This window comes from Perognathus longimembris, chromosome 27, assembly GCF_023159225.1.
Source record: "Perognathus longimembris pacificus isolate PPM17 chromosome 27, ASM2315922v1, whole genome shotgun sequence".
NCBI classification, from domain to species: Eukaryota; Metazoa; Chordata; class Mammalia; order Rodentia; family Heteromyidae; genus Perognathus; species Perognathus longimembris.
The window spans coordinates 2592422-2650782 of NC_063187.1; the positions used below are offsets into that span (position 1 = coordinate 2592422).

Here is a 58361-nt window from a genome sequence, read left to right on the forward strand (position 1 = left end):
ATTCTTTCTCACTAACTCTTTCACTGCTTGGGATGATTTGCTCTTCTCCTTGTTTGGAAACTGTATGAAGAGTGTGTGTGTGTGTGTGTGTGTGTGTGTGTGTGTGTGTGTGTGTGTTCCAGGAACTCAGGGCCCAAGCACAGTCATTGAGCATTTTTTTTATTTTTTATTTTTTGCTCAAGGTTAGTATTCTACTACTTGAGGAGAGAAGAGTCTCATAGACTTCCCTGCTGGGCCTGGCCTCGAACCTCCAGCCTCAGAGCTCAGTCTCCCCAGTATAGATGACAGGCTGAAGCCCCCGGGACTGGGATCTGAAGAGCATATTTGTTACAAATCAGAGAGATATTGTTTCTTAGCTGCCATAGGCTGGAGACTGAGTAGCCAGAAGAAATAATTGCCCTCAATATTTTACTAGCCCTAATTCATCCCCCTCCCCCCCGCCCCTCTGTCCCCATCCAAGCCCTTAGGAAAGACAGAATTCCCGGATTCATTTTGAATTTTTGCATCTTTTCCTCTGTCCCCTGCTTAACACTAAACAAAGCAAAAAAAACCCTTTCTCTGGGACCATCTTTTTATTCCTTTTCTATCCCCACCCAAATGGACCAGAGCTTAACTATTGTCTCCTGGAAATCTTTATTAGTTCTCTCATTATGTTATGGTGTGTTTTTTTTTAATTTTTACCTTGCATAGCTATCCAAATATCTTTGGGGTACCTATTTCTCCTGTTCCCAAATTAAGCCCAAATGCAAACTCTCTTGCTTTAAAATATATATAATAGAAGAGAAGAGAAGAAAGTGCACTTTTGGGGTAATAGCTACCGAGGAGACATTGCTATAATGTCTCAGGACTCCCCAGTACCCCCAGCTTTCTGGGTAGATTAAGCTCCTCTAAATAGCTCTGTGGTTACTACGTACAATTATCTTCTCTCTAACAGCAGCCCTTAAAAACAGGCAGAAGGGATGTTTAGAGCCGAGTACTGCCTGCCTCAATTATGGGACCAATTTGAGACACTATTTGCTCCAACATTTTTTAAAGGCCCATCCCTTGATTATAAGAACCCACATGATTCATTCAAGATTATTATATATTTCTTTAGTTCTTCTTTTTTTTTGAGCTTGAAAACCCCAGACTATAGCCAGGTTGTTGGGACACAAACCTCACCCTCCTAGAGTGCTGGTATTTACCTTGACTCTCTACTGGGAGCTTTCTAGATGGAGTTTATACACTGACCTGAAACCAAGAAATTGTGTGTGTGTGTGTGTGTGTGTGTGTGTGTGTGTGTGTGTGATTGTTGAAGCTTGAACTCAGAACTCTCACAGCCTAGGCCCTGTCCCTGAGCATTTTCACTCTACCACTCTACCACTTGAGCCACAGCTCCACTTCCAGTTCTCTGATGGTTCATTGGAGATCAGAGTCTCACAGACTTTCCTTCCCAGGCTGGCTTTGAACTGTGATCCTCAGATCTCAGCCTCCTGAGTAGCAAGGATGACAGGTGTAGGCTACCAGCAAAATTATCTTTTTTTCCCCCTCCTGTCAGTCGTGGGGCTAGAACTCAGGGCCTGGGTGCTGTCCCTGAGCTTCTTTTGCTCAAGGCATAGATTTCTCCCACCTCTTGCTCCCATCTGCACCAAGTCTTTCATGATATGATGGGATTTCAGTGCATCCTGGGTCACAATTTCATTATGGTGTTGCACAAAGCAAGGGGGAAGGAGGCGGACTGAAGCCCGGTCTTTGGGCATGAAGCTCCCGATTTGGTTGGCATATTAAAAGTTCCAGGAGAGGCAGGTCCTGTTTGTATAAACCCTCCATCCTCTTCTTCATCAGTGTAGATGTCGTTTGGGCAGAAGTGACATGTAAACCAAAACCAGACAGGAAGTCACAGTTTACAATCCATGTCCTTTGAAACGTTTTCCCTGCTGTTCTTTTCCTCCTCAGCAGGCTAATATCATAGCCCACCCCACCCCCACCCCCACCCTTCCACCCTCCTTGGCCCCCTGAAAGTGGTTGGGGTGAGACCCTTGGTGAAATCAGATCCATCAACCCTCCATGGCTCAGATCAGACAATGCGCTAATGAGCCCGTTCATGAACATTCCATGTGTGTTCTGTGGATCTGTTGTACATTAGTGCTAAATCAGTTTTTGGTCTCCATATAGGTATTCTAGGACCAAAAAACAAACAAACAGAAAACAACAAAGAATGGGCATTCTATTGACTTTTTTTCTTTTTGTCGGCCATGGGACTTGAACTCAGGGCCTGGGCACTGTCCCTGAGCTCTTTCACTCAAGGCTGGTGCTCTACCACCTCGAGCCACAGCGCTACTTGGGGCTTTCTGGTGGTTCACTGGAGATGAGAGTCTCACGGACTTTCCTGCCTGGGCTGGATTTGAACCGTGATCCTCAGATCTCAGCCTTCTGTGTAGCCAAGATGACAGGTGTGAGCCACTGGTGCCCAGCTTACTGGCATTTATTAGTTTCTTACCTGATTGGTTTCCTCAAGTGTGTAAGGGGTGACTGTTTTGGAATTCAGGGGAATTAAAGAGAGAAGTCACATAATGAATTTCATTGTTTCCTGCCTGACGTGTAGCCCATTAAGTTTTCCAATTTTTTTGTTTAACTGATACATAAAAATGCTAAGAATTGTATATGGTGTGTATGTGTGTGTGTGCATGGGTGTGTAAGAGTGGGCTTCAACTCTAAGCCTGGGCACAGTCGCTGAGCTCTTTAGTTCAAGGCTGGTGCTCTACCATTTGAGCCACACCACCACTTCCGGTTTTCTGGTGGTTCATTGGAGATAAGGGCCTCACGGGGACTTTTCTGCCAGGGCTGGCTTTGAACCGTGACCCTCAGCCTCCTGAGTAGCTGGGATGGCAGGCGTGAGTCACTGCTGCCTAGCACATCTCTGTCTTTGACTTGAAAAAAAAATGACTGTACAAGCTTCATAATAGTATCTTTTATCTCTACCTTTGATGGCACACATACACACTAATATTCTTAGACATAGGTCACAATAAAATTGCTTCACTACCACTCGTATTTCTAGATACCAAAGAAAAGCAAATAAGCATATGCTCAGAATGTATTCTATTCATCCATAGCTCTTTTATAGAACCCTCTGAACTCTGAAATCTGCTCATTATCTGTGGTATTATGCGGTCTCCCTTAAATCAGACAGGTGACCCCCCCCCAAATAAACCCTAAACCCCATCTTGCTCTCTTTCCTGCGTTTACTTGATTCCCAATCAAAACCACAAGGACCAACTGGACCCTTGATTTCCCACAAAGCTCTACCAAGATTGTTATGACTGATGACCGAAGGGACCCCAGAACTGACGAAGGAACCCCAAAGTCACAAGTGACCTAGACTTGGGTAAGACCATCTTAATCCGTTTCATTCAAGCTCTGGTCTATCGATAGGTATTCGACGCCCAAGTGCCAGGTGTCTTGAGAAACAGAAAACAAATACAACCTGGCCCCAGGTTCAAGGAAACACAACTGCTGACACGGGAAGGAAGGGAAGGTGGGAGGAAGGGAGGAAGGGAGGGGTGGCAATTGAACAAATCTCTCCTGTGAACATGTTGTGTAGTTTTCATAAGAAAACAAGACTAGAGTTTGAAGTGGGGGCTTTGAGCTCTCATGCAGCTTTCTTGGTCATGGCTGGTGCTCTACCACTTGAACCACACCTACAGTTGAGCATTTAGGGGAGGGGGGAGTCTTGTGGATTTTTACCTTCCCAGGCTGATTTCAAAACTATATCCTTCAAATCTCCATTTCCTGAGTAGATAGGATGATAGGTGCGCGCCGCTAGTGCTTAGATTAATAATAGGGGTAGTGTGTGTGTCTGTGTGTCTGTCTGTCTGTCTGTCTGTCCTAGAGCTTGAATGCAAAGCTCCATGCTCTCGTTTTGCTTTTGCTCTTCAAGGCTGGTGCCCTAACCATTTGAACCACCCTTCCATTTTTAGCTTTCTGCAGATTGGAGGTAAGAGTCTTTCCAATTTGTCTGCCCAGGCTGGCTTTGAACCGTGATCCTCAGATTTTATATATTTATATCTGTATATGTATATATGCATATAATATATGTATATATTGTGTAATATCTAGTTGATTATATTCATAGATTATATGTTGTAGATCATATAATAAATATATTTGTGTATGTGTACATATATGTATGTATATATGAATATATGCGTGCATGTGTATATTCATATATTATGTATATATGAATATATGTGTATATATGTCCCATATATATGTTTATAAGTTTGCAGACATATATAATACATATTATATGTATACAATATATGTGCTTGTGTATGTTATCTATAAATGATGTATATAATATGTATTATATATGTATACATACATATTTGTGTCACGTTTTCCTGCTCTGCTCATCTGTTGTTGGGCATCTGGGCTATTTTCATAACCTGATGTGAGAATAACTATAATAGGAATGATTTCCGGACATGGCTAATATTGGCTTGTGGGAATATTCTGCACCTAATGTCGGAGTCATCATAAAAGGTTTTCACCTTTGTTGGCGATAAAATGTCAGTCTCAAATATAAAAGCCGAGCAAGAGGGTGAAGCCTTGAGTTCAAACCCCAACACCAGCACACACAAATAAAAATAAATCAATTAATTAAAATAGAAGAGAATAAAACAACAAGCACTTCCTGACTCCTCGGTGGGAAACCACAACTCTGGCTTCTTTCCTCTGTTTACAAATGGTTTGTTTTCCTTCAGCTTAGAGATTATTTTGAATGTGTACAGAATATCTCTGGCACAAACCACTATGCTTAGAATAGCTGCTTTCTTGCTTCCGTTCACCTGGGACTAGAACCCGTGCTGCGATTAGAGGAGATTCAGTTCTTTGCCTATCCTGGGGGAGGAAGTTCACAGGACCTCATCTCCAGCAACAAAATGCTGGGTGTGGTAGCATATGCCTGTCACCTCAGATTTGTAGGAAATGTAAATATGATAGCAAACATACCACCAGAGGCCTGGCACTCAGGCCTGTAATCCAAGCCAGCCATGGTAGGCAAACTTCTGAGGCCCTATTCTCCAATTAACCGGCAAAAATATACCGAAGTGGAAGTGTGACTCAAGTGGTAGAGAGCCAGCCTTGAGTGAAAAAGCTAGGGGAACAGCACCCAGGCCCTGAGTTCAAGTCCCAGTCCTGGTATAAAATTAATACTACTAATAATAATTTGGAAGAAAAGACACAAATGCTCTCATTTGCTGCCTTTTCTTCGTCTTCTTTTCTTTGTGTGTGTGTGTGTGTGTGTGTGTGTGTGTGCATGCACACGTGTGCACCAGTCCTAGAGCTTGACCTCAGGGCCTGGGCACTGTTTTCTGTGATTTTTGCTCAAGGCTGGCGCTCTACCCCTTGAGCCACAGCTCCCCTTGCAGCTTTTCTGGTGGTTTCACTGGAGATGAGAGTCTCACAGACTTTCCTGCCCAAGCTGGCTTTGAACCCCGATCCTCAGATCTCAGCCTCCTCCTGAGTACCTCAGATGAACAGGTGTGAGCCCCCACCCAGGCAAGGCCTGGTCTGCCTTTCCTGAAGCGGGGTCACCCATGCCACATGAGACGATTTTCCTTCCCTCTGAGCCTCCTGCTTGGCCTCCTGTGTATTAGCTTCAGGCTTCTGTTCACAGACTCCACCTGGGAGTGTGTTTCAAGACAGAGAAAGCAGTGCAACACACCAAGCCCCAAGGCCTTCCTCCAGATCTCCAGGGGGTTCCACGAAGAAGCAGTTCCCGTGGGGTCTGCACCCCTGTCTTCCACCACAAGTCCATGGTCACCTGAAGCTTCAGCAGCTCTACGACCTGCAAGGGAGAAACTGGCCACAGGCTCCCAAACTCGGGTGCCGGGCGCCATCTACTGTCCAAGAGTGGAACAGCCACCCTGTGCACGGCCAGCTAAGTCGTGGGAGGCAAAAGGCCTTTCAGGAGGAGATTCTGCATTTGTGTTCTATTGCTACTATATAATAATAATGATGCTGATGACGGTGATAAGAATACTCGTAATGATAATAGTAATAGTAATGATGATGGTGGTGGTGATGGTGATGATAAAAAAGAACAATAATAGTAATATTAATAATAACAATGATAATAATGATGGTGGTGGTGATGATGATAAGAACAGTAATCCAATAATAACAATAGTAATGATGATGATGATGGTTGTGGTGGTGGTGGTGATAAGAAGAACAATAATAGTAATAATAATAATAATAATGTACTAGTCATGGGATTTCCCCCAATCTTTGGGCTAGAACTCAGGGCCTGGGCGTTGTCCCTGAGGTTTTGGGTTTGTTGTTTTGTTTTCACTGAAGGCTTGGTGCTCTATCCCTTGAGCCACAGCTGCACTTCCAGCTTTATTTTTTCGCTGGCTCATTGCAACTAAGAGTCTCCTGGATTTTCCTGCCCCCGGCTGGCTTTGAACCACCCTTGAAGGACATGTGTGACCAAGATACTCATGAGAACTATTTAAAGGAGAAAGAAGAAATGCTTGCCTGAGCATTTAGGTGAGCTCAGTCTGGCTTCTTAGGGACCATGGTGAAATAATCATGGTGGCAGGAAAGAAGAGAGTTGGGGTGCTCAGTGGATGGGGGACAGGAAGTCCAGGAGAAGGAAGGGCCTGGGAATCAGATAGAACCTTCCAGAAACTTCTCAGACATCTATTACTTCGTCCCTCCTAGGACTCCTCAACTCCTGTAGGTGTTCAGGACCTCTCAAAATCATGCCGTCTAGGGGAGAGGAAGTGTTCAACACGGGAACCAGCAGTGGGGGACATTTCCTGTGCAAACCATGACAGAGTTCTACATGCCTAACCACTCCAGGGGCTAAAGTCGAAGGATGGTGGTTCAAGGCCAGCCCCAGGCAGGAAAGTCTATGAGACTCTTACCTACAATTAACCAGCTAAATGGCAAAGGAGGAGCTGTGACTCAAGTGGTAGAGCACCAGCCTTGAGTGAAAAAAGCTCAGGGACAGCACCCAGGTCCTGAGTTCAAATCCCAGTCTTGGTGTGTGCGTGCACACACACACACACACACACTTTTAAAAATGGTGTCACAATGTAGTTTTGGAATCATATCTGTTTTATACCATGTGTCTGTCATTTTCATCGGTCCAAAAGTCTCGCATCTTTCAGGTTTTAGGTATGAATGGGTATTTTCAATATGATCTTAGAATGATACCTTCACACGTTGCTGGGAATTTGTGTTACACATTGGTTCGATTGTATTCCCTTGAGTGTCTCTAGTGTGTTTCTTAGACAAACACCACAATATCTCAAGGGTCCAATCTGTAATCCTTGAACACAGAAAACTAACACCTGAGAGTTTCATGAAATGGCAAAAAAAAATTTTTTTAACCTATTATTTTAACATCATGTTTGTAACTTCCAAATGTTCTCAACTCAGGTTGTCAACAGCATAGTAAATAATTTAGAGATTCCTTTCCTCTCGAAACAAACTAGTGTAGAAAACAGATATATCCAGGTTCATATGTGTGCAAAAGTCTGACTATAGACACACAAATGCTTTTTGTTATTGTTGTTGTTCTGGTTTTTTGCTTTTTTTTGTCATGTTTCCACTTTATAATCCCATGCATGCATTCATTTCAGTGTGGAGAGAAAAAGTAATAATAATAATAATAATAATAATTCCATTATTTGGGGAGGGAGTTCCTGCCTTAGTTCAGTTTGTCTCTGAAAAGATAGGAGATGCAAAAAAAAAATTTTTTTTCACAATGGAACAAATTATCCTGGTGAGAAAATATGCAAGGTTGAGATTACATAAAGAGAATGGTTTGAAACTCTTTCAGGTCAAACTCAAGAGATAGATAGATGGATGGATGGATGGATGGTTAGGTGATTCATAGATAGGTAATATATGTCCTATATATACACATATATACACACACATTCTTATATGGTGTATTCCTAGCTGGAGAATCACTGAAGGCTGGTGGTTCGCAAATCAGGTGCGGGTCCCCCCCCGCCCAGGGGTCCTGACACGGTCCTCTCATGTGGTGTGGGGTGCTCAGAAATGGGGTCCCCTGTGCCCTGGAATCTGAGAGGTTCCCACTACAGCCACCACCTCCGACCCACTCCAGCAAGGCATCCCTGTAAGCCGAGCTGCCTGATTGTGAAGTAGGCACAATCCGGTTACTGGCTTGGTGTGAGTGGCAACAAGTTCACCATCAGCGGGGCGCGGGGCTCAAGCAGTAGAGAGGCAGTTGTGAGCACAGAAAAGGAAAAGGATAGCATGAGGCCCTGAGTTCAAGCCCCAGAACCTGCACCACAAAAAGCAAGAAAGAAGGCAAGATGGGCTTCTAAAATGCACTGGAGCAAAGCAGCTTGACTCCATGAGGACATGATGGTCCACATCGAGCTCAGTCCAGACGCCGCTGAGGTTGAGGGTTCAAATCCATCCTTTACTACATTAGCTATGTCTCCCTGGCGAAGGTTCATTGTCCAGCCCGGCTGTCTTCTCTTATCAAAGCAGGCAGATATACCAAAGCTGCTTTGTGAGAAGAGTGTGAGAATTCCAGGGCTCGCTTGTTACCAGGCACAAACCAACCCATCCATGTCGACATGGGCTTGAAGTAGAATGGCTGACATCCTGCAGTGCTACCCACAGCTCATATAACCCATAGATCCGCATTATTTTTCACCTGTAAAATGGGGAACAATAATGTCACGCAATAAATAATAAGCCACATAACAAATAATAATTAGTCATAAGTAAATGTTATTCTCTCTCTTAATTTTTTTCGTCAGTTGTGGGGCTTGAACTCAGGGCCCGGGTGCTGTCCTTGAGCTTCTTTGTGCTCAAACCTGGTGCTCTACCACTTGAACCACAGCACCACTACTGGTTTTCTGGTGGTTCATGGGAGATAAGAGTCTCATGGGCTTTCTTGCTTAGGCTGGCTTTGAACCGTGATCCTCAGATCTCAACCTCCTGAGTAGCTGGGATGACAGGCTTGAGCCACCAGCACCTGGCAAGTGTTATTCTCAGAGACGGTCCTGCAGGTGCTTGTTTGAGAAGATTCTCGAATTGGAGTCGCTGCTTCAGTGGCCGGTGAGATGACATGAGGGGCAATGGGACGGCAGGAGTGGGGTGGGGGGCCCCGTGGGGCAGTGTCATCATGTAGGGCCTGATTACTCACATGCTAAGAACATATGTGTTCGGATCTGTTTTTCTTTTGCTATCACATCATGCCTGAAGCTGGGTACTTTATAAAGGAAAGAGACTGGGCTGGGGATATGACCTAGTGGTAGAGTGCTTGCCTCGTATACATGAAGCCCTGGGTTCAATTCCCCAGCACCACATATATAGAAAATGGCCAGAAGTGGCGCTGTGGCTCAAGTGGCAGAGTGCTAGCCTTGAGCAAAAAGAAGCCAGGGACAGTGCTCAGGCCCTGAGTCCAAGACCTAGGACTGGCAAATAAATAAATAAACAAATAAACAAACAAATAAATAAATAAATAAATGAAAGAGACTGACAACCACTGGGGTGGACAGACACTTGCCCTACGCGGGCACTTAGTACTTGATCATTTAACACCAGTGGTCAAGTGGAAGCAGAGCTGCAGAGCCCCTCAGTGGGCTGGCTGGGAGTCTTGGGAGGACAATGTGGGCCCTGCAACTCTGCCTTGTCCCATCACAACCCGTCCTGTGTCACCTCCTGTCGTCAAAGACTGGCTCTGTCCCATCACCTGCTTTGTGGGACAGCAGTCAGACAGACAGACAGACAGAAATGAGGCCAGGCGCTATTGTGTTCAATGAAGTGCTTGTAGAAAATGTAAGAGAGAAAGAGAGAGAGAGAGAGAGAGAGAGAGAGAGAGGATGCAATTCAATGTGACCATGTTGCCTGCCTCCAAAACTAAGTGTAAGCCACAGCCTGCCCATACTCCAAATCTCTTGTAAAATGTCAACATGAAAAGACACCCCATCTTGGGTCCGTGGCTATAAAGTGAGATTGATAGCAATGGGGGCCCCCAGCACTTCGGTTCCCCAAATGCTGATTTATGTAAATAATCTGGGAATGGATTCGGCCATAAAGATCAATGGGTTCTTTAAAACTTCAGCAGAATGAATAGCCAGGCTGGTGGGAGAAGGAACACAAATCACACACACACACACACACACACACACACACACACACACACAATTGTCTATCCGTTGAGACAGGTCAGGATTTCATTAAAGAAACAGACAAAAATAATATCTTTCAGAGCCCATGACAAGCTGAAAATACCAGAGGAGCCGGCTGAGAGAGGAGATGTAAAGATCTCATAGCTTTTGCCAAGCACTGTGGCTCTTGCCTGTAATCCTGGTACAGATTGGGCTGATCTTAGTTCCAAGAAGAAGAAAAAACACCCTTTGTGCCCACCCTCATCTCAACCAGTAGCTGGGCGTCTTGGCACACTCCTGGAGTCCCAGCTATGTGGGAGCTTTAACAGGAGATTCTGTGTCTGGGCTAGTTTAGGCAAAAACTATATATATAGGGCTGGGGATATAGCCTAGTGGCAAGAGTGCCTGCCTCATATACACGAGGCCCTAGGTTCGATTCCCCAGCACCACATATACAGAAAACGGCCAGAAGCGGCGCTATGGCTCAAGTGGCAGAGTGCTAGCCTTGAGCGGGAAGAAGCCAGGGACAGTGCTCAGGCCCTGAGTCCAAGGCCCAGGACTGGCCAAAAAAAAAAAAAAACTATATATATATATATATAGTTTTTTTTTTTTTTTTTTTTGGGAGAAAGAACTGAATGCAACAAGCATCAGGGTTGAGAGCCATAAGACATTGCATTCAAACTTCAGGAGGGCCCAAAAAATAAAGAAAGGAGGAAGGAAGAAAGATCTGCCATTGGCCTATGGTGAGATGTCTGTATTTTGCCTACTAAAAATGTAAGTGTCACAAAAGACTGGTGAGAATTAAAACAGGCAGGTGCCAATGGCTCACGCCTATCATCCCAGCTCATACTCAGCAGGCTGACATCTGAGGATCAAGGTTCAAAGCCAGCCCAAGTAGACAAATCCTACAGATCCTTCCCTTCCATTAACCAGCAAAAAAAAAAAAAGAAAGAAAAGAAAAGGAAAGAAAATCAGAAGTGGAGGTATGGCTCAAGTGATAGAGCACCAGCCCTGAGTGGAAAAAAGAGATAATGCCCCTTATTCTGATTGGTCAGAACTCAGGTTCATGGTTTTCTCTGATTGGCTAGTTTAAAGGTGGGTAAAACTACCCAGCTGGTGCTCTACCACTTGAACCACGCCTCCAGCCCCTGGAAAAGCAATTCTTACACCCAGATGTGGCGTTCTGTAGGTCGGTGCCGACCCTTAAAATGGTGGTGAGCGATTACTTCCTCTCTACAACCCTGACAAATACAACTTCACATGACATTCTTTTCTTTATTTTATTTTTGGACTGATATTGGAGCTTGATCTCATGACCTCATGCTCTCTCTTAGTTTTTCGGCTCAAGGCTGGTGCTCTACCACTTGAGCCACAGACCATTTCTGGCTTTTTGCTGCTTCATTGGAATATAAGAGTCTCATGGGTATTCTTGCCTAGTTTGGCCTTGATCCTTAATCCTCAGATCTCAGCCTCCTGAGTAGCTAGGATTCATGTCTCAATCAAGGCATGCCTGGCAGTTGAGAAGCTGCAACATCCCGGCTGAGAAAATGAAGTCAGACAGGCGATTTCTCCCCTCCCTTCCCTTCCCTTCTCTTCTTCCTTTCCTCTCTTTTCTTTTCTCTTCATTTTCCCTATGGATTATCTGTTTATTCTGATCATTGCTTTCTTTTCTTTGTAAAGTTTAAGTAGATGGACAAAGGGTTTTCAGTTCAACAAGTTTACGGGTGTCATTTCAAGCAATGGTAGAAAAAAAAATAGTGTTGAGCAGTGTAGGGCCTATTCGATGTCCCTTGAGTTCTTGAATTTATTTGTCAATCTATCATTTGTCTATCTCTATCTATCTATCATCTACCTATATCATCCATTTATCTATCATCTGCTAATACTGGGGCTTGAACTCCTGGACCTTGTGTTTTTGCTTAACTTCTTCTCCCCAAAGCTAGGGCTCTACGTTGAGCCACAGCTCCATTTCCGGTTTTCTGGTGGTTCACTGGAGATGAGAGTTTCATGGACTTTCCTGCCCGGGCTGGCTTTGAACCAAGATCCTCAGATCTCAGCCTCCTGAGTAGCTGGGATGACAGGCGTGAGCCTCAAGTCCATTCTCTATCGGAATCACCTGTGGGTGCGTTGGAGAGGAGGCCTGCCTGGCAACCGATCAGCTGTGACTCAGTGGCACACAATGAGCTTTGTTGCTCTAATCCCAGCAGTTGTTTGTTTTTACCTGGATTTCACTAAACCAGAACTTCCTCGCTCAGTTTCCCTCCCTCCTTCCATTCCACACCAACTGGGTCTGTGCCTGGCTAGGTCTGTGTAACAAGCCTCATGTGCTGATCCTCAGTCCACCAATCACCTTCTCCTGCCTGGACTTTGTCCTGCCCACTCAAGATATTGACAGGCCCGGTGTCCAATGGGATGGGCACCTCTAGAGTCTACGCCTTGCCTCTTGCTGACTGAGACAGAGGAAGGGCCTGGGTTCAGCTGCTTTGGCCACCGGTTGTTGAGCTTGGCTGATTTCCGGGTTCACCCCTTCACCCCAGCCTGGCTCTGCTTTCCACAAACTCTCTTCTTTGCCAGCTCCTTCTTGAAATCTCCGCTTTGAAGAGCTGCCTCTTGGCCCCAAAGAGATATAACCATTTAGCACTGAAGAAAAAAAAAAAAAAGAATCATTCTCGCTTCCTGTACTGAGTCCACTTAATTGAATTAAAGAGACATCTTTCAAAATCGAAAATTACCCCTGCTGGGTTTGTTCCCGTGCTAGCTAATAAACAACGTGCTACTCAAAGTGCCGTTCACTAACCCAACAGGGCTAGAGAAACTTGGGTGTTTGGGGGAAATTACATGCAGGCCTGGGGCCCCTTCTCAGAACCGAGTTTTTAAAAATAAAAAAAAAAATCTGCATTTTCTTAATAAGCTGCTCACGCCTGTCATCCCAGCTACTCAGGAGGCTGAGATCTGAGAACCCTGGTTTGAGGCCAGCCCAGGCAGAAAAATACCTGAGACTCTTTAACCTCCAGTTAACCAGCAAAAAGCTGGAAGTGGAGTTGTGACTCAAGTGGTAGAGGGCCAGCCTTGAGTGAAAAAGCAAAAGGAACCAACCCAGGCCCTGAGTTCAAGGCCTAGTATCAGTGAACACACACACACACACACACACACACACACGTAAAAGCTCAGTGGCACAGCGCCATTTGCAAGGTCAGAAGGTCCCTCTGCTCACGCAGAAACCATTTTCTCAACCAAGAGGTTGATCCTGGCATGCAAAGTTGATTCTTGGGGTTCCTTTCCTCTGGGAACTAAGCGGGCGGGCCTCAAATCAGAGTCAGGAAGGATGAATTCTGAAACACCCCCCCACTCCATGTCCGTGTTGTCCCAGCATTCCCTGGGCTTTCCTGAGCGTGTCACACACATGTGAGAAGATTGGAGGTTGGCAGCTCTGAAATCTCCCGGAATACTTACCTTGGTAAGTCCTTCCTGTTATCTGACTCGAGTTCTCCTCCATTGATGGAGAAGAGGGATTGACAACTGGCCTCAGGTACCGGAATCATCTTTTCAAGGTACAATTCTGGGACCCTGGGGTGGTGGCCCCTGAGTGTTTTCTCCTGATGGGATGGGCAGCTTGTGTAGAATCTGAAGCCGGGGTGCCGAGTTAGGTGAGTCAGGTTGATAATGGCACAGGCAGTGTTGCTCCCCTTTTAATGTTCACCCGAGAGGCAGTCGCCATTCTGATATCTAGAGGCTAACAAACTTGGTGAGTCTCTCAATGCTAAATCCTTCTGGCTATCCAACAAAAATACTTATTCATTTGGTGTGTGCCGGTCCTGGGGCTTGAACTCAGGGCCTGGGCACTGTCCCTTAGCTTTTTCACTCAAGGCTGGTGTTCTACCACTTGAGCCATGGCCCCAGCTCCAACTTTTCAGTGCTTCTATGGAGAGAAGAGTCTCACAGTTGAACCGTGATCCTCAGATCTCAGCCTCCTGAGTAGCTGGGATGACAGGCGTGAGCCACCAGTGCCCAACTGACAATGGTTTTCAACCCCCGTTATATTTTTCCTGTGATTGTTTGAAGATAAGACCCTAAAACTCTTTGGCAATCATAAAAATGGCAAGAAAGCCTGATCATGACTCCCACTCCATAACCACAAGAACACACAAATGCCATCTTCCTTGAAGTTGGTTTTTATTGATGACACCAAGTGCAGGTCAGGAAATATTTAATGAGAAACCTTGCGAACAATCCTATCTGTTGGCAACACAATGCAATCAATCCCTCCACATCTCTTCAACATACAAATATAGAGTTGCTCACAGCCGAGGGTGGAAGCCATCTTAACATGTTTAATTGTGCAGTTACTAAGCCTTCAAACAATGAGGCAGTTTCCCTTCCCACCTTTGTCTGGGAGGCACCTAAATCCTTCCATAAGGAAGGCCAACCCTTCTATGCAGGTGAGAGATTGCCTTCTACCATGCACATGTTCTTAAAGGTAATGGCAAGTCACTAGACTTGCAGTATCTTCCCCTAAATCGTGTCTACATTTGGAGTGAGGAGAGTACAATGTGGATATTCATGTAGCATGGTGAATTTGCCAGAAAAACAATCAGAAGTTAGATGCACCCAGCCCCGTGTATTTCCACTTTGTGCTATTTCAGGGGAGGTGGAACAAGTCTCAGATTCACGATCCTCCCGTTTCAGCCTCCCCTGTCTTCTTTAGACTTTTGATCTGAGGTTGTGTCTAGTACATCCTACGGTCTCTCAAATCTAAGAAAACCGACCAGTGACGTGGAAACTGAGGAAGCCATTCCGTTTTGGTTTTCTCATCCCTGAGAACTCATTTCAAGTCCAAGTCAAACGGATCTGAGGCAAGTGTGTCTTGTCACACATTTTTAATCACGGACTGAATAAGAATCACTGGAGCAACACATTCATTTTCAGTCACCAAGGAAGGAGAGATGGTGCTAAATAAAATCCCGTGTGTGTGTGTGTGTGTGTGTGTGTGTGTGTGTGTGTGCTTGCTAGTATTGGGGCTTGAACTCAGGGCCTTCTGCTTTCACTTGATTCTTCTTTCCACTCAAGACTGGCACTCTACCACTTGAGCCACACCCCACTTCCTGCTTTTTGCTGTCTAATTGTCTCCAAGATTTTCCTTCCAGGGCTGGCTTTGAACTGCAATCCTCACATCTCAGTCTCCTGAGTAGCTAGGATTACAGGCGTGAGCCACTGGCACCTGCTTCTTCTTTGCATTGTTACAAGGATGGCCCAGCAGTATAAAAATGAGTCTCTACCAGACTTCAGCATTTCTCATTCAAAAAAAAAACATTTTTTTTTAAAGTCACACTGAAAAATCATGGCTGGGTGAAAATTCTTTTCTGAGTAAGTTAGATCTATCACCATTACACTAAAGAGTTTAAAACAGCTTGCTGAATAAAGACACTTGCTAGAAAATTCCACTCTAGGATTCTTTTCTTTATCTCGGCAATAATTTGTATTTATAAAAATGACCAAGGATGCTGAGATCTCTTGAGTTCTGATAGATCAACTCAACAGCATTGTAAAAAAAAAAAAAATTGCACATGGGTCGGAGGCATGGCTCAGCTGGTAGAGCACTAGCCAATAAGTGAGTTCGAATCTGGGTCTCCCACAAAGAAATAAAGAATGCACACAACCAGTGTGACAGACTATAAACTTCCACCTACAAATCGGTCTTCCTCAATAGTTCGGCATAGAGGAATAGAAGGGAAACAGGAAGTTTTTCCTTAGGAAATGGAAAGATTTTTCCTTGCTTCCTTCCTTGCTGTACTCAAGAGCTAGAACTCTCTTCCTTAGAAAAACGAGATAAATGGTCCTTGTCATTCCTTCTTTCCTCAAAGCTGGCACTCTCCTACTTGAGTCATGCTTCCCCATTCTTTGGTGGTTAATTGGACGGAAGAGCCTCTCCTACCTGTCTACCTGAGCTGGCCTCAAACTACAATCCTCCCCTCTCGGCCTCCTGAGCAGCTCGGATAACAGGCATGAGGCCTTGTGATGTTCCTGTACCATCTTGAGGAGAGATATGCTATGGTTTTCCTCTGTATTAGCTAACTACAAAATACTGCTTTTCTAGACCATAAAAGTCATGAGGTAATGTTTCTAAGTTTCTAAGACTTGATGTCTAACTGCTAGGTGTGGCGGGGGAAGACACTTCACCCATAGACAACAACCATCTGTAATGACTTATGAATGCATCCTGAATATCAAAAAGCTGGTACTCCTTTTTTTAAAAATCTTTTGGGGGGACAGGAGCTACAAAAGTAGCTTAAGCCCATTTCAACATGGCGACCAGAAGTAAGGACTCCTGGAAACTGCCCACTAAAATTCCTTCTTGGCATTCCTATTGGTCACTCCAGTTATAAGAACAGGAGAAGGAAAAGAATATGAGAAGAGGGGCTGGGGATATGGCCTAGTGGCAAGAGAGCTTGCCTCGTATACATGAGGCCCTGGGTTCAATTCCCCAGCACCACATACACAGAAAACGGCCAGAAGTGGCACTGTGGCTCAAGTGGTAGAGTGCTAGCCTTGAGCAAAAAGAAGCCAGGGACAGTGCTCAGGCCCTGAGTCCAAGGACCAGGACTGGCCAAAAAAAAAAAAAGAATATGAGAAGAAAAACATGGTGTATTGATCAGATTTCATATCTGGACAGGATCAAAGGTTTTTCATTGGTCCTAAGTCCTTTGCTTTGGTGCGTAGGGTAAGTTCCCATTTTGATATTGTTCTGGTCCTGGGGCTTGAACTCAAGCTGGTGCTCTACCCCTTGAGCCACAGCTCCACCTCTCATTTCAAGGGAGAGAAGAGTCTCACGGATTTTTCTGCCCAGGCTGGCTTTGAACTGAGATCCTCAGAGCTCAGCCTCCCAAGAAGCAAGGGTAATAGGCCTAAATCCACAGCGTTCGGCTTGTTGAGTTTTTTTTATTGCTCTAAATACATCAGGAAACAAATATCACTGGCTGAGAGGTAGCCCATTCATTCTGGAGAAAAGACACTTTTCCCTGAGTTTCACGGCAAAAACAATCTCACACCATTTTCTAAAGAGGAAGCACAATGTCAGGGAAGACTGAGGGGCAAGGGAGGGAAGGGATATGATTATTTTGGCAATTGATTTTGCAGCAGCATTTCTGTAAAGCAGAAATGTTGGAACTGTACATGTACCAGTTGCCTAAGATTTCGGCTCATTTCCTGGCCTTCACCAAAAATAAAAAAATAATTTAAAAAAGGCTAAGTGTGCTCAGATTGAAGGCAGGTAAGATCTCTTATTTAGGTACAATATGAACCAACAAAAAATACAAACAGGAATTTTAGCCAGGGGCTGGTGGCACACGCCTGTCATCCCAGCTATACAGGAGGCTGAGATCTGAAGACCACAGTTCAAAGCCAGCCCAGACAGGTAAGTCCTGAGACTCTTATCTCATATATATATATATATATATATATATATATATATATATATATATCCCATATCTTATCTCATATATATATGTGTGTATATATATATATATATATCCCCTTATCTTGAGAAGACATTTAATTACATAGTTCACTACACCGAGGAAAAAAAATACACAATTTTCTAATAAGATTTCTCAGTACTTTTTTATCCCCCCCCCACCATTTTTAATTTTTCTTTGGTCCTTTTGAAAGCATAGGGTAACAACGCAGATATTAGCCATTCATTCATTCCATTATCTGCCCTGGACCAGAGAAAATATTATACAGGCTAGAAGTTTGACCCTTCTTCTGATGAGATAGGAATACAATCTCAGACAAATGACACAATCACCACATCACCACTAGGAGGGGGGAAAAAAAGATATCCTCTCAGTAAATCTCTTTAGGAAGTACTCAGAGTTTTCACCAATTATTATTTTTTTTTAATCTTGATTTTTGGGGGGGTGGGGAGAAGCTGACAAACTCAGTCTTTATATAAAAAATTAACAACAAAAGGAAGATTAGAACCTGCAAATGAAGTGATTCGTGACCCCGGGGTGGCTACCGTCTGCTGACAGTCATTTGCCTGCGAATTGCTGAATTTCATTTTGCCACCCAATGAGACATTAAATAATTGCAGCCAATTAGGCAGATATCAGCAACAATATTAATTTGGTGATTTTTTTTTGAAACAGATGAGCTTCCCATGTTCCCAGATTTACCTTCAGCCACAAATGATCGATTAGTGTTACAATAAATTAAGTCTTGCAGAACGAATAACTGCCTAGTGACACTGTAACATTCTTGTGAAACTGTGTGTGACATTCTTGCTGAAATTATATAAGCCAGCAATGAAAGGAAGGAAAGGCAAACATACCATTTCCTCTTTTCACAGAAATCAGCCCAGTTACTGCATGTCACTTGATAGGTAAAATGTCCTGAATATGTCCTGAATGTCTTTCCTAGGTAGCCACATTAAGAAAGATGACAGGCTAGCTAGTCAGCCTCTGGTAGCGCACGCCTGTAATCCCAGCGACTCAGTGGCTGAGATCTGAGAATCGCAGCTCCAAGCCAACCTGGGCAGGAAAGTCCGTGAGACTCTTTTATCTCTAATTAACCAGCAAAAAGCTAGCAGTGGCACTGTGGCTCAAGTGGTAGAGCACTAGCCTTGAGCCCAAAAGCTCAGGGACAGTGTCCAGACCCTGAGTTCAAGTCCCAGGACGAATGAGGAATAGATACACATTATAATGCACGAGGAAAAGATCTTTTGTAATTAATCTTTCTGTGCCTTAACCAAGCGCTCAGTTCCATTCAGCAGAGAGGAGCACCTACACATTCCCCCTCCCACCCCCCCCCAATAAATAGAGTATAAAAGTCAGGGTGCACCCCTCCGCTTACTTTGCAATGAACACTTAGCTTCGTTTACATTTCACAGTGAACACAGAACACTCAACTTCACATGCATTTAACAGTTCATATCACACTCACCTGATTGGCACAGTGGCATAAAATTCCTTACAGTTACCACTTGCATCCCAAGACTGTCTCCCCCTACACAATGGTTTTTTCCAACACCGGGCGCCATTTTGTAACTGTGATGATTTAAGAGTCCATGGCGCCATTTTGTAACTGTGATCCGTGGAAGGCCGAGACAGCAGGTGACTGCTACACACAGCCAGAATCATTCATTCACATACTCTACCATGAGGTTTTACCGTACAGGAACTGTGAAGCTCAACATGGGCAGGCATGGGAAGATACCAAAGGTTCTAGAAAGGAAAATCCCAGCTCCTCTAGTCCTGCTTACAATGGATCCAACAATGGTGCCAATATGTGAGCCTCCACAGAGGTGAGCTTACATTAGATTTAATAGACTCAAGTTACTTGACAGAGGAAATCCACGTTTTCCAAGTCACGATTTTAACACACACGCACACAATCATGAGGATAAATACACCAAACACATGACCTATGAAATTTACTCAATCACCTTTCTGATGTACACAAAAAAGATAGCGCTCAGATGGTGGAGGAGAAATACCTTAGTATAAGGGGGGCATCGTTTCCAGTCTGAGTGGGTTGGAGATGGTCACATAATAAATCAGAAACCATCTATGTCATGTGACCACCACCACCACACCACGTGTCTAGACACCATTCACCCATTCAACCCCAAGGCAGTGTCTTGTGGCACAAGGAAAGCAATCAGTTGTATGGCACACTAATGATTCCAACTACGCTTTGCACAACCACTAACAGGTTGTAAATCTAGTGAAATTCTAACACACACCAAAAGGAAAAGTAAAGAATGGTCCATCTGGGTAGAATGATTCCTTCAGGGTAACTCAACCGTCCAGTCGCTTTCTTCTCGTCCATACTACAAGAAAAGCAAGAAAATGGGTTTCAGTAGAAAAGCGCACATAGGAGGGAGAGATTGGGCTGGGAAGGTGGCTTAGTGGTAGAGTGCTTGCCTAGCATGCAGGAAGCCCTGGGTTCGATTCCTCAGTGCCACATTCTCAGCAAAAGCCAGAAGTGGTGCTGTGGCTCAAGTGGTAGAGTGCTAGCCTTGAGCTAACGAAGCTCAGGGACAGCACCCAGAATCTGAGTTCAAGGTGTACAACTGGCAAAAGAAAAGAAAGATCAAGAGGCCCACTGATCTTGGACTATGAGACTACAAAGCTGTGAGCTAAATAAACCTTCCTACTTTATAAAGTTAGTTGGCTTGAGTATTTCATCTGAATAACATGAAACTGACTGATAGAACTTAGTCCAAGATACTCCCCTCTTATCTCCTCGTAAGTGGTGTTAGTATATTAAAGCAATATATTCTCCATCTTCAGTATTTTCTTCAGTGTCTCACTTAGCTATGGATTCCTGTGCTGAAAAAAAATCACTGTCTGTCTACTTGGATCTTGACCCTATGGTGAATGTGGTATAAAAAGAAACGAAAGAGCAGGGCTCGTATCTATCATCTTACCTACTCAGGAGGCTGAGTTCTAAGGATCGCAGTTCAAAACCAGCCTGGACAGGAAAGTCCAGGAGACTCTTACCTCCAAGTAACAACCAAAAAGGTAAAGTGGAGGTATGGCTCAGGTGAATGAAAAAGCTCAGAGACAGCACCTGAGTTCAAGCCCGAGGACTAGCACCAAAATAGATAGATAGATAGATACATAGATAGATAGATAGATAGATAGATAGATAGATAGATAGATAGATAGATAGATAGATAGATAGATAGATGGGATGGATAGAGAGAGAGAGAGGGAGATAGGATGGATGGATGGATGGATGGATGGATGGATGGACAGATGATAGTTTTGAAAACCTTCATTGTACATGCTCTTTCCTAAGAGATAATATAATAGAGAAATCTCCCACTCAGAAATCTAACTGCCTCATTAAATAAATGGCCTGAATAATTAACTTAGAGGTAATTATTCTTACATAGTAATACAGTTAAAACAAAAATCTACCCTGTGGTTTGGGGGCCATCACCCCCACCTACCATCTTGACAAGGGATCTAGATTTTACCCATTTCCTTCTTCTGCAAGGAAGGAGACATAGACACTTCTACACCATGCCGCCCCCCCCCCCAAAAAAAAGAAGAAAAGATGAAATGTAAAGTGTGGAGCTATTTGCAGCTCCTTTGTCATAATTACTGACATGATTTTTTTAGAAACAGACAACCCTGTAGATGGCTGACAGCACTAATTTGCCATCTTGTTAGAAAATTACTTAGAAACTTGAAGTTCAGAGCTCAAGGAGAAAATAATTGAGGAAGAAAGATGTGGTTTCTGATTATGAATGGCCTTGTCTTTGTGAATTAATAAGGAGGAGGGGAGGCGCTGCTTCTGAGCTGAGCTCCATTCAGAATTTGTTGGTCTCTGCTCAGTAAAAGAATGGACAGATTCCTGGATCCCAGGATTGCATGATCTGTTACTTTTTTCTGTCTTTTCTCTTCTCTCTCTCTCTCTCTCTCTCTCTCTCTCTCTCTCTCTCTCTCTCTCTCTCTCTCTCTCTCTCTCTCTCTCTCTCTGTGTGCCCGTATTGGAGTTTGAACTCAGGGCCTGGGCACTGTCCCTGAGCTTGTGTTCAAGGCTGGTGCTCTACCACTTGAGCCACAGCTTCTTGGTGGTTTACTACAGAGGAGTCTCATGGACTTTCCTGCCCAGGCTGGTTTCGAACCAGCATCCACAGATCTCAACCGCCTGAGTAGCCGGGATTACAGGTGTGAGCACCAATGCTCAGCTTCTTGGTACTATTTTAAAACAAGCTTTTACCTGGATGTCGTTCAGTTTGGTGAAGATACGGCTTGTGATCTTGGGACCATTCTCCATAGTTGGAATGTGTAACGTCTAGGAAATACAAAGAAATACAAGTCAAGTCAAAGCCTTATAAAATGATGCTCTTTGCCGCAATCACACAGGTAAGACACCAAGAAATTAAGGACTATAACCTAACATACGTATTGTACCTATAATGCAGGTGACTATAACTTAAAGACTATATAACATATGCTTTATGAACAGTAATTCCTTACACCTAAGACTGTTTTCTATTTAAAAAAAAATTTTTTTTAAGCTATTAAGATACCAGCTGGGCTACTGTGACTCACGCCTGTAATCCCAGCCATACAAGAGACAGGTCTGAGGGCTGGGAATATGGTTTAGTAGCAAGAGTGCTTGCCTCACATACATGAAGCCCTGGGTTCGATTCCCCACACCACATATATAGAAGATGGCCAGAAGTGGCACTGTGGCTCAAGTGGCAGAGCGCCAGCCTTGAGCAAAAAGAAGCCAGAGACAGTGCTCAGGCCCTGAGTCCAAGGCCCAGGACTCGCAAAAGAGAGAGAGAGAGAGAGAGAGAGAGAGAGAGAGAGAGAGAGAGAGAGAGAGAGAGATCTGAGACTCAGAGTTCAAAGCTAGCCAAAGCAACAAAGTCCAATGAACCAGCAAAAAGCCAGAAGTAGAGCTGTGACTCAAGTGGTAGAGCCCTGGGGAAAAGAAAAAAGCTAAGAAACAGTGGAATAGTGCCAGATCCTGAATTCACGCCCCAGTAATCACACACACACATTCACACTCACACACACACACACGCACTCAGACAAAAACAAGTTGTCCCTTTCTTTTCCTTACCAACGGAATTTAGGACACGAATGGTTTGTCAGTTTGCATAGCAGTCTTTTGAGTTAATAAGGGGAATTGGGGAGACATATTTCTATCCTCAAATAACCCACAACCCCTCAAGGTTCTGGGAATCTAGAAGGAGGAGTCATTCTGCCTCCCATCTCACCATCTGGCTAAGAATGAGACCCGAAGAATCTATGTTGCCACACGTTAGAACCAGTCATTTCAGGGGCATGAGTTAAAGCAAGTCTAGACCTACACCGAAGAAGCTTCTAGAAACTTCTATGAGGAAAAAAGATCGCAAGCTCCCCAGTCTTGGAAAGCGTTGATTTAATAAATTCACAGGTGAAAGAGATTGCCTGCTCTTCATGTCTAGCTGAGGCTTGCTGGTTCAGGCCTCAAGGATTTGATTTTAGTAGAAAAGTCGTGTTCTTAAACATCTACCTTATTATGCTCAGGGCTGTAATAGGATAATTAGATGAACCATTTGGTTCCAAATGCTTCTTAAAACAGGGCCATTAAAAACATGTTAAACTCCATAAACTTATTTCCAGAGGTGAAATATAATAGAGCTTAAATATATATACATTTATATATATATATATATTTTTTTTTTAGCAGATGCCAACGTTGCTTAGTGAATTGAACCAATTTATATTACCTAGAAACATATTACTCTCCTTCTTTAAAAAAGACTATTGAGTATCAATATTCATATAAAATAGAATATTTTTCCTTGAAACAGTCTGGATCTGGAATTCGGTGATAAGCTTAAAGTTTAAATACCATAGGCAATGAAACAGCGAGACTTAAAAGTCTGAAGACAAAAAAAAAAAAACCTTAAAAGATAATAAAATTATAATAACACAAAGTGAAGAAAACATAAATCCAATGATTAAAGGAAAGAAAATTATAAGGTCAAATTTAGAAACTAATGGGATGTAGATTTCATGAGTCATTTAAGCCAATTAATCTTTCGAGAATACTGTAATACAGACAGGCATTGGGGTTCACAACTGTCCTCCCAGCTACTCAGGAGGCTGAGATCTAAGGATCACGGTTCGAAGCCAGCCCAGGCAGCAAAACCCATGAGACTCTTATCTCCAATAAACTACTCAGAAAAAGCCAGAAATAATGCTATGGCTCAAGTGGTAGAGCGCCAGCCTTGAGCAAAAGAGTCTCAGGAACAGTGCCCAGGCCCTGAGTTCAAGCCCCAGGACCGACACCAAAAAAGAACTAATTGTTACAAGCACTTTTCCCCCAGTTGTTGTGGCTGAGTGTATTTTACTTCTAATGTACTTATTAACACAGGGATTTCTTGCTAATGCAGAACACGTCTTCCTGTTCTTGGTTTTGGCACGCTGTGACTTCCAGAAATTAACCTTGTTTAAAAACAAAATGCTAGTAGAAATAACTTTATAGTATTCAGTGTTTTGTTTCTCAGATAGCATGATCAAATAAAATACCTTAGCATTGGCTGAAAAAATACTGGGAGCTGGTGGCTCACTCCTGTCACCCCAGCGACTCAGGCTGCTGAGATCTGAGGATCACGGTTCAAAGCCAACCCAGGCAAGAAAGTCCACAAGAGTCTTATCTCCAATGAGCCACCAGAAAACCGGAAGTGGAGCTGTGGCTCAAGTGGTAGAGCACCAGCCTTGAGCAGAAGCAGCTCAGGGACAACACCCAGGCTCTGAGTTCAAAGCCCCAGGGCTGGCACCAAAAATACATAAATAAATCCATAAAATTCATTCCAGGCGGATGGTGAGTAATGAACAGCAGGCACTGAAGAATGACTTTTGCTCACCTGGCCCTGGTACAGGATGTTAGAAACTGGGCACACAACACAGGCCGTGCCAGACCCAAACATCTCCTTTACCCTCTTCTCTTCCAATGCACCTGCCAGCTCACCCATGGTTAGATACCGCTCCGACACCTTGAATTCACCCTGTGTGAAAGATGGAGAAAGAAAAGGCAATTACCTTTTTTTTTTTTAATCTTTTTGTCAGTCCTGGGACTTGAACTCAGGGCCTGAGCACTGTCCCTCAGCTCTTTTCACTCAAGGCTAGCGCTCTACCACTTGAGCCACAGTGCCATTTCCGGTTTCCTGGTGGTTCATGGGAGATAAAGAGTCTCACAGACTTTCCTGTCCCAGGCTGGCTTTGAACCGCGATCCTCAGATCTCAGCCTCCTGAGTTGCTGGGATGACAGGCGGGAGCCACTCAGTAGATACGTGGGGATAGTTTTCATGTATGCCAGCTTTGTAACTTTTCTGGATGTCACAGATCAACTCTCATAAATTCATTAATTCCAAACACCCTTACACACATAGTCTGCATACATTTTCCGATCAAATCTCCATGTATAGCGTGACAATTCTATTTCTAGTCCTAATCTTGAACTCGAAAGCTAGACATCCAATAGGTCAGGGAACTGAGAATTAAAATAAACAGATGCGGGCTGGGAATATGGCCTAGTGGTAGAGTGCTTGCATCGAATACATGAAGCCCTGGGTTCGATTCCCCAGCACCACATATATAGAAAATGGCCAGAAGTGGCGCTGTGGCTCAAGTGGTAGAGTGCTAGCCTTGAGCAAAAAGAAGCCAGGGACAGTGCTCAGGCCCTGAGTTCAAGGCCCAGGACTGGCAAAATAAAATAAAATAAATAGATGCCACTCATTCTCCTTCCTCTTTCAGCGAGACTTTGTCTGGCAAGACTGATAATCTCTTACATGCCTTTGGCACCTTTATGGCTCACTCTGTGTAAAAATAACCTTTTAAAATAAAGTATAGCTAAGGAGTCCAAAAAATAAAAATTAAAAAAAGAGGCCCTTCCTAAAAACAATTTAATTTTCCTGCTAGCAAATCAGCAAGGTGGGAAGCCCAAACTGTCACCGAATCTCCTGTTCTTGATTGATTTTTTCCCCCCTTTAATAAAACAAATTCCCTAGCTTTCAAAGCTTATCTGGCAAGCACACACACGGTTAGGACAGGGCGAGCTGCTGGAAAGTTCTACCAATGGTTGGCAACTGTTAAATGGTTGGCATGCCAGCCAGACTGTAGCAGTTGGGCCATGCTGAACTGGGGTTTTATTTATAACTTATTTCCTCTATTTTCAGTCTTTTTCAGAGCATTGGTACTATCTGGGCTTCTAAGCATTTCTCCTATGAACATACCACAGCTCTCCTGATTTTTTTTTGGGGGGGGGTACATTTTAATATGGGGTTCACAAACTCTAACCAACAAGGCATGCCAAATAACCATCTCAATGTCAGTCGGACACTGGTAACCTACGCCTATAATACCAGCTTCTCGGGATGCTGAGATCTAAGGATCCCAGCTCGAAGCCAGCCCAGGCAGGAAAATCTGTGAGACTCTTAGGTCTGATTAACCAACAAACAGCAGGAAGAGCTTCTTATTAAACATCTATTAGATAGTTGGGCCAAGATGGTCCTTCCAGAATGTTCTTTTTATTCAACCAAAGGAAGATGGTGCATTTGATAGGAATCATAAGAGCATAGAGAACCTTGGTGAGCTCCGTTATTGATGACTTTTTACTCTAGGCTTATTATGCAAGTTATTCACATTGTAAGGGTCCACTTAAAAAATGCTTTTAAGCTGGGTACTGGTGACTCATGCCTGTCATCGTAGCAACTGGGGGAGCTGAGATCTGAGGATCACAGTTCAAAGCCAGCCCAGGTAGGAAAGTCCCTGAGACTCTTATCTCCAATAACCCAGCAGAAAACCAGAAGTGGAGCTGTGGCTCAAGTGGTAGAGCACCAGCCTTGAGCAAAAGCAGCTCAGGGACAGCGCCCAGGCCCTGAGTTCAAGACCCAGGACCACCACCACCAACAACCACAAGGTTACCGTGTCAAAGGCCCCTTACCCAGTCCCGAGTCAGCTCCAGAATGCTCTGTCGGGTCACTCCTGGGAGAATGATTCCATCAAGGGGAGGCGTGGCCAGCTCCTCCTCTGAAAATCAAGGAGTTAGAATACTTTCAAATGTTAGATCATGATTGTGTGTGTGTGTGTCTGTGTTTGTGTGTGTGTTCCCACAGGCTTGTGCACACCAGTCCCGGGACTTGAACTCAGGGCCTGGGCGCTGTCCCTGAGCTTTTTTCACTCAGGGCTGGTGCTCTACCACTTGAGCCACAGCTCCACTTCTGGCTTTTGCCAGGGGTGGGGGGTGGGGGGCAATGAGAGTGTCCCAGACTTCCAATTCTCAAATCTCTACCTCCTGGGAAGCCAGGATGACAGGCGTGTGCACCAGCATCTGTTCCCAGCTAACACACTTCGCAAGAGTCAGGAGACAAGCCGGCCATTTGTATCCCGACCTTTAAAAGCCACAGAGAAATGGTGTTTGGACAGAACTTTTCTAGAACGGGTGGCACCAGGACATTTTTCTGGTGAAACCACATAGGGTGTGATTCGTACCGGGCGTCTAGCCATGGACAGCTCTTCCATCCACAAATAGAGACGGGAGGAGCCCTTGTGAATGGCCCCACTGTGGGTTTTGGGTTGTTTTGGAAGTGTGGGGTGGTCCGGGTGGGTGGATGGGAGGAACCGCAGAGCTCATTTCATGCCCATACACACACTGGATATATGTGGATGAGTGCACACATAGATTAATTATGAATGCATAATTCCATATCATATAATACATAATACATGAGGCATGACATATATTATATACACTAGATTAGTATATTATTAACATACAGTATATTATATATGTAACATACATAATATAGGATATATGTGTATACAGACCATAAGTATATAATACACATATACTTATTCTCTATATGTATGTATAGTATATACATATGCTATATATATGCATGCGGTGTATATATTTATGCTATACATATATACATAATATAGTATATGTAATAGTGTTTAATACACACTATACATATATTATATATAATATAGCATAATATATAATATACTATTCATAATGTAGTATATTATATATACATTTATAGAATATATTATGTGTAATATGTTTATATTATAATGTGTATTTCTATGTTATATATTACATATTGTGTATTATATTAATGTAGTTAGTATGAGTGTTATTAATATATATTTGATATATACTATAAATATATGTAATATATAGTACTGCATTAATAATATTAATAAATTGTTTCTATATTATATGTTCATGTATTATTAGTATATTAGCATGCTGAATATTACATGTAACATATATTCACATATATTACATATTATATATAAAATCATGTGTGTTGTATATTTTTACATTTATATATATATATACATATATGTATAAAAATCATATCTAACTTTGGAATCTCCAGTAAAATTTTGGTTTTCAGTGTTAAAGATACCCAGCAGGGGATGGGAAAATCTCAGGCCATGTCTGGCTTTTCCCAGGCCAAGAGCCACAGGAAGAAGTTTCTAGCCAGGGCAAGCCAGGCCAAGCTCACCTACAATGCCGTGTCTACACACTGAATGGAAAGGTCAATTTGTTGTGTCTCTCCAGCTCCACGTCCTCCCGCATCTGAACCATTGCTCTCCTCTTTGTCAGAGCCAAATAACACAGGCACACAAGGCTAAAGTAGAGGAAAGATTTCCTTGGGAGCCAAAGCTGAGGATTCATGAGTGAAATGAGCTACAAACACCCTAGGAGAAGAAACACGCCTAAAAATGGGGCTCTAAATTCTCTACCAGGATCAAAAACAAATGGGAAAAATGTGCACCTGTTTTGTCCCCCATTGTGAGCCATTGAGCTCAATGCTATATAAATGTCAGCAATCTGAAGAGCCCCTAACATCTCCGGCTGAGAGAACAAGAAAAGCAAAAAGAGATATAAAGACAGAGAGAGAAACAAATGGAAGGAGGGAGGGAGGGAGAAAGGAAGGAAGGAAGGAAGGGTGCTTGTAGCTCACTCCTATAATCCCAGCTATTTAGGAGGCTAAGCTCTGCCAGCCAAGGTAGACAAATCCAGTTCTGGCACATGGTACACACACAAGCAAAGAAAGGTAATGCTCATTCAAGGTATTAAATGCAGTAAAGAAGCACCCATACCTAAAACAGACATGAGCCAAGCTCTGGTGGCTCACACCTGTCATCCCAGCGAATCAGGAGGCTGAGATCTGAGGATCACAGTTCAAAGCCAGCCCAGGCAGGAAAGTCTGTGAGACTCATCTCCAATGAACCACCAGAAAATCAGTGGCTCTGTGGCTCAAGTGGGAGAGCACCAGCCTGGAGCAAAAGAATCTCAGGGACAGCGCCCAGGCCCTGAGTTCAAGTCCTACCACCCACAGTAGAACTCAGCAGAGCTGAAATCAAAATGGATTACCTCCATCTTCATTTATCCAGTAGAGGAAGAGATTCATGGTCCCAACTTCAGTTATTTGGTGATCCTTTCCATAAAGCCATAACACCTGCTGGCATCCATGGTCAGCAGCTTCACACTGGGCCCAAAGCGAGGAGCCATAATTCCTTGGGAAGAAGAGGAAGTCTGCTAGTTATCCTTCCATCATGCTGCAGTCATTCGCTCAAGTCTTCCATTCACATGCAGACAGGGGCAATATATTATATTTCTAGTACTGATATACAGTCAGCACTCGGTAGCTGAGTGCCCAACATCAGAGGAAACACATTCGAGAAGCTAATGGCTTCCCTGTGTGGGTCTTCCTCGACAGCACATCAGAATCTTCACATCCTCATCGGACAAGAAGTAAGAGGTACACACAGGTGGCTCACGCCTGTAATCCCAGCTCCTCGGAGCTCTGAGGATGGCAGTTTGAAGCCAGCCTGGGCAGGAAAGTACATGAGACTCTTATATCCAATTAACTACCAGAACTACCGGAATGGGGCTGTCACTCAAGTGATAGAGTGCTGGCCTTGAATGAAAAAGCTCAGGGACAGCACCTAGGTCCTGAGTTCGAGTCCTAGGACCTGCACACACACACACACACACACACACACACACACACACACACATTAAAATAAGTGTAGCTTCTACTGAATAAATGTTAGTTTTCCTTGCCACATTGAACCTACAGAAATCCAGAATCATCTGGAATAAAATCTAAGAGGTCTCCTCAGGCTTAAAATATAAGCATAAATATATAGCATATATTTATAAATATAAGTATGTATTATTATATTTACATAACAAGTTATGCAATATATATTACAATACAACATAAATATATATTTATATAAATATAAAAAATATAAGAGGTCTACTTAGGCTTAAAATAGAAGCATAAGTATATACCTATAAATATAAATATGTATTATTATAATGTATACTGTAGTTATATAACATGTTGTATGTAGTATACATTACAATACAATATGTATTTATATATAAATATAAAAAATATAAGAGATCTACTCAGGACTAAACCCACAGTCTTTTTCCTGAACTTCTCTGTCCTCTGGTTTTATGGCGGTTGTTAGAAAGGCATTTATGTTTTACTCTGTTAACTGACTGTTGACCATCCGTTCTGAACGCGGGTGATCTGGGGTTTTTGATGTTCATTACATAAAAGCTACTTAGAAGCCAGACTTGCTTTTTTTATCTCCAGATGATTCATCGGGATTTTACGATTTGTTCTCCGTGTTTTGAGGTTCAGGTTATCCCAAGTCCTAGCCACAATCACTGCGGAATAAACAAAATAGGAGACAAGCCCCAAGCCAGTGGCTCACACCTGTCATCCCAGCTACTCAGGAGGCTGAGATCTGAGTGTTATGGTTCAAAGCCAACCTGGGCAGGAAAGCCCATGAGACTCTGATCTCCAATGAACCACCAGAAAACCGCAAGTGGAGCTGTGGCTCAAGTGGAGCTGTGGCTCAAGTGGTAGAGCACCAGCCTTGAGCAGAAAAGCTCAGGGACAGCGCCCAGGCTCTGAGTTCAAGCCCCATGACGGACCAAAAACAAATTTGTCTGTGCCAAATTTACACCATTCCTTAGAAAACACTGTACCAGGCTCACCTGCACACGGGCCTACGTTTCTGTGCTTAGTTTCTGTGTGTTTATGGGGGTGTCCTAGGCCTGGGGTGACCCAGCATTACCCCGCAAGTGAGTAACATCTCAAACTAGTCGTTGACGGGGTGTGTGTGTGTGTGTGTGTGTGTGTGTGTGTGTGTGTGTGTGTGTGGTTGGTAATGGGACTTGAACTCAGGGCCTGAGCACTGTCCCTGAGCTCTTCAAGCTCAAGGCTAGCACTCTACCACTTGAGCCACAGCTCCACTTCCGGTTTTCCGGTGGTTCATTGGAAATAAGAGTCTCAGGGATTTTCCTGTCTAGGCTGGCTTTGAACCACGATCCTCAGATCTCAGCCTCCTGAGTAGCTGGGATGACAGGCGTGAGCTACCAGCACAGGGCCTCGATGCTCCTCTTATCCATGTATCTTCTTTATCTACCTGGTGAAGAGAAGTCAGCCTAGGAAAGTACAGTGGCCATGACAGGCTGTCAGTTAGACACGTGGAGGGACTTACCCTCCTATCTTGTAGTCTCCAGTTCCTCCTTCCCAGGCTCGGACATACTTGGGGTTGGCCCACAGAGACACGGGGTTGAAGGTTCCACTGGAGAAATAAGGCCCCACGGGGCTCAGGATGACGAAGAGGAGGGCTTTCCTGGGCTTCTTCACCCCAAGGGAAGGCTGCAAGAGAGTCCCGGCAGACACACCTGTGAGTCACAAGGCCGAAGCCAGGCCAGGGTCGAGGCTAGACCAGCAACTGTCTAACAGAGGGGGTTAGCCTGGAAAAGCACAGCCACAACAAGCCTATCAAGGTCTTCAAAGCCAGCCCTGACAGGAAAGTCTGTAAGATGCTCATCTCCAATGAGCCACCAGAAAAAAGCACCACGTGGAGCTGTGGCTCAAGTGGTAGAGCGCCAGCCTTGTAGAAAAAATAAACTAAGGGACAGGGCCCAGGCCCTGAGTTCAAGACCCAGGATTGGCACAAAACAACAACAACGAAAACCAAAAGTACAATGTCACCTTCATAGCTTCAGCACAAAGCATCTTTCGGGGTTGCTTTGTAGTTAAGTTATTTCAGTTTTTGTTTTGTTTTGTTCTGTTGTTTGGGTTGTTTTCTTTTTTTTTAATGCCGATTCTAGGGCTTGAACTCAGTGCCCAGCCATTGTCCCTGAGCTTTTGCTAAAGTTAATACTCTATGACTTGAGCCACAGCTCCACTTTGGGATTTTTGGTGATTCATTGGAGATAAGAGTCCCATGGATTTTCCGATCCTGGCAGGCCTCGAACCTCGATCCTCAGATCTCAGCCTGCTGAGTAGCTGGGATTATAGGTGTGAGCCACTATGTTGGTGATATGAGATTGAGAAGTTTCTCAACATAGTGGTAAGACACAATACGGTGAGCCTCACATAAATGGCTTCACCGGATTCTCCACTTCTGGATAAAATAATATATCCATAAATAAAAGTAATAGCATTTTCATTAACTATCACCCCAACACTTGTAACTTGTTTTGCACCGGGAACTCATGTATTTTACACAACCCGCATTATATTCCAAGGAACCATAATGGAGGGGCTTGGAAACTTTTCCTTTATGACAAATTCGCTTTGTTCTTGGCTGGCAGCTGGGTCCAGGGGGTAGAGAGAGCAGTAACCAGGTCCACAGCAAGAAAATAGAATCAAATAGAAATACACATTGCACCTGGCTCTCTTCCCGTCCTGATTTTAACGGAGGCGCAGCCTTGCACCAGGCCACTAGGTGGCAGTGCCGAGCACGCAAGTGGAAAAATGAAGGAATGATTCCATTAAGTGGATTTCTATTTTTAACAGCTCTTGATGATCTCTTTATTCTTAGCCAGTGGGCAAACTGTAGGCTAGAATAACTTCTCCATGGTGAGTCCTGGCTTAAGCCTATTTGTCCTCCACGGTCACTGCAGTTAATTGTCTTTCTCTGAAATAAACTAGATGTCTCACAGCTGGTCACACCATTGCTTCCGAGAGTAAATAAACAAAGCCAGGTACTGGTGCTCACGCCTGCCCTCCCAGCAACAAAATCTGAGAGACTCTGGCCTCCAGTGAACCACCAAAAAGCTGGAAGTGGAGCTGTGGCTCAAGGGGTAGAGCACCAGCCTTATGCAAAAAAAAAAAAAAAAAAAAAACAACCAGAAAACCCAGAGACAGTGCTCAAGCCTTCAGTACAACAAACGAGAAAAGTGCTAATACAAGAATGACTGAGGGGCTGGGGATATGGCCTAGTGGCAAGAGCGCTTGCCTTGTATACTTGAAGCCCTGGGTTCGATTCCCCAGCACCACATATATAGAAAATGGCCAGAAGTGGCGCTGTGACTCAAGTGGCAGAGTGCTAGCCTTAAGCAAAAAGAAGCCAGGGACCGTGCTCAGGCCCTGAGTCCAAGGCCCAGGACTGGCAAAAAAAAAAAAAAAGAATGACTGAGGTCTGGGAAGGTGTCTTAGTGGTAGAGTGCTTGCCTAGCATGCAGGAAGCCCTGGGTTCGATTCCTCAGCACCACATACACAGAGAAAGCCGGAAGTGGCGCTGTGGCTCAAGTGGTAGAGTGCTAGCCTTGAGCAAAAAGAAGCTCAGGGACAGTTCCCAGGCCCTGAGTTCAAGCCCCAGGACTGGCAAAAACAAAAATGTGTACATAATATATAAATGACATATAAATAAAAATATATACATATAATCATTATAATAAGCAACAATTAATCATTATTGCTGTTATTAAAGCTAATGATTAATAGAAAAGTAAATATATAATCTCAATATACAATATAAATATATAAGTAAATATCACATGTAAACATATGTTAAGTACATAGAAAATATAAAAAATGAAGTGCAAAACACACATGCATACATAAAATGAAATACATAAATGTGAAAAGGCTATGTTTACTTTGTGGGCACCAGAAAACCGTGGGGGAGACCAGTGATTCCCAGGGATAAGGCCCCCAAAGCCTCTGTCTTTCCGGGTCAGCGAGGCATTCAGAGAAAGAAAGGATTTCCAAGCTGAAGAGAGGCAGAAAGCACTCAGTGCGCAGAGAAAAAAAAAGGCTATTCTGGTCTCAAGAACACCCCAGGGCCTAGAGGATGGAGATGGATTCTACCCGAGCCAAGCCAACCGAAGGAAGGAAAAAGAGAGAGTCATTTTAATGGAGAGCAAAAGATGTGTGTGTAGGGGCTGGGAATATGGCCTAGTGGTAAAGTGCTCGCCTCGTATACATGAAGCCCTGGGTTCGATTCCCCAGCACCACATATACAGAAAATGGCCAGAAGTGGCGCTGCGGCTCAAGTGGTAGAGTGCTAGCCCTGAGCAAAAAGAAGCCAGGGACAGTGCTCAGGCCCTGAGTTCAAACCCCAGGACTGGCAACAAAAACAAAACAAATAAAACAAAAAAAGATGTGTGTGTATGCACGCGCGTGTGCACAACGCCCCTACTGAGACCTGAACTCAGGGCCTTCAGCGCCTGCTTAGCTTTTTCTTTCCACTCATGGCGAACACACTGCCACCTGAGCCACAGCTCAATTTCCAGCTTTGTGCTGGTTCAATGGAGATGAGAGTCTCACAGACTTTCCTGGCCCAGGCTGGCTTTGAACCCTGATCCTCAGATCTCAGCCTCCTGAGTCGCTGGGATGACAGGCGTGAACCACCAGCGCCTTGCCTATTTTTAAATTTCAAATTGCAAAGTTAGGTTCAGTTATTCCTCCATCCCTTTCTTGAATCACTCATTCACACGGCCATTCATGTATTCGCGCTTTCATTCGATTCTTCCTTCATTCACTGCCAGTGTCAGGATTCGAACTCGGCAAACTCAGGGCCTAAGCCCTTGTTGCATAGCTGCTTCTGCTTCAGCCTGGCGCTGTACGGCTTGAACCGAGCTTCCACTTCCAGCTTTTGGGTGGTTCAAAGGGGCCTTGCTGCCTAAACTGGTTGGGCACTACGATCAGGCACCTGAGTAGCTGGGATTACAGGCGTGAGTCACCAGCACTGGTGGTGTGCTCAACATTTCAGCAGGAACAAAAGGTCACCTGTCCCCCCAGAATGCCCCCAGCGAGCAAGGTCGGCGTGTACCTCAGTTCCAATCATGGTAGGCCGGATGTAAAGACTGGCGGCGGTAGAATAGGGCACCCACTCTTGATCTAACTTGACGAGCTGCTGAATGCACTCCAGTAGTTCCTGCTGATCAAACACCTGACAGAGAAAAGACCACTGCTGAATGAGGCCAGCCGCGACAGTCAAGGTGACTCTCAGTGTGCAATGACATCAATAAGCAAATCAATCATAAACCAAAATAGCTGGCTCACACCTGTCATTCCAGCGACTCAGGAGGCTGAGATCGGAGGATCGCAGTTCAAGGCCAGCCTGGGTAGGAAAGTCCAGGAGACTCTCATCTCCAATGAACCACCAGGAAACCGGAAGTGGAGCTGTGGCTCAAGGGTAGAGGAACAAAATGACCATCAAAGCTCAGGGACAGCACCCAGGTCCTGGGTTCAAGCCCCAAGACCAGCACAGAACAAACCAAAGCAGACAAGAGTCTCATGGATTTTTCTGCCCAGGCTGGATTCGAACCCTGATCCTCAGATCTCAGCCTCCTGAGTCGCTGGGATGACAGGCGGGAGCCACGGTGCTCTGCTCTTTCTATTTTTCACTTTACTCATGGAAATAGACCAGAAAATAGACCTCGGTGGTGACTTTCCTGACTTAATCATTCAGAAATATATATATTTTTTTTTTATTTTAAATTTCCATACCGGCAAAGTTGAGCGGACGGCAGAACGGAGCATCCTGTCCATGTTCAAGTGAGGCCGAAAAAGTCGGATTTTATTATCAACTCCCCGGAACGCCTTCAACCCTTCAAATAACTGGGGAGAAAAGAGCAATCAAGCACAGAGCATTGCCTAAGTGAACGCAGCCCTGTGCTCAGGGATTGACTTTATTTTTGTGCTCAGATGGAGGCTCGAACCTCTGAACCCCAACAGCTCGAATGAGGAGCAGAACAACCTAGTCAAGAACGGCGCTCCTGGCTGGGCACTGCAGCTCCCGCCTGTAATCCTTGCTGCTCAGGAGGCTGAGATCTGAAGATCATGGTTCAAAGCCAGCCCTGGTAGGAAGGGCCATGAGACTCGATCGCCAATGAACCAGCAAAACGTTGAGCTGGGGGCATGGCCCAAGGGGGTAGAGCACCAGCTAGGAGCTAGCCAGCTGAATGAGAGCAAGGACCTGAGGCCAAATCCCAGAACCACACACACACACACACTCACAAGTGCACAAGGAAATGTCTCCTTCCAGAACGCTCCAGACACTGAGTTTCCTGGAAGAATCAGCCAGTCCTGGGGCGTGGGCCTCCTCCCCCCTACATGGGGTGGGTAAACTGAGGTAAACTGAGGTTTGTACCAATGGCAAGCTGTTTGCAGCTCAGCTCTCCCTCCTAGAATAAGGAAGTGGCTGTGCACTTGTACACAGAACAGAGTCACGCCTGGGCTTGTCACTTACTGCCTTGCACACCACCAAAGGAACCCTAGTGAACAACCGGCCTGCCTCAAGGCAAATTAGAGAGCAGTGGCAGACTGCAACAAGAAGGGGAGGGAGGGAGGGAGGGAGGGAGGGAGGGAGGGAGGGAGGGAGGGAGGGAGGGAGGGAGGAAGGAAGGAAGGAAGGAAGGAAGGAAGGAAATAAGGAAGGAAGGAAGGAAACAAGGAAGGAAGGAAGGAAATAAGGAAGGAAGGAGAAAGGAAGAAAGAGAGAGAAAGAAAGAAAGAAAGAAAGAAAGAAAGAAAGAGAAGAAAGAAAGAAAGAAAGAAAGAAGAAAGAAAGAAAGAAAGAAAGAAAGAGAAAATAAAAGAAAGAAAGGAGAATGGAGAGAAGGAAAAGAGGAGGGGAGGGAAGAAGAGAGAGAGGGAATGGGGGAGGAAGGATGGGAAGAAAGAAGAGAGAAGAATGGAGAGAAGGAAGAGGGAGGGAGGGAGGAAATGAGAAAGGAAGAGAGGGAGGGAAGAAAAGAAGGGAGAGAAGAATGGAGAGAAGGAAGAGAGGTTGGAAGAAAAGAGGAAGGGAGGGAGGGAGGGAGGGAGGGAGGGAGGGAGGGAGGAAGGAAGGAAGGAAGAAAGGAAGGAAGGAAGGAAAGGAGGGAGGGAAGGAGGGAGGGAGGGAAGGAAGGGAAGAAAGGAGGGAGGGAAAAGGAAAGGGAAAAAAAGGGAAAAGGAAACCAAAGGGGAAAAGAAAGAGGAAGGGAAGCGAAAGAAAGAAGAGAAAGTGGGCAGGAAGGTGGGGGGAGCCCGCCTGGGTGGGACCAGTCCCCCTGCCCCCACCCCCATCCTGAACCCCTGAGACCTTGGGCCCCCATCCGCCCTGTGGGACCCCCCAAACCTCCAAGCGTCCTCCTCCACACCTGCACCCTCTCCCAGCCGTGTGTGTGTGTGTGTGTGTGTGTGTGTGTGTGTGTGTTTCTCACAACAGACCCCAGGGCTGGCCTCAATCCGGCCACCCTCCTGCCTCAGCCTCCGAAGTGCTGGTATTAAAGGTGTGTGCTACCCAGCCCGGCCTGCAACCCAGGTCTGATGGAAGACAGGAGTTGTCTTTTTCTTTTAAGTGCTAAAACTACAAGGAGGCTCAGAGTGTTTTCCTAAGAAAACATTGAAAAGTCGTTTTGCTTTGGGTTTTGTTTCCTCAGGCTGAGAATTGAAAACCCAGGTCTTTCTGAAGCTTTGACAAGTGCCAGACCACTGAGCTACATCCACGCTTGGAATCAGGACCTGAGCACTGTCCCTTCGATTTTCCACTCAAGGCTGGCGCTCTACCACGTGAGCCACAGCTCCACTTCCAGCTTTGGGCTACCTAATTGGCGATAAGAGTTTCATGGCCTTTCCTGCTGGGGCTGGCTTTGAACCTCAATCCTCAGATCACAGCCTCCTGAGGAGTTGGGATGACAGGCGTGAGCCCCTGGGGCCCTGTTCATGAGTGTGAAGTTTGCAACATTTAAGACACACACACACACACACACACACACACACACACACACACCAAGACTCCACTGAGTCACGGGGCGTCAGTCTGCAACCTTTACCACTGTCATTGGGAAATAAAGGAAGGCAGGCCCAACCACACTTATCCTAGCACGGAGCAACTGGGTACCTACCCTGTGGGGGTGAGCGATTGTGAACACACACACACACGCACACACGCACACACTTACTTGAATGGCGTAGTGCAAGGCAGAAGAAGCCGGGTGCAAGGACAGGTTCTGGAAAGGCCTGATGTGAGGTTTTCCCCACCCAGAGTCTGCGCACCACTCCACAGTGAGCATGTGATCCGTGAACTCACACCCAAACACCAGCGACTCCGGGGCCGGCTTGGCTTTCAAGCTCGTGGCTGGGGTGATGATGAGATCTTTAGCCTGGAGGAGGAGGAGGAGGAGGAGGAGGAGGAGGAGGAGGAAGGAGGAAGAAGGAGGAGGAGGAGGAGGAGGAGGAGGAGGAGGAGGAAGGGGAAAGAAGAGGAGGAGGAGGAGGAAGAGGAGGAGGAGGAAGAGGAGGAGGAAGAGGAGGAAGAGGAGGAGGAAAGGAGGAGGAAGAGGAGGAAGAAGAGGAGGAGGAAGAGGAGGAGGAGGAGGAAGAGGAGAGGAGGAGGAGGAGGAAGGGGAGAAAAGAAGAAGAAGAAGAATATACTATAAATATATATTTATTATATATTATGTATTAGATATTGCATATGATATATCTCATATATACCATATTATATATTATGTGTGATATATATTATAGACATTACATATTATATATTATGTATGTGATATTACATAGAAAGGAATGAAGATTTATATAGAAGGAATATGAGATATATCACATATAATATATTATAGATAGTATTGTTATATAGTATACATATTATGATATATATTATATTACCTATAATATGATAGATTATAGATTACATTATATAATATACACAATACCATATATTGTGTATTATACACTTTATATATCACATATTATATAAGTTATATATCACATATAAAATACAATACATTTACATTATATATACAATATATAATATATATGCATATATGGACCATAAATAATAATGTATATTTATAGAATAGATATTCCAGAATATATTTATAGAATAGACTGGGTATTACATATTACCTACTATATATAGCATATATTGAATAGCATTATATAATATATTGCACATTGTATATTCTACATTATAGCATTCACATTACTTTCTATACCATATAACATATATTTATAAATATATAATACATAAGTATATAGTTATAGAGTTTTGTGACTGCCTCACGTCAAACTAATGGAACATTTCTCCCCACTTGTTCCTTTCTCTTTACCTTCTTTCTTATTACTCATTTATCATCTCTTTATTTCTATTTTATTTTACTTATTTCTTTCCTTTTTATGCTGGTCCTGGGGCTTGAACTCAGGGCCTAGGTGCTGCCACTGAACCTGTTTGTTCAAGGCTAGGGCTCTTTTTTGTTGTTGTTCATTCTTTGGAGATGAGAGTCTCGCGGATTTTCTCTGCCCAGGCTGGCTTCGAACCGTGATCCTCAGATCTCAGCCTGCTGAGTTACTGGGATGACAGGCGTGAGCCACCGGCGCCCAATCATCATTTATCCTCTGACTTATCAGTAAAGAACAGCACAGAATGTTCCAGATGGGTCATGACTGCGGCTCAGTGCTTCCTGCCTGGCACTGGTTGATCTGTCCGTGTATGATTCATCATGCAGCCTCTATCTCTAGTACAGGAGACCCCATATCACATCCAGCCTGGTGTGGTGGCTCACTCCTATAATCCCGGCTGCTGGAGAGGCCGAAATCGGAGGATCGTGAGCTTGAAGCCAGCCCAAGTGGAGTTCGTGAGATTCTAGTCTCCCAAATAAAACATCTTACAAAATGACTTGGGACATGGATAATCCCAGCCACTCAGGAGGCTGAGATGTGAGGACTGCAGTTCAAAACCAGCCCAGGCAAGAAAGTCCATGAGACTTTTTTTTAAAATCTCCAATGACCTATCCAAAAGGCAGAAGTGGAGGGGGCTGGGAAGGTGGCTTAGTGGCAGAAAGCTCGCCTAGCATGCGTGAAGCCCCGAGTTTGATTCCCCAGTGCCACATACACAGAAAAAGCGGGGAATGGTGCCGTGGCTCAAGTGGTAGAGCGCCAGCCTTGAACACAGAAAAGCTAAGGGACCATGTCCAGGTCCTGAGTTCAAGTCCCACAAAAAACAAAACAGAAAAGAATAAATAAAATCCTTCAGGGCAGGGGGGAAAAAAGTATTTAACTCCTTTTGAGAAACTTACTGGCTGAATCAATAGAAAATGAACTTTAGAGATTACCAAATAGAAATCCGTTTTAATCTCCCCCCCCCCACCCCCCCCCACCCCTGCCTTTCCAGGGCTTCATCTTGCTTAAGAAGGACCTGTATGTAGCACAAGAGCTTAGTCTTGGTAGATTAGCAGAGCAAATCTGCTACTGGGGGGTTTAGGGAAGGCATTCGCCTTAAAGGCCCAGCAATAGCACAGACAATTAGAATTCACCGACTTAGACAGCAAGCCAGGGTCTGGATGCTTGTGTATTTCTGCTGTGGTTGTTGCTGTGGTTTGTTTTTCAATAGCTTTGGAAGAGAAACCTCATCTTTCATCTCTTTCCTTCTATGGACTCCGTATATCCCTACCATAGTCCCTACCCAGCCCAAGTAAGAGCTGAGAAGGCAGGAAATGGGTGACTCAAGATGGAGTCTAGCTCTGAGCTCCAGCCAGCAGGTGAAATCAAAAGATAGTCCGTTCTAAGAGTGACAAGTGACACTCATTCAAATGGACAGTGAAAGAGGCCCAGGGGCATAAGAAAAGAACAGGCAAAACTCTCCCGGGCTGAGGGGAAGGGACACATGATTTGGGGGGGGGGGGATGTCTTACAATTGCATTTGTATTATTGTCAAAGGGAAGATTCTGGTATCTTCTCCTGAGCACCAACCTTCCCTCCTTGTGAATTATGAGATTATTTCTTATAGAAACCGCCCCTAAGGGCTGGGGATATGGCCTAGTGGCAAGAGTGCTTGCCTCGTATACATGAGGCCCTGGGTTCAATTCCCCAGCACCACATATACAGAAAATGGCCAGAGGTGGCGCTGTGGCTCAAGTGGCAGAGTGCTAGCCTTGAGCAAAAGGAAGCCAGGGACAGTGCTCAGGCCCTGAGTTCAAGCCCCAGGACTGGCCAAAAAAAGAAACCGCCCCTAGTCAGAGCCAGCTCTTCCCCCACAAGTATTATTATGGGGACAGAAAAACATCCCGAATAATGAATGAATGAATGAATGAACATGAAGGGACATAAGACATGGCTTCCAGAAATCCACCAGAGTTAAGGTGCGAGGTAATGTTGAACATGAGAAATGTGTGTGTGTGTGTGTGTCTGTCTGTCTGTCTGTCTGTCTCTCTCTCTCTGTACAAGGTTTAAATTTGGGGCATCTCTCTATGTCTCTGTCTGTCTCCCTCTCTCTGTTTCTCTCTCTCTCTTGGCAGTACAAGACTTGAACTCAGAGCATCTCTGTCTCTCTCTGTTCCTGTCTCTGTTTCTCTCTGTGTCTGTCTGTCTGTCTCTGTCTCTGTCTCTCTCTCTCTTCTGGTAGTACAAGGCTTGAACTTAGGGCATCTATCTCTGTCTCCCCCGCCCCCCGCCCCCCCAGATGACCCACAATAAAAAAATCTCCCCCAGATCTCAACAAGAAAATGAATTAATGTGCTCGGTGGAAAACAACTCACCTTAAAAGTCTCCACGCCCTCGCTGAGTTCTCGCTGGGCACAGCCATTGCTGCAGTCCTGAAAAACAGCCCCATGGTGGGCATGGAGAGTTACAAAATCTCCATCTCATCAAACCAGGGGGCCCTGGGGGTGGGGAGCTGCCAGGAGACAAACAGCCCAGCAGGCAGCCACCCCGAGAAATTTACAGGAGAAATTTACAGAAGAAAGGGAGACACTGGCCGAGGGCCCGGTGCTCAGGCCTGGTGCTTGCCACTGGACTTCCCTAATTAAAATCCTTGGAATAACTACTTAATAACATCAAAGCAGAGAACACAAATTTAAGATGCACTGTATTAAAAAAAAAACAATATGGTGAATTGAAAGTCCCTTTGTACAACTAAAGAGAGGTGATAGATTGATAGATGGTAGGTGGGTGGATGGAGGGATGGACAGATAGGTGGATAGATGGATGGGTGGATGGATGAATGGATGGGTAGGTGGGTGGACGGATGGATAGATGGGTGGATGGATGGGTGGATGGATGGGTGGGTGGATGGATGGATGGATAGATGGGTGGAAGAATGGATGGATAGGTGGATGGGTGGGTGGGTGGATGGATAGGTGGGTGGATGGATGGATGGGTGGATGGATGGGTGGATGGTGGATGGGTGGATGGTGGATGGATGGGTGGATGGATGGTGGATGGTGGATGGATGGATGGATAGGTGGATGGGTGGATGGAGGGATGGATAGATGGGTGGAAGGATGGATGGATAGGTGGATGGGTGGATGGATGGATGGATGGGTGGGTGGATGGATGGGTGGATGGATGGATGGTGGATGGTGGATGGATGGGTGGGTGGATGGATAGGTGGGTGGATGGATGGATGGGTGGATGGATGGGTGGATGGATGGGTGGATGGGTGGATGGGTGGGTGGATGGATGGTGGATGGTGGATGGATGGGTGGGTGGATGGATGGGTGGGTGGGTGGATGGATGGGTGGATGGATGGATGGTGGATGGTGGATGGATGGGTGGGGGGATGGATAGGTGGATGGATGGTGGATGGATGGATGGATGGATGGACAGACAGCATAGATTTCTGAAGGGGCAGCACTTAGGCCCTGAATTCAAGCCCCGCTACTGGCCCTCAATAATGATGATGATGATGATGATGATGATGATGATGATGATGATGATGATGATGATGATGATGATGACGACGATGTCTTTAAGGAGCCATTTCTTAAATTCTATTTAAAAACAAAGAAAAAGAAAACCCCTCCGGTGTCTCAGCCCCCTCCGTGGGGTGATCGGTGGGGGGACTCACCATCTCCGAGCCCAGCTTCCAGAGCGGTGGCCTGTCCGCCCCCCTGTCTGTGCGTCTGTCCTGGGCCCCGCCTGGGGTCACGAGCCCCCCCCCCCCCCCCACCGCGGGGCCGCTGCCGCTGCCACTGCGGCCGGCCGGGGAACCGACGAGAATTCCAGGTCACCCCGGATCACAGGAGAAACAAGGGCGCGATTGTCCCGCGGTTCTCTTAGGGGCCCCGGGGTCTGAGTCATGGGCAGGACGGCCCGGGGAAGGGAGGGGAGGGGAGCCGGGGAGCTGGGGAGCTGGGGAGCGGCGCGCGGGGACCGGGGCGCAGGGGCGCGGGGACCGGGAGCGGAGTGCGGGGCGCAGGGACCCAGCGCGCGGGGATCGGGGCGCAGACCCCCGGCTCCAGCCGCGGGGCGGGGAGGCCTTGGGCCGGCGCTGCCCGGGTATTTTTGGGGGGCGGGGGGAAGGGAGCCGGCACTGCCGCGGGGTGCGGACGTGATCGCCCGCCAGGAGCCTGCGGGGCCCGGGAGCCCAGCGGGGCGCGGACCCGAGCGGGAGGGAGGGAGAGGCGGGGATGAGGCCCTGGAGCTGGGGATGAAGTGGGGCGAGGACTGGACCCCGACTTGGGGGACTCGGTTGCACAAAAAGGGATGCCTGGATCTGGGTCCCCAAGCCCCCGGGGGGGTCGGGGGGGCACTGCAAGGCGACCCTGGGGTCCCCCCCCCAAATATCAGTGTCCGGCCCTCGGTCCGCATTGCAAGAGTCAGAGCCCGGATCCCAACCTTGGGTCTCCGAGAATCACCCCCGGGGTCTCCGGAAGACCCCCAAGAATGCACCTCACCCGGATGCCAGCCCCAGCTCTCCAGGATCCCGGCCTCGGGGGTCTCTGTCACCTTCCAGTCAAGGTCACCTCTGTGCCTCCATCACCTCAGAGTCCCCATCACCTGTGCCTCCATCACCTCAGTCTCCATCACCTCTGTGCCTCCATCAATCACCTCTGGGCCTGTATCACCTCAGAGTCTCTATCATCTCTATGCCTCCATCACCTCTGGGCCCCCATTACCTCAGAGTCTCCATCACCTCTGTGCCTCCATCACCTCAGAGCCTCCATCACCTCTGGGCCCCCCATCACCTCAGAGTCTCCATCACCTCTGTGCCTCCCATCACCTCAGAGTCTCCATCACCTCTGGGCCTCCATCAAGCACCTCTGGGGCTGTATCACCTCAGAGTCTCTATCACCTCAGAGTCTCCATCAGCTCTGGGCCTCCATCAATCACCTCTGAGCCCCCATCACCTCAGAGTCTCCATCATCTCTATGCCTCCATCACCTCTGGGTGTCTATCACCTCTGAGCCTCCATCGCCTCTGGGTGTCTGTGACCTCTGGACCTCCATCATCTCTGAGTCTCCATCAGACCCCAAGAATGCACCTTACCCAGACGCCCAGCCCCCTCCAAGTGCCAGCTCTCCCAGATCACCCCCATTTTTTTTAAAAACCACAATGAACCAAGGAGTCAAAAGCCACCGCAAGGCCCTGACGACCACAGCCCCAGGCTGGCCCGGCCTCCCTCTGGGCCCCAGCATTGGAGCCTGGGGTGGAGTAACAGGAGCACCGGGCTGGTTTTGAGGTGCTTTAATACCGCCCACCCGCAGCATCTGTACCCCCTGGAGATTGTGGGGTGCTAGGCCTGCACCCCTTCAACTGTGCATTGTCTGCCATGCGTTGTCTTTAGGTAAAACAGGTCACCAAAGAGCTCCTAACTGCCAACCACCGCGGGCGACTCACACCTGCAATCCCAGCCGCTCAGGAGGCCAGATGGGAGGACAGGGGTTCAAAGCCAGCCTGAGCTGACTTGTCACTTCTTCCCCAAACATCACAACTGCAGATACAAGGGTTAGGGTTTCGATATTACGTTGGGGGGATGGGGGGGCGGTTACACATTTCAGAATCTCATCCAGATTACCTAATTTATCTAATAATGACGCCTATGGTTTCTGTGTTGAGTAATAAATAAAATGAACCCAGACTGGGCCCCTTATGAGGAACTCTGCAGAGCAAAACTTGATTGTACCGCCGGATGGCAGTGGTCACGCCTGTCATCCCAGCTACTGAAAGGGCTGAGATCTGAGGATCAGGGTTCGAAGCCAACCACAGGCAGGAAAGTGTATGCGGTATTGAGGACTCGAACCCAGGGCTTCGCGCCTGCTAGACCAGCACTTTACCACTAAGCCACATGCCCAGTCAACAAGATTCTTGAGTTAAGTCAATTCATGACTAGTGTGTTTTGAGCAGCTATGTTATGGAAAACATTAAACTCAATGCTTTTTGCCATGAAGGACTAGGGACACATTCCTTCCTTATTATTCAAGTGACCTTAGTCACAGTTGACAAGAAATTGTAAAATATCCACGGGGAAGTAACCGCAGGTAGCTGATAAACAACTCCTTGAGCCTGTCCCAGGCCTGACCCATTGTGTTTCCTTGTGTTTATAAGACACCCGTGCTTTGTGAGAGTTTGAACTAGGCCCTTACAAATTCTATGTCATGCCCTCCTCTCTTGTTTTTGCTCTTGTTGCTTGGGGGAAAGAATCTCATGGTTGTTGTTGTTTTTTTTTTGGGGGGGGTGGGGGGTTGTGTGTTTTTCTGGTGCTAGTCCTGGCTGGGATTTGAACTCAGGGCCCAGATGCTGTCCCTGAGCTTTTTCTTTCTTTGCTCAAGTCTAGCACTCTACCACTTGAGCCACAGCTCCATTTCTGGCTTTTTGGTGGTACAGTGGAGATAAAGAGTCTCATCAATTCTCCTGCCCAGACTGGCTTTGAACTGTGATCTTCAGATCTCAACTTCCTAAGTAGCTAGAATTACAGGTGTGAGCCACTACCGTGCAGATATCTCTAGATCTCTCTCCATATATAGATATATCTACATATATAATTATATTAAAATTTAATATATAATACAATATATAAATTATTATAACATATATTATATCATAGACATAAGTATGTATCATATAAGCATGCGTTATAAGTATATAAATATGTATAAGGATACATTATAAAAATTATACATTAATATAAATCATAATTATAAATGCATGTATATAATCTTTCTAGAGTCTTAGTTGTGCAAAGGGGTTCCAATTCAACAACATTTCACATCAACACTCAGGAGAATTTGTCCAAGTAGCCAACTACAAATCCACAATGTATGTAATAAAAAGGAAATACAAAAGAATGAATCAATCAATCAAAGTCAGAATATAAACACAGTACATAACAGAAAAAGCAATGTAGGTTTTTTGAGCAGTCCTGTTTCTTGAGCCAGTCTAACAAAAGCTACAAAGATAAGCCAAAAAGAATAATCATTTCTTGGCAGAACTAAGAGTGCAAAATGTCCTAATAGATTGTGGGGTTTTTTTTCCTTTCTTTCTGAACTCTAGGATTCAATGAACACTGACTGTAAGCGCCTCCTTTGTCTGAATGTGCATTCATTAATTGGCTTAAATATCTCATTGTTCCCTCCAAAAAAAGCAAAACAAGGTTACAGAGCTAAGGGATTGGCCCCAACTAGTCCCTTTCTTGCCTCCACACAGCTTGGCACCTGAGGTACCATTAAAACCAAAAAGGCAACCAGCCAACAGTCCATTCACAATGAACGAGGAGACAGAGATCTGAGGATCCCAGTTCAAAGCCAGCCTGGGCAGGAAAGTCCATGAGACTCTTATCTCCAATTAGGCATTAGAAAAGAAGTTGGAAGAGGGAAGAGTGCTATGGCTCAAGTGGTAGAGCACCAGATTTGAGCAAAAGAAAAGCTAAGGAACAGCCCCCAGGCTTTGAGGTCAAGCCCCAGGACCGGCACACATACTCAAAACATTGTTTCTGTGAGCTGCTATGCTGTTATGCAATCTCATTTCCACGCTATTTGAAATGCAGAAGTATACAACTTGTAGAGAGGATCATTAACTACGGGTTTCACACTTACACATTCGCTGAAATGGGTACTTGAACACTGGAAAAACCCAGAAATGGAGCTGTGGCTCACCAAAAAACCCAGAAATGGAGCTGTGGCTCAAGTGGCAGAGTGTCAGCTTTGAGAAAAATTAAACAAAACAGACTCGGGGACATGGCCAGGTCCTGAACTAGCATATATAACTCTCAGATAGATGGATGGATACAGATGTAGAGATAGATACATTAGAGTTATATATCAGAGTACTCCAAATGCTTACTTTAGAAACTTCTGAGTGATATCTCACTTTTACTCTCCATTTATTTAGCTAGAGTTGATGTATCTAGAATTTATTTATCTAAAAAAAAAAAAGTAACATCTCAACACAAAGGCTGGGTGTCATAGTTCATATGTATATATCGGTTATTTCATATATGTATGGTATTTATTGTTTATTATATAAACACATAAACATATAAATATGAATGTATAAATATGTTTACGTGCACATAAATATATATTTACTTATATATATATTTAAGCATATGAAACTATAAAATATACAATATATCTTTAAATATATTTATATATCCTATCTAATCTATCCTATCATTTATCTATGTATCATGGATATGTATAATGCTAATATATCATATATTATAATAATATATGTTAATATTTCATATAATATGTATAATTTTTATTTATATATCCTATCTGAAAAATAACAGAAGCAAAAGAGGCTGGAGCTGTGACTCAAGCAGTAGAGACTCTGCCTAGGAAGAAAAAGGCCTTGAGTTCAAATCCCAGTACCACCAAAGATAAATCAATCATTATCACCTAATACTGATTTCATTAGCCAAAGGATCAAGCCTCACCAAATACCCACAGGGCCTCCGGAAAGGCCTGCATTGCTAACTATGTCTCTATATCTCTACAGATGTCTCCATAGCCAGATATAGATAGATACAGATAAATAATATATAGATATGCTCACATCATGATCAGCTGATCAGGGTACTCCAGCAGCGACACAAGGCCAGTCACAACTGTCCAGTGGGGTCTTGAAGCTGGCAGGACCCAGGTCCACCAGGAGAAACCTCAGATTCTCATTGTCTAGGAAGGGGTCCCTCCCACCCCCCACCCCAGGATGGGGGGGGGGGTTGTTTCTGTCCCAGGATTGTCACCTGCCACTTCTTGAAATTGTGGGTTATCGAAGAGGAAGCAGAGGGACGTCCCACTTCCTATATGCACTAAAAAGGGGGTGATTCAAAGCGCACACACACATGCACCCCAAAAATGATACTTGTGGAAAAGACTGCAGGAAGATGAGGCAACTGGGGAGAGCTGGTTTATTATGCCAGTGGGGTCTCCATCCACAGGGGGTTGATAGCTCTTGGGGTGTGGGTGCTAATTCCGGGTTCAGCACAGATTTGGGGGTGCAGAGTGAAAGTATTCAAGCTAGCTCTGCTTTCCCTCTCCAGGCTGGGCTAAGTCTCCAGATGGCAGCTTTTCCTCGTAACTACAACCAACTAGCCGATTCCTTCTTTTCTTCTTATTTATTTATTTGGTATCTGTGCCACTAGTGTGTGTGGAACTCAGAGCCCTGCTTTGCTTGTGTCACACACAAACAAGTGTGTGAGTTCCAGGCCAGTACTCTCCCACTGAGCCAATGTCCGGTTCTAAAGAGCTCCCCAACAAGACAGGTCCTAGCAGAGATGAAATCACCTTTAGCATGCATGGCCTTGCTTCCTGTAGTGGTGAATTGCAGAGACTCGCACCAGGTGACCCCTTGGGCTCGGGGAATTTCCAACCTCAGGAGCCTCTTTTCCTGCAGAGCTGATTGCCCCAGCAGGAGGTAGTTGGAGACCCAGGAAGGAAGCTGGCTTAAGTCTGGCTTAACTCGTTTTGCATCTCTGAGCTTTGCATCTCAGAGCTTGACCTCCCAGGCCTGGGTGGTGGCGAGGGTGTTAAACGACCCTGCCCCAGGCCTTGACTAGCCCTGAATAATTGTGCAAAGACCATTTTCATTCATTAAACCCTAGGCACAGGGTGTGCACCAGTGAGTCCTGGGGCTTGAACTCAGGGCCTGGATGCTGTCCCTGAGCCTTTTATTTTGCCCAAGGCTGGTGTTTTACCCCCACAGCCCTAACTCCCCGCCTGAGATTCCCAGACTCCACTGGTGATCCTAAAATCAGTCTCCAGATTAGCTGGGATTACAGGCGGGAGACACAGTGCCCGGCTTGACTTGACAACTCCAGATTGCCAAAAGAGATTTCAGGCGTGTTGACAACCCTCCCCAGAGCTGGGAAACAATGAGGAGGTTAAGATTGATTCCCCAGATTCCTCACATTTTCTCACCACAGGCCGCTCGAGGAAGGGGAATTTTTCCACTCAACATGAAGCAGGAAAGAGCAAGCCCTCCAGAGCACTAAACCCAGAGAAGTTGCTCAACGTTTCAGTGACTCATTCGCACAATCTCTGCAATCCACCAGATCCCGTTCCACGCCCCCCCCCCACTGCTCAGTGGGGACCAATATTATATTTTGGGCTTGGCAGACCAAAAAATAAAGTAAAATTATATATATATACTTATATGTGTGCTTATGTATATATATATGTATATATATTAGTACCACAAATGTATTATTTCTTCTAAACGAAATTGTCTGGGGTGGAATGCAGTTCAAAGAAAACCAAGTTCACCTCTCCCTTCTTTGAAACAGAAATAGCAGCTGAGTTCACCCCAATATTGGGGTTGCAAAAAAAAAAAAACCCACAAGCATTTTATATATATATATATATATATATACTGAAATGTTACTGAGCAAAAACGATTGGCCCTCTTTCTGCATTTTGTTTCTATGGGAAATAAAATAAGTACCACAAAAGCAGCACCCGGAGCTGAAATGCTGAAGCAATTTTTCAAGGGGGGAGGGGGGATTCAGAAAAGCTAAACCCTTCTTCCTCTTATGCATACCCCGCCCCCCCCCCATTCACAGCAAGCCACGGTCACCCAGGTTAATTCCTAGCCCCTAGCGTGACCATCCACACGACTGGATTTCTCCTGGGTTGGGATAAATCCTGCGTGACTGGTGGAAAGGACATTTTCCCCATTTCCATCTCTCTCTTCCCCTTTCCCCAGCTCAACCTCCCCCCCCCACCCCACCCCACCCCCCGCCAGGCCTAGATTCAATGTCTCCTTGCAATCTACCCATCCACAGGCAGCACCCCCCTTTTTTGCAGCCCGGGAAACAACCCCCCTGCCCATCTGCACACGTGCACACACACACACACACACACACACACACACACAGGCACTCCCCCCACCCCTAATTCCAGTGATCTCACAAATGAACAATGGAGAAAGGATGGGTGGGGGGGGGGGGGAGATGGAGATGAGGGATAACGATCACGATGCATTTTCTCCACCACCTGGCTGGTTAAATGAATCCCTCCCTCCCCCCCCCCCAAAAAAAAACACCCACAAGAACAAAGCAGGCTGGTGGTGGTCTCCCCCCCCCGCCCCCCCCCACCCCCGCCCCGTCCGTCCGCCCATTCCCCCCAATCTCCCCCCTGTCCTGGAGAGGATGAGGGTGTAGGATGCATTGCACCCCGGGTGTTTTTACCTTCATGGCTGTGCTGAGCCGGCTTGCAGGGGGAGCTGGATGGGAGGGAGATCAAGTCCAGGGCGACGGTCCCCACTACCACCCCCCCAACTCCTGCTGAAGGAGCAGCCACCAAGCCAGGAGCAGACACGTGGCGGTGCAGGACCAGCCGACCTGAGCTCTGCGCTGCTCTGCGCCTCTCTGCACTGCTCTGCGCCGGGCTCTGCAGATCACATGTGCGAGGAAGCGCCTCGCTGCTGCCCCCTGACGGCCAACCCGGGACCAGCAGCCACGGCCCAGCCAGGGCCAAAGCACACCCACGGGTGCTGGCGGCTCAGTCTCCCATCCGGGCAACGCCATGCATGCATGATTTGGGAGGGTGTGTGTGTGTTGGGGGGGGGGTGGGGGGTGTCATCATAAAGGGGAGGAAGCAGATCTGGTCACCTCTGATCGCCCCTTGAATTTCAGGGTTCCCCCAAGTGACTCCCCCACTGTAAGAGCAGAAACCATGCAGGCCTCTTGTGTGTGTATGTGTGTGTGTGTGTGTGTGTGTGTGTGTGTGTACCTATACTGGGACTTGAACTCGGGGCCTAGGTGCTGTCCCTTAGCTGTTTTTAAATTGTGTTTCCCCCCCCCCCCCTTTCTTTCTTTGTTCAAGGCCAGTGCTCTACCACTCCAATCATAGAGTAAAATTAAAGTCCTTTTGGGCGGGGCACAGCGGTGGCTCACGCCTGTCATCCCAGCTACTCAGGAGGTTGAGATCTGAGGATCCCAGTTCAAATCCAGCCCAGGACAGAAAAGTCTGTGACACTCTGATCTCCAATACAAACCACCAGGAAACCAGAAGTGGAGTTGTGGCTCAAAGTGGTTAGACAGCTAGTCTTGAGCAAAAGAGATCAGGGACAGCGCCCAGGCCCTGAGTTCAAACCTCACCAACACTACCACCACCGAGTCTTTTTTGCTGGTTAATTGGAGATTAGGATCTCACCGGATTTGTCTGTTGCTGGAGGCTTTGAATCTCGGCCTTGGGAGTAGCTGGGATTATAGGCGTGAGCCACCAGCTCAGGGAAAATACACTCATGTTAGTCTTTTGCACAAAGTAAAGTTCCCCATCTTATCAAAAGACGTAGAATATGCAAGCAAAAGATGGCCATTAGCCAGTGATTCAATGTCATCTAAAAATCATCTAGCTAGCCAAAGATTAAGTGTGAATTCGATTTACTACTGGCCCAAATCTTAAGTGAATTGAGGATGCATGCAGGGTATCTAATACATTACAAAATATGATTACTGCTGATATGAAAACGTGACAGCATAACATTACCTACTCTTGATACTATGAAATGCTATGTGTGAGAGGAATGTGAACTTATTTGAATTGGGGATTTTTTTTTCTTTTTTATGCCTTTACTGGACCTTGAACTTAGGGCCTCTTCCTCCCCTATTTCTTCCCCTTCCCCCTAGGTTTTCTGTTCGAGGCTGGTGCTCTACCACCTGAGCCACAGCTCCAACCCTGCTTTTTGCTGGTTATTTTAGAGATGATTTCCTGTGGACCTTTCTGCAGAAGCTGGCCTTGAATTTCAGTCCTCTGCACCTCAGCCTCCTGAGTAGTTTAGGATGAAAGGCCTGAGCCACCAGTGGCCAACTAGAAAGCCTTACATCTTGTCATTGTTACCATCTTGACTACTGAACCTCAACACTTGTGAAAGGAGCAAATACAAATCCAAGTCCCGCACACACATATATTTTTTTAATTGATCACATAAAAATCAAATATTTTTCTATACCAAATCCTGATGCCTCTGATGAAACAGAAAACCAAATGGTAGGCAACAACTATGTGGGAGCAAAACTCATAAAGCAATAATGCTTACTATTTGTGTGTGTGTGCGCACGCCAAATTGAACTCAGGGCCTGAGCACTGTCCCTGGCGCTCTACCACTTGAGCCACAGCTCCACTTCCGGCTTTTTCTGTGGGTCCTTGCAGATAAGAGTCTCCTGCCCAGGCTGGCTTTGAACCACCATCCTCAGGACTTGCAGGCGCCATTTCCTAAGCTGTGGATGGGACCGGAAGCCTGCGGGTGCAGTGATGTTCCCACCCTGGTCCCTGTGAAAGGCCACCCAGTTCACTCCGAAGAGTTGCAGACTTTGTTGTCCTGTTAAAAGTCACCGTGTAGGGGCTGGGAAGGTGGCTTAGTGGTAGAGCGCTTGCCTAGCATGCGTGAAGCCCCGGGTTCGATTCCTCACTACCACATAGGCAGAAAAAACCAGAAGTGGTGCTGTGGCGCAAGTGGTAGAGTGCTAGTTTTGAGCAAAAAGAAGCTCAGCGACAGTGCCCAGGCCCTGAGTTCAAACCCCAGGACTGGCAAAAAAAAAAAAAATGCAAGTAAAGGAACTGATTGGTTCACGCCTGTCATCCCAGCTACTCAGGAGGCTGAGATCTGAAGGACTGCAGTTCAGAGCCAGCCTGGGCAGGAAAGTCCATGAGACTCTTACCTCCAATGAACCACCAAAGCCAGAAACAAGGTGTGGCTCAAATGGTTGAGCGCCAGCTTGGAGGAATAAAAGCTCAGAGACAGAGCACAGGACCCAAGTTCAAGCCCCAACACTAGCACACAAACAAATAAGAATGACAGTATTAATTTAATTTTTAATAAAAACACAGGAGCTGCATCTAACAGATTGAGAAAGAATTTTCTGGAATTTGTTTGGATGTTATTGGATGATAAACCTCCTCCCTCCAGCAAACTCCTACTCATACTACAAAGCCCCAGCTGTGTCCCTGTGGTGGCTGGATTTTCACATAGGTCTTTCATAGGATTAATGGAGTGAGGTACTTAGGGTGGGGCCCTCATCTAGCAGGGTGAGTAAGAAGCAGAAAAGATTCCAGAAGGATCTTGATGGCCCACAGCGGAGGAGTCGGACCTGACCCTGGGCCCTGGATCTTCCTGGAATTCAGCCCCAGGATAATGAGAATGTGAACTTTTCCTCAGTTCACCATCTACATCCTGCAGACTGCAAGGACAAACAAAGGTCGACAGCGTTAGACCCTGAATGTCTAAGAGGTGTGTGTGTGTGTGTGTGTGTGTGTGTGTGTGTATGTGTGTGTGTGTGTGTGTGTTGCTTGCTGGTCCTGGGATTTGAACTCAGGACCTGGGCACTATCCCTGAGCTCTTTCACTCAAGGCTGGCGCTCTACCACTTGAGCCACAGCTCCACTTGGGGCTTTCTGGTGGTTCCTTGGAGATAAAGAGTCTCTCAGACTTTCCTGCCCTACCCGGCTTTGAACTGTGGGCTTCACAACAGGCCTGGGCCCCCAGCAGGTACCAGAGTAGGTAGCAGAGGGCCTGCTCAGCAGGCAGGGGCCTCTCCCGGGCCTTGCTTGTGTGAGGCCCACCGCTTCTACCAGACCCCGTAACGGTTCAAAGCCAGCCTGGGCAGGAAAGTCTGTGAGACCCTGACCTCAGGTTAACTCTATAATATAGTATATAATTATCATATATAGTATGACATAAAACATATAGTATATATAATACATAGTTCTCTATAATACAGTATAATAGAATTATATCATACATACTGTGACATAATATAGAATATATGAACTGTATAACAACGTATAATAGATAACATGTAAATTATATAATATTTGTGCATATTATATAATTAAATATTGTAAATATTCCACATTATATGATATGCAATATCTATTATAAATTTTATCATATATATTATACTATATTGCATTGTATTGTTATATAATACATGTCATATGTATTATATAATTATATAATTATCATATAATACATATAGTATGTACTATATAATATATTATCTATATTACATTACATTGAATAATTATAGATAATAAAATAAATATATAAGAAAATAAAAATTATATATAAGAAAATAAAAGGTTTTTTTTGTTTGTTTTTTTGCCAGTCCTGGGCCTTGGACTCAGGGCCTGAGCACAGTCCCTGGCCTCTTTTTGCTCAAGGCTAGCACTCTGCCACTTGAGCCACAGCGCCACTTCTGGCCATTTTCTGTATATGTGGTGCTGGGGAATCGAACCTAGGGCCTCATGTATACGAGGCAAGCACTCTTGCCACTAGGCCATATCCCCAGCCCCAATAAAAGGTATATATAATAAAATAAATATATAAGAAAATAAATATATAAGAAAATAAATATATAAGAAAATAAAAGGCCCCCCTCTTATTTTCTTATATACAATTTTATCTGCTTATATATTTATTTTATTCATATACCTTTTATTTTCTTATATATAAGAAAATAAATATATAAGAAAATAAAAGGCCCCCCTTTTATTTTCTTATATACAATTTTATCTGCTTATATATTTATTTTATTCATATACCTTTTATTTTCTTATATATTTATTTTATTATATATTTATTTTATTATATATACCTTTTATTGGGGCTGGGGATATGGCCTAGTGGCAAGAGTGCTTGCCTCGTATACATGAGGCCCTAGGTTCGATTCCCCAGCACCACATATACAGAAAATGGCCAGAAGTGGCGCTGTGGCTCAAGTGGCAGAGTGCTAGCCTTGAGCAAAAAGAGGCCAGGGACAGTGCTCAGGCCCTGAGTCCAAGGCCCAGGACTGGCAAAAAAAAAAAGAAAAAGAAAAAGAAAATAAAAGGCATATATAATAAAATAAATATGTAAGAAAATAAAAGTATATATAAGAAAATGAAAAGCATATATAATAGTATAAATATCATAATAAACTGTTACAGGACATAATACTATATTCATTCTATAATATTGTGAGATCTCTAGTATATGATATGTAATTAGTTCTATCTCTCATCAATTATATGTATATGTCTATTTTTGCACGCGGATCAGGGAAGTCCTGCGCAATCTCGATGGCTCCTCTCTTCTCCATCAGCCTCTCAGCTTTACCCAGCAGCTGGGATTTCATCAAGGAAGCAGAGGCGGCGGGGGGGGGGGGGGGGGGGGGGGGGCGGGGGGTCTCAGTGACGTCTGACCCAATGCATTTGGGGTGATTTCCAGCTAATGACAGCAGGGCTTCCTGATTCTCTCGGCCCTAAAACCAGGGATGTCACCTGAGGCACCAATTGAAGCACTTAGTCCATCTGATCATACAGAATAATAAATAATAATAATAATGATGATGATGATGGAATTGAACTCCAGGAAAGGGAAACGGGAGGGTTTCATTTTCTTTATTGTTATTTCTTTTCTGTGTGTGTGTGTGTGTGTGTGTGTGTGTGTGTGTGTGTGTGTGTGATCTTTTATCTGTCCTTGGGAGGGTAAATGGAGGCACAGAAATGGGGGGACAGAGGGGGAACAAAGGCAGCCGTGGTCCTCACTGGACATGATGTGGAAAATGAACTGGACAACCTGTGGGTGGGGACGGGAGGGGAAAACTGGGAGAGAGCGAGGGAAGGGGGGACACGGTCCAAAAAGAAATGCACTCATGACCTGACTTAGGAAACTGTCGCCCCTCTGTCCATCACCTTTATCATCACAATACATTTTTAATTAAAAAATACAAAAAAAAAAAGGAAAATGAGACGTGTAAAGCGAGAATATGTCTTCAGTGTGACCTCACCTACTTCTTAAGGTACTTACTGTTCTTCCCCTGCCTAGAAAATCCTGCCAAAAAGCACCTGGAAAATGTTATTAAAGAGATACGAGTATTCAGAACTTGTTTGAAAATAAACCAAAAACAACATTTGTGCCAGGATCTTTCTGTGCAGGCCTGATGATTATTCCACCTCAGCCTTCCAAGAGCTGAGATTACAGGTAGCAACTACCATGCTAGCCCTCTCTAGTAATTATAAAATTTTGAGGGGGGGGGTGATCAAATTCCCCAATTTATCTCATGCCTCTAGTTATTATCACTTATATATGCACACTTTATCTCCTTTTTACCAAGTCTGAAATCACTTGAAACCTGGCTACAGAATATAATTGTTGTATTAACTGTTTAATTTTTATTTACGTACCTACACATATATATTTATAGCATAAATATATTAATTATATGATTACTATATTCCTGAGAAGGTTTGGCACCTCTACTATTCTGATGGGTCCTTGGAGATAAGGTCTTGACCTTGAATACTCTAAAAAACAAAGGGTTTCCCCCCATCCAATATCAACATAATTCAGTCATGATTACCATCATGAGCAGTTACTTTTAAGAAAAGAGAAAAAAGCAGAAGTAATGAATTTAAGATTCTCGGCCTCCTGTACCCACTTCTATCCTCTCATCATTGGCATCTGGTGTGTAGGATTTCATGGTGTCAGGACAAGGCAGGAAATAGCATATGTCCAAAGCAAGGGAAATCAAATGAGCAGCTAGAGCCTAGCCACGCAAGGAGGCCGAGATCTGAGGATGGAGGTTCGAGGTTCAAAACCAGCCTGGGTAGAATTCCTTGAGATCCTTATCTGCAAAGAGCTACCAGGAAACTGGAGAGGGATCTGTGGCTCAAGGGGTAGAGCAGTAGCCTTGAAGCAAGAAAGCTCAGGGACAACACCCAGGCCCTGGGTTCAAGCCCCTCTCCTGACTTTAAGGCCAGGTCAGAGGTCAGAGCTTTGACTAATGAATTCTTCCCCTGGGCCTGCAGTTTGCTGCTCTGAGCACTAGAGGGCGGGAGTGCCCAGCTTGTCCAGGGAAAACCCCACAGACCACGTAAGAATAATACCATGGTGCGTGAACTCTTGGGTTATGTATGCATGCTGAGCCTTCTCAGGAAGCTAAGAATCACATAATTAAAAATATTTATATTATAAAAAATATATTTATGCACATATCATAAAATTATATCATTAATACAATAATTATATTCTGTAGCCAGGTTTCCAGAGATTTCAAACTTGGTAAAAAGGAGATAAAGCGTGCATGCATATATATGTGATAATCTCTAGAGGCATGAGATAAACTGGGGAATTTGAGCCACACACCCCGCTCAAATTTTTATAATTACTAGAGAGGGCTAGCATGGTAGTTGCTACCTGTAATCTCAGCTCTTGGAAGGCTGAGGTGGAATAATCATCAGGCCTGCACACAAAGATCCCGTCTCAAATGTTGTTTTGGGGTTATTTTCAACCAAGTACTGAATTCTCGCATCTTTGCCATAACATTTTCCAGGTGCTTTTTGAGAGGATTTTCTAGGCAGGGGAAGAACAGAAGAGCCAACTCTTGTAAGTACCTTAAGAAGTAGATGAGGTCACACTGAAGACATATTCTCACACTCTACATGTCTCATTTCCCTTTCTCTTTTTTTTTTAATTAAAAAATGTATTGTTATGGTAAAGGTGATGGACAGAGGGTGACAGTTCCCTAAGTCAGGTCATGAGCGCATTTCTTTTAGGACCGTGTCCCCCCCTTCCCTCACTCTCTCCCAGTTTTCCCCTCCCGTCCCCACCCACAGGTTGTGGAGTTCATTTTCCACATCGTGTCCAGTGAGGACCACAGCTGCCTTTGTTTACCCTCTGTCCCTCCATTTCTGTGCCTCCATTTACCCTCCCAAGGACAGAGAAACCAACACACAAGACAAACGAAAAGAAAAGAACTGCCACAACATAGAGAAACCTCTTGTTTCCATTTCCTGGAGTCCATTTGGATAAATATGATTTTATCTGATGAGAGGCACAGAGATCTTGCACCCTTGTGTCCCTCCCCTAAGAGCCTCCTCCTTGGGTCTCACTGTGTGTGGATGCCTGGAGTCCTGGATCATTTATCATGTCTCAAGTATTTTAGATCTAGCCTCCACATACAAGTGAATAGATGCACCATTTGCTCTCTAAGCTTGGCTTCCCTCACTTAACATGATTTGTTCTAGGTCCATCCATTTCCCTGCAAATGATATACTATTATTCTTCCTAATGGTGGTGTGAAATTCCACTGTGTATAGGTACCATGTTATTTTTTTTTTTGATCCACTCATTTATTGTAGAACACCTGGGCTGTTTCCACAACTTGGCTATTGTGAATCGTGCAGCAGTGAACATAGTTGTGCAGGCATC

General features: G+C 45.2%; 1 protein-coding gene across 1 annotated transcript; it reads right to left on the reverse strand.

The window, feature by feature from the left end:
* Window positions 1–19099: 19099 nt before the first annotated feature.
* Bcat1 (branched chain amino acid transaminase 1) lies at window positions 19100–41536 on the reverse strand. The gene is made up of 10 exons (XM_048335168.1): window positions 41484–41536; window positions 37905–38105; window positions 35464–35574; window positions 34784–34903; window positions 31211–31374; window positions 29058–29200; window positions 26610–26695; window positions 24532–24672; window positions 21882–21956; window positions 19100–19977 (listed from the first exon to the last, which is right to left on the reverse strand). Exons 2-10 carry the CDS (start codon window positions 38013–38015, stop codon window positions 19936–19938), a joined length of 993 nt encoding a protein of 330 aa, XP_048191125.1. The 5' UTR covers window positions 38016–38105; window positions 41484–41536; the 3' UTR covers window positions 19100–19935.
* Between the last annotated feature and the right edge of the window lie 16825 nt (window positions 41537–58361).

Bases quoted from the DNA above. Each gene is read 5' to 3' on its own strand.
- Bcat1 (XM_048335168.1), bottom strand. From the start codon at position 38,015: ATGCTCACTGTGGAGTGGTGCGCAGACTCTGGGTGGGGAAAACCTCAC. The intron at 34,904-35,463 runs GTATGGAAATTT...TTTCTCTGTCAG, and splicing joins CCGTCCGCTCAACTTTGCCG to GTGTTTGATCAGCAGGAACT. The intron at 31,375-34,783 runs GTACACGCCGAC...ACTCTCTTGCAG, and splicing joins CTACCATGATTGGAACTGAG to CCTTCCCTTGGGGTGAAGAA.